Source organism: Gymnoscopelus braueri, assembly GCF_963280865.1.
Source record: "Gymnoscopelus braueri genome assembly, chromosome: 6".
NCBI lineage: Eukaryota > Metazoa > Chordata > Actinopteri > Myctophiformes > Myctophidae > Gymnoscopelus > Gymnoscopelus braueri.
This window is the reverse complement of record NC_137607.1, coordinates 17,468,347-17,540,435: the sequence shown is the minus strand read 5'-3', so window position 1 is coordinate 17,540,435 and position 72,089 is coordinate 17,468,347. Positions and strand designations below refer to the sequence as shown.

Genomic DNA, 72,089 nt, shown 5'->3' with positions numbered 1-72,089 from the left:
TATAACAGAAACAAAGAGACTGGTTAAGTCAATGTGAAAAATAGTGGTGGTGCTGTGTGAGATTAAACATTAATTCTCTCTCAGAGATGTTTTCTCTACTGTCGTAGACTATCATGATGTTAGAGGCAACCAGTGGTGTAAAGTAACTAAGTACATTTACTCAGGTAATGTACTTAAGTACAATTTTGAGGTATTTTTAGTTTAGGCTACTGGATTATTTCAAATTTTCTGTACTTTTACTTCCACTCCACTACAATTATTTGAAACAATTAGTTTCTATTACTTTGTAGATTATGATTATTATTACAAAACATACAGTAACCACTTCAGCCTTATTATACATGTTGGCCGTTTGAAATTAAATTAAACTCACAAAGCATCGCTTGTAGATCTGCTATTTTCAAAAGATATTTATACATTTGAAAACTTGAAAAGGGATATTCTGCATAAAGAGTACTTTTACTTTTGGTACTTTAAGTATATTTTGATGCCAATACTTTTACTTGTAACAGAGTATTTCTATATTGCAGTATTGATACTTTTACTCAAGTAAACAACGTGAGTAGGCCTACATTTTCCACCACTGCTAACAGGCATAAAAGTTTTGATGCGTGAAATACTTGTTGAGAAAAACTGAAAATAAAATGTGTTGAATGCAGCGTTCAAAATATAATGGATAGCTTTCACATTAGCCCTCATCTGAAATCCCTTTTGGCAGCGGTCCCAGAGGTATTCAATCACAATCTGTGATTACGGATGGACATATCCAGAGCAATCTGTCATACTTGGGCATAGCACACCGGGGAGCAATTAACTTTAATCAGGCTTCAACTGGGTCAATAATTCTAGGCACAGTCACACTACTTTCGTTATCCTGACATTAAATATAGACTCAGCTCTCAGCTCGTGTTCTCTACAAATTACCCAGTGTTTGTTATCCAAAACCATCTTCTGAGGTAAATGTCACATGATTCTTCAATTTGTAAATACCTATCTTTGAAATGCTTTGCAGCTGACAGTTTGAGACATACGGTATATTACATCTACTGTGAATGTATTGCTACGCTCTGAACATCCATAGTGCTGACCCTGCTGTGTGACTGTGTGCAGTGGTGGAAGAAGTACTCAGATTTAAGTAAAAGTGGCAATACCACAATATGAAAATACTCTGTTACAAGTAAAAGGCCTGTGTTCAAAATGTTAGTTGAATACAAGTACCAAAGTATTGGCATTACAATGTACTTAAAGTACCAAAAGTAAAAGTACTAACATTTTTGAAAATAGCCTATGTTCAATGTGTAGCATATTTTCAAATAGCCTATGTTATAAAATAGGGCTATAGTGGTTAATGTATGTTTTATAATAAAATGTATATCTGCAAAGTAACTAGTATAAGTTTTCAAATAATTGTAGTGGAGTAGAAGTACAATATTTGCCTCTGAGATGTAGTGGAGTAGAAGTAAAAGTACAGAAAAGTACTGAAAATACTCCAGTAAAGTAAAAATACCTCAAAATTGTACTTAAGTAGGCTACAGTACTTGAGTAAATGTACTTGGTTACTTTACACCACTGTGTGTGTGTGTGTGTGTGTGTGTGTGTGTGTGTGTGTGTGTGTGTGTGTGTGTGTGTGTGTGTGTGTGTGTGTGTGTGTGTGTGTGTGTGTGTGTGTGTGTGTGTGTGTGTGTGTGTGTGTGTGTGTGTGTGTGTGTGTGTGTGTGTGTGCGCGCGCCTGCGTGTGTGTGTGTGTGTGTGTGTGTGTGTGTGTGTGTGTGTGTGTGTGCCTGCGTGTGTGCGTGCGTGCGTGCTGAGGGTTTTACCCCAAGTATGTACAAGTCTTTGTTTTTGTTTGTTCCATTGAGTCTGTTGCATCGAGCATTCATTCAATAAGGGCTTAAAGGGATTTGAGATTAATCTCGTTGCTCTGCTTTTTTTCTTCCTCTCTTCCCGATTTCGATTTCAGAATGGAGACTTGGGAGAAGATCATAAGGAGCTGAAATAACCTCAAAGAAATGCACTTAAGCAATTTGTGGACATATATGCCTTCTATGACCTTACAATGTATTTATTGTTTCCGCCAGGCCAAAAGGCATGGCGAGAGAGTATGTTTTGCATCCTGTCCGTCCGTCCGTCCCTCCGTCCATGTGTGTATGTGTGTGTCATTCTGTCTGTGACCAAATAATCTCCGGCACCGTTGGCTTGATCTTAGCGAAACTGTGCACACACACTCCCTGGATGCCAGAGCAGAACCTCTTCTCCGAATCTTTCACATGGTCCTGTCAAAGCGCCATCAGGAGGCCGAATTTGGCAAAACACATTTCTTAACAGTACTCCTACAGACTTTGTCCAAACATCACGCAAATCGGAACACAGTATCTCTGTAGTCTATGAACCAAACATGTCATCCAGATTTTTCATATTCCATCCTGATTGGCTAAGATTGACATCTAAAGTTTGCAGGAGAGTGGCTTGTTTTGAACAAAATGCCGCAAATCATGAACGCAGCGTCCGATTGCGATTTTCTTTTTGATCCCACAATTTAGTAACCCTTTTTTCACCATGTGCCAATTTTCTAAGTCGCTACACTCCCCCCACCAGCCTAGGGAGCCCAGGGCCGAGCTCATGCCTCCTTCAATGCATGAGAGCCAACTGACCTTCTTGTCACCTGACAGGGGGGAGTTTCCCCGGTAGGACGTAGCGCGTGGAAGGAACACGTTATTCCAACCAGTACCTTTCCCCTCCATCAGGCGCCCCAAGCACTTTTTGTAGTTTGTTTTTAAAGGTAGGGTAAGTGATCTTTTTTGGTCTTATTATCATTTTTTGTTAAAAAGGTTAAAGTACTATATTCTGAAAGTAATCATTGCTATTGTCACAGGGGTCTCTCCAGCTCTTTAGTAAACAGAATATACAGTAGTAGATTTTCAGGTTTTAACCCAATTTCAAATTTAAGCCAATCAGGAGAAAGCACTGAAAATGCATTTTCTGTTTAATAAAGAGCTGGAGAGACATGGGAGACTCCTTTAACTGAACAAACACTCTAGAGCAATGAGTACTATCAGAATATAGAGCTATTTAACACTTACTTTAACCAAAGTAAATCACTTACCCTACCTTTAATTAGTCAGACCCTTCAATTGTTCATCTAAAAGGTGATCACTCCGAATGAGCCCATCTCTCAGCAACACAGTCCTATCAAGGCCTGAACCTAAATGCCTGATTTATATTTGACGCAGTGTAAAATGCACTGAAAATAAGCAGAATGCTGTGACATGTTGGTGAGGTTAGATTGCTTATTTTTGGTGCTGCAACTATAACTCACCCCTAATGGTTTCTCGCACGCCTCTGCTTTTGTGTGGTTCTTCATTCAACATGGTCCCACTGGACCACTTCCTGACAATGTCACCTTGGAAATAAACTTTTAAGGCAAAAAAAAAACATGAATGATTTCAACAAATTACCATCTACTCTAATCCCGCACATTCAGAATAACCTTGCTTAGCTTCAGAAGACCGACTGGGCTTCATTATATAAAAAGGCACATTTTGGAGAGGAGCCAGCAATTTTCCCTATTGAAATAATAAAAAAAAGAACATCTAATAATGAATATTATAAAGTATGGCTTCATTTATACATTTTTTTTACCTCTTAACCCATTAAGACCGGGGACGCATCTGTGTCATTTAACGATTTCTTTGGGCTATTAAAAAATTGCAGATATACAAGCTCATAGCGCGGCACCGAGTGCCGCACTATGAGCTTGTAGATCTAAAATTTTTGAAAAATCTTGAGAATTTGTGCAAATCTTTGAATATATATTTTTCTAAGCGAACATTTATAACTCAAATCTTTGCTTTTGGGGGATTCTACAAATGTCTTCTAAATCCTAACAGTTATTATTTAAAGAAATATGTTGCTATAATCAGTGGTTATCAAATTGTTTCATGCCAAGGACCCCAAAAATTATATGTATTTGGCCGCGGACCCCCTTCTCAAAATATGTTATTCCAGGGACCCCCAGAAGCAAAGATTTGAATAAAAAAAAATTGCGTTAAAAAATATATGTATATTCAAAGATTTGCACAAACTTTCATGATCTTTCAAAAATAGCAGATCTACAAGCTCATAGCGCGGCGCTACTCGGTGCCGCGCTATGAGCTTGTAGATCTGCTATTTTTGAATAGCCCAAAGTATAAAATAACGGTCACACAGCTGCGTTCCCGGTCTCAATGGGTTAATGGCTGAATGTGGAAGTCATGCCCACACAGATATCAAGCAATCAATACCTTATGTGCATGATGCAACGTGAGGTTAACAGCAACAGACTCATCATCCTGAGCTTGCAGACATTATTGCTTTGAAAAGCCATGAGCAATGATGTGTCGCTGCCTTTCTTTCCTCTCAACACTTTCCCTTGATAATGTGTATTTCCTTGGAGGCAACCCTCCATTTTAGAGCAAAATAGCCCCTATATGACATAGTTTGATTTGTCTTGCCATCGCCGATGCCTTAAACCGTGGGAAGACAAATGCTGATACCTGGGTTATCGTGCCTGTTGGTATAAGATTGATAGTTGTCACATGAGTTACATGACATCCTGGCTGCTGTCCTTGTACAAACTAAAGGAGGTGCAATTTGACAAGCTCACAAGGTGAGAAAACTGATGTCCGTATGATTATCGCTGTTGTCGGGCAGGAACCTCATATATCCATAATTATTTCAACCTTTTATGTTTTTTTTTTGTATATTAATTAACCCATTAAGACCTGGAAGGCATCTGGTGTCATTTTCAGATTTCTTTGGCTTTTCCAAAAATAGCAGATCTACAAGCTCATAGCGGGGCCCCCGAGTGCCGCGCTATGAGCTTGTAGATCTGCTAATTTTGGAAAAAGCTTGAAAATGTGTGCAAATCTTTGAATATATGTTTTTAAAGCGAACATTTTGAACTCAAATCTTTGCTTCTTGGGGGTCCCTGGCACAAAATATGGAGATGGTTGTCCGGGGTCAAATACACATCATTTTGGGGGTCCTTGACATGAAAAAGTTTTGGACATGCAAGGTTTCTACCTGACAATAGATGTTTGCGAACGCGGGAGGAGGCGCGGCGAAGCCGCGCCTCCGACCAAGTGGAGCTTACTATGTAACCCTGCTTGGGTTGTGTCTCTGTGTCTCTGTGTCTCCGTGTGCACTGCCTGTGTGCACTGCCTGTGTGCAGCTCCTCTGAGATAAGTAAATGTCCAATTTAGACGTACCATACATCAAATGAAAGGTCTTTGAAAACTGAACACACCTGTCAAGGTTGCGTTTAAGCCCGCCCCTTCCCCCGGAAGCCACGCCCCGGAGAAGGCTCCTAAAAACTCCCCATTGAAACCCCATGTTAAATGAAAAGTGCCCGAATCGCTCCCAAACTTTTTCTACCCCCCCTAAGTGGGGGTCTACGAACAAATACATCGGGCTCGGATTTTGGCTCCGCCCCCCGGAAGTGGGTGAAACAGGCACTTCAAACACTTTGTTGAATTGTTCAAAAACATTCCAAGTTTTTTTTTTGTGAATTTGTATTTTTCTAAGATGCTCCTTTTAACGCAGATTTAAAAAAAAAAATATATATATATATTTATTGGTTACTTTTTTTTAAATATTTTTTTTCATTCTTTTTTTTCTTTTTTTGCGTTCGCTTACCGCGTTTGCGCGTCTTACTTGTAATCCTAAACTACCATAAACAGATGGCTTTGCTGCTCTCTTTATATACCCGCCCCTCTCTCTCTCTCTCGCTCTCTCTCTCTCTCTCTCACACACACACACACACACACACACACACACACACACACACACACACACACACACACACACACACACACACACACACACACACACACACACACACACACACACACACACACACACACACACACGTATAATGTGCTTGATATCAATAACACAGCGCAAATAATAGGGTGTCATAACAGTTTTCTGATAGATTTTGGGCACATAATGTTTTTTTATTAACATTGCTGAAAGATAAAGCTCTCTATACAGCCCATAGTGGCATGATTTTTATTATTTGTTTTGTGTGGATGTGATGTGATGATGATGATAACTCTCTGTTCCTTGCCATAGTTTATATTGTTGCAACAGTATCAGGCAGAAACCTTGTATGTCCAAAACTGGAAAATATATTTTTCTGGAAATGTAAAAAAGAAAGTTCCAATGGATCCAATGTAGTTATTATTTAGTCACAAGCTGTTAATGCTTTTTATTGGTTCAATATTTATGAAACCCACACACGCACTTCATCGCGGTGTTGTTAGCTTGTCAATGGGCTATTGTTGCTAAAAATAGCAGATCTACAAGCTAACAACACATCGTGTTGCAAGGCGAATGTTCCCCCCTAAAATATGAGTTGGGGTTCAAGTGGTGAAGAGTCCGAGGCACTTGACATTACAGGGCCTCAGGCTCGCATCTCAAAGACAGGCTGACGGGGAGGGGGGGCTCTGCCAGGCCATTTGGAGCCATCTGAGACACTGCTGATCCATCAGAAACCTCTCTATCTGGCCATGATGCACTTTAAAAGTCAACTGCTACTGTAGGGTGACTTGGGGAAACTTGAGCTGAAGCCTGAGACCTAACCTGTGTCCATTGCAAGGAAAGGGTCCAGTTTGAAGCATGTCTTGTCGGACTCGGGTAGGTGTGCTGTTCAGAGCAACTCTGTGTGTGTGTGTGTGTGTGTGTGTGTGTGTGTGTGTGTGTGTGTGTGTGTGTGTGTGTGTGTGTGTGTGTGTGTGTGTGTGTGTGTGTGTGTGTGTGTGTGTGTGTGTTCGCGTGCGTGTGTATTTTCCCATTATACCTAGTCTTGGAGGTAACTAACAGTGGTGTTACATCTGATGAATGTCTCAGATCTATTCCTGGCAGATATCAATGACATCACAGTTCTGTCAAACTCATTCACACTGATCAAGGCGCAATTTCAGCACAATCACTAGAAAGGCTTTTATATTCTTTCTTCTTTTTCCCCTCGTTTTTTGACATTTCTGTCAAGATGTACTGACGTGTAATGTAGGTAAAGTGAGCCTCTCTAATAAGCATCTTCTCGGGTACAATCGGTTCAGACCCTCCTTTCCCTGATCTGACAGTCTTGTGCTTCTAATTTCAGTCATGAGAAAATAGCCTTATTATTTCCTGATAAGGGCATATGCCTATTGAGAAATGTGTCACCATTCAGCCACTCGCTGAGCAATCACCCCGTCCATTCAATTTGAATTCAAAATATCACTGGCATAGGGCTCTCCAGGGAGATTGTTACCTCTCTCTCTCTCCAATACACAATACATGCAAGTAAACGTGTGTGTGTGTGTGTGTGTGTGTCACACACACACACACACACACACACACACACACACACACACACACACACACACACACACACACACACACACACACACACAGAGTGTTGTAATACTATACTTGTGAGGACATGAACATTTTAAGACGACGATTTTCTGAATGGCATTTTTCTTTCTCCAAAGCCGAAAAATAGGCGATCTACAAGCTCACAACGCGCCGCGCTGCGACGCGTTGTGAGCTTGTAGATCGCCTATTTTTCGGTGCGCGACACAAGCTCTCGATTAAGCATAAATCAAACGTAACTCCTATCTCTAATCCCTGAACCTAATTGCTACGTCTAAATCCTGAACCTATGACAAAATGACATTTGGTCCTCACACGAATAGTAACACACACACACACACACACACACACACACACACACACACACACACACACACACACACACACACTCACACTCACACTCACACTCACACACACTCACACACACACGTGCCTCATCATTGTCATTCTGGAATCAGACTGGGATGATGGATGGTTGTGCTGTGTATTCTAAGGCCAAATGGGAACAGTGAGTTCTCTCACCCAATTCCTCCATGTTTCCTGCCTTATGCTCACCCAGGTGCTTGACTATGCACGCTGGAGGGGGGCCACGCAAGGACATCACTATAGTATGATGCCATCCACATGAGGTAGTGGGGTATTTGGTTTCTCTCTGAAGGGAAAGGCAATGGGTGGTCGACTCCAATGGGCAGTGGTGGAAAAAATACTGTTTTTTTTTACTTAAGTAAAAGTATCAATACTGCAAGGTACTGTAGAACTACTCTGTTACAAGTAAAAATCGGAGGGAAAAAATGACTTGAGTAAAGGTACTAAAGTATTAGCGTCAAAATGTACTTAAAGTACCAAATGTCGGAAGTATACTCGTTATGCAGAATGTCCCATTTCGCAAGTTTTCAAATGTATAAAAATCATTTGAAAATAGCTGATCTACAAGCTCACAATGTGTCGCATCGCGACGCATTATGAGCTTGTAGATCGGCTATTTTCAAATGGCCGAAATGTATGGCTGAAGTGGTTAATGTATGTTTTGTAATAATAATCAAAATCTACAAAGTAACTAGTAACTAATAAGTACTAAGTTTTCAAATAATTGTTTAATTAACCTGGAGTAGAAGTGAAAGTATTGGAAATACTCAAGTAAAGTACAAATACCTCAACATTTTACTCAAGTACAGTACTTAAGTAAATACTTAGTTATTTTACACCAATGGGTGGGCATCAGACGGACACAAAATACCTCTACACTGTGTTCTGCCCCCCCTGGGAGATAATAATTGCCCCGTGACACAGAAGGTTTGGATGCATTCCTACACGCACCCCCTCCCCGGGTGAACATTCTCTCTGAAAGGTTGAAAAATGAATTGTGCAGAAGCCAAACCCGTAGGAGCCGTTACAGACCAGCTGCACTGTGAAATTGATATTAATTGAAATTGATTATTCAATCTGGAACACACGGGTCATTAATTTCTAATCTCTGCCCTCAATCAATAACGCATCCCTCTCTCCAAAGTAGTGTTTAGAGGTTTTGTCAACTTGTTTATAAATAAAAATGATTACAGTGGTAATATTCTTTAATTAAAGTATGGGCCCCCTGTCTCGTCCTAATTGTGCTGAATTTCCCCGTCACTGGAGAGCAACAATCGTCAATTAAGCTTAAAGAAAACCAACACTATTCAAAATGTTTTGTCACGTTGTACGTTGACATCAAAATAGTTGAGTCTAGTCTATCATTTAATCCATTAAGACCGGGACAGCATCTGTGTCATTTTAAGATTTTTGGCTATTCAAAAAATAGCAGATCTACAAGCTCATAGCGCGGTGCAATGAGCTTGTAGATCTGCTATTTTTGAAAAATCATGAAAATTGTGCAAATATTTGAATTGAATAGTTTTTCAACATTTTTGACTCAAATATTTTGCTTTTGGGGGTCCCTATTACAAAGTATTTTGAGATGGGGGTCGGCGGCTAAATACGTATCATTTTGGGGGTCCTTGACATGAAAAAGTTTGAGAACCACTGATACAGTACGTACGTTTTACCCAAAACTGTTGGAATTTAGAAGACATTTGTATAGAATCCAGAAGCAAAGAATTGGGTTACAAATGTTCGCTTTTAAAAAATATATACTTTCAAAGATTTGCACAAACTTTCAAGATTTTTCAAAAATAGCAGATCTACAAGCTTGTAGATCTGCTATTTTTGAATAGCCAAAGACATCTGAAAATGACACAGATGTGTTCCCGGTCTTCATGGATTAACTAACATGACAAATTCCATCATGTACTGATTCCTTTTGTTCGGCTACCAGAGACAAATTGTTCTCATATATATTGGCCTCCAACTAGTATCAGGATTTTCCATTAGTGTTGTGGATAGGTGGGGAGGACAATGTCCAAGAGATACACGACAACACTTGACACGGCATCCCTCGTCCTCTTTCATCAGTCCAGAATGTTTACTCAAACATAAGTGGGTGTGTTTCTCACCTCCAGCCAATGTACTCTATAATGGAAAATTAGCGCGGGCCTCTCCGACTGCAGCGGTCTGCCACAATACAGTCTGATTAGGAGTTGATTATGTTTGTTGGTTTGACGTTAATTATGCCAGCTGTTTGGGAGACATATTGTTCCTCTGATTGCTGCGGGGATGTCAACATGGAGTGGCAATAGCCAGCATCCTGTGAATATATCAACAACGCTGGCTTAAGTGTGTTTGAGGTCACTACTGGTCACGCCCAACCACTCAAGGCTACTCTTGACGTAATTTAAAGTGTTGTGGTCGCTGACATGGCTAAGGGCTATGTGAATAATTGGTTGCCTGTGTTCATGATTAGTTCTATTCTCTGTGCCTATAATAATTATTCAATCATTTCTGTAAGCACACACACAGACCCGTCTTTCCCAGACCCAAAGAAACAGACGTGTAAGCTCAAGTGACTCTTAGACATTTGATTAGACATAATTTGTACATGTATGTATCTATCTATCTATCTATCTATCTATCTATCTATCTATCTATCTATCTATCTATCTATCTATCTATCTATCTATCTATCTATCTATCTATCTATCTATCTATCTATCTATCTATCTATCTGATTCAACACATTAATTACTGTAAAAATGGTTATCGGCAGTTGAATATAGCTTGTTTTCACCAAAAACGCAATCTGGGAAAAGAAATCTGAGGTAAATGTATCCTCCAATAATTAACCAAAGCTCTGAGGTGGTGAGCCCAAAATCTCTTCTGCCCGGTTCTCCTCAGTGGCTGGAGCAATTGATCTGCATTTGCACACAGACATTGACCATTACCAATGTGCACAGAACAGCGAAGCCCGTTTTTCGCTTTCCCCAAATGTCAGCTGTTTATTAGCGTTTTTGTGTTCACTGGGTTGCCAAATCCAGCGAACACAAATCACAAATCATGTGTGTGAAACAAGCGTGGGTGCTCATATCCCCCCACGGGTATGGTCTAGTTTTTTTTATAAATCTGGTAACATTGCAGCGGACCATTTTTTTTTATAAATGACATCATTTCCGGGTATATTCTTCTCTGGAAGTCAAAGCAGCATTCATAAGTTGGTGAAGAGCGCCCTCTAGCGTAATCACTGAAAACACAAAAAATTTGTTAAGGGTGCATTTTTACACTTTCATCTTACCATCTATTTTATATTGTTATGACAAACCAATGCTGTGTTGAAATGAGTACTGTACTCAACAGCTTTCACGTCTGCCACTGGATCCTGGCTTAATTGTTAATGCTCAGACATTTTAAGTCAACTCAAACAGATTGATTTGCACTAAATGGAGATAAGTAGTGGTAGAGTTGAGTCTTTAATTTAGTCTCAGTCTGAGTGTCAGAAAATCAACAAACAGATTTGTACACAATAAACAAACGCTCAGGTCCTAAATAATACACATGGCAGAGAAATCCACTAGTGCAAATCAATGCACTTTGCATTGTCTTTTCTCAGAAAGCTCAAATCTTAATGTCAGTATGGATGTGCTTTCTTTGTCCTGTGGCACATAGGGGCTTCACTGTGCATGCACAGTGGTGGAAAAAGTACAAAAGTGTTTTACTTAAATACAAGTATCAATGCTGCAATATAGAAATACTCTGTTACAACTAAAAGTCCGGAATTCAAAATCTACTTGAGTAAAAGTACAACATATTGGCATCAAAATGTACTTAAGGTGCTAAAAGTAAAAGTACTCATTGTGCAGAATGTCCCATTTCTTTCAAATGTATAAAAATCTTTTGAAAATAGCAGATCTACAAGGTCACAATGCATCGCATCGCGACGCATTGTAGATCCGCTCTTTTCAAATGGCCCTATTATATAGGGTTGAGGTGGTTAATGCATGTTTGTAATAATAATCAATCTACAAAGTAACTATAGTAACTAGTAATTAAAGTTTTCAAACAAGTGGAGTGGAGTAAAAGTACAATATTTCACTCTGAAATATAGTGGAGTAGAAGTAAAAGTACTGACATTTTCAAATACTCCATTAAAGTAAAAACACCTAAAAATTAAGTGCGGTACTTGAGTAAATGTACTTACTTTCCAACACAGGATAAAAAGGCTTCACTGTCTATAGCAGACAAAACTTTTCCTTCGCAGGAGACCTGGCATGTGGACTGAAAAGTACCAAGAACACGGGGAGCAGGCGAAAGGTACCCCGTCAGCCGCCAATAAATCAATACCCTGCTTTATTACTTCAGAGAACAAAAGGTTCTGCACCGAAATCGATTGTCCTGCTGAGGCCTCTCTGATAGGGAGAGAGAGAGAGAGAGAGAGAGAGAGAGAGAGAGAGAAAAAAAATGATATGCTGGCATTTGGTTCCTATCCGTCCCAAAGACCAAATCAGTATCAATTTATTACCGATGTGATGGTTTCCGCCTGATGTGTTTTGGTGTAAGCACAAATCAATGCTGACTTTATTAGCCGCGCCATGATACATTGTAAAAGAAAAAATGACATTACAGCACAGGGTTGCCAGGTGAATGCCATTCATTATGGATGCTACATCACAGTGGGTGTAGATACTGAAGGGAACTGTTTTATTTTGGATTAGGATTTATTTTATTGCTAGTTGGTAAAACATTTTTTTGATTTATTTGGCTATTCAAAAATAGCAGATATACAAGCTCATAGTGTGGCACCGAGTGTCGCACTATGAGCTTGTAGATCTGCTATTTTTGAAAAATCGTGAACATTTGTGCAAATCTTTCAATATTTTTTTAAGCGAACATTTGTGAAACTCAGATCTTTGCTTCTGGAGGTCCCTGGAACAAAACATTTTTACAAATGCTCGCTTTAAAAAAATATATATATATTCAAAGACTTGCACAAATTTTTCACGATAAAACAATAAATAGCAGATCTACAAGCTCATAGCGTGGCACTTGGTGCCGCGCTATGAGCTTGTATATCTGCTATTTTTGAAATAGCCAAAGAAATCTAATCTAGATACTGAAAAGGAACACGGTTTGCTGTTTTATTTTGGATTAGGATTTGTTTTGTTGCTACTTGGCGCTATTCTGTTTTTAAACTCGGTTTGACAATATAATCATATGCTTGGGTTTTTTTAATCTAAAACATGCTCTTTGGTATATTATGAACATAGTAATGAGCTCAGACAACCAGAAAAACAGCTCTAGTTTCAAAAAAGGCATCACAGGCATCCGATGTCCTTCAGGGTCGGACGAACACTATCGACCTTTTACTGATTACCGAGGATACATCATAGACTTTACTTCTGAGAGGTTCAAATTTCCTTCACAAATCGATGCTTTAATAAGAGGAGGGACTGGGGTTGTTTTTTAATGTCATTTCATCGTGGCATAATATTTGAATATCATTCTAGAACCGCTATTTATTTTCTGTCCTTATTTTTGCTGTTAGATAAAGTAAGCTGCTTGGTGCCCATGGTGGTGCATGATGTCCCATGGAGACGGCAGAGAAAGGTGTCTCGCTAAACGAAACCACACGGTGAACAAAAGCAGCATGTGGTCAGTATATAGGATGAGAGATTATACCCTGTTGACACTGTTTACACTTGCATTATCTAAAAAAGAAGAAAAAAAAGGAAATATCACAAACCCAGAAAAATATAAACTGAAAAGGAAAGTTTTGCAACGCACTAAATGCTGATTATGAGTCGGTGTTGATTTTGTCGACTGTAAAACTATGACGATTTTTTTTCGTCAACTACCTTTTTTCCTTTTCAAAGGCAAGTCGTTTGTTTGATTGCGCTCAGGTGTTGCGCTCTGAAAATAGCACATCTACAAGCTCACGCGTTGTGAGCTTGTAGATCAGCTATTTTCAGCATGCAACCAAGTGTAAAATGAACCATTATACGACGGCATCAAGGCACCGCCAAAATACATTTTAGTCAACTTAATCAACTGTGGATTTAGTCGACTATAATCCTATGATATTTAGTCGACTAAAACTAGACAAAAACTAAAACATTTCAGATGACTAAAATATGACTAAAACTAATTTTATTCAAAAGACTATGACCAAAACAAAATAAAAGAATTCTGTCAAAATCAACACTGTTATGAGCTTGTGTGATGCACATTATATGAGATTATGCCTCACATTTTTAGATCATCATCACTCAAGACTCAAGAGATGAGCAAGAACTCCATGAATTTCATATTTTCCTTGGTGATTAGCTCTCATCTTGTAATTTGTTATTTGCTAACAACGTTGATTGTAAAATCTAATAGTTCATACAAATCCATAATGCATATTAAATGTCTCACAGTTGCACCACGAGTAAAAGCATAGCAAATACGTATGCTCTAGTGTCATTCCTCTCTACTTGATTACAAGTAGAACACTCTTGATTTGACTTGATGAACCCTGCTAGCTCTCAGAGTAAGTGGAACACCAAGCTATTTGCATTGCCTCCCCAGAGACCTCACAAAGGCACTTAACAAAGAAAAAAAGTGAGCGAGAAACGGATAGGATAGAGGAATAATTTGTCCGGGAAAAAAAATCCCTTTCCATACATGGTAGATTACATGCTAGCGGTCATGAATTAAGTCTGTCTGGTTTGCCTGGTGTTTGCCTTCACCGCTCAAAACAAAGAAGATTGTTGTCATAACCTTATTTATTGTCTAATATACACACACTCTTTCCTGGCTTTGCAACAAAACAGAGCTACTTTGAGAGGCAGTGGGCCATTCAGAATTTCAGACACAGCAGAACAATAAACTGTAATAGGACGCAGAAGAATGGCTTTGGACTTAACCCATCGAGACCGGGAACGCATCTGTGTGTCATTTTTAGATTTCTTTAGCTATTCAAAATTAGCAGATCTACAAGCTCATAGCGCGGCACCGAGTGCCGCGCTACGAGCTTGTAGATCTGCTTTTTTTTTTTTTACCATGAAAATGTGTGCAAATCTTTGAATATAAAAATTTCAAAGCGAATTTTTTTAACTCAAATCTTTGCTTCTGGGGGATTCAAAAATCGTAGATCTACAAGCTCATAGCACGGCACTCGAGCCGCGCTATGAGCTTGTATATCTGCTATTTTTGAATAGCCAACGTATAAAATAATGGTTAAAGTGGTTGCACAGATGCGTTCCCGGTCTTAATGGGTTAATGGGATAATTGAATGTGAGACTGTCATTCCAACCTGGTGTGAGTGTTTGTGAGACCAAAGTGGTGGCCATGCTAGACAGGCTACAGAAAACCAGGCCCAATCAGCCACAGTCCACAGAGAGCCATTTTATGCCACAAACATCAATTATAAAAGAATTGCTTTGGGGATCCTACCGGCCATGCTTTTCCAATGCATCACTTATTAGACAATCCTTTGCTGTGACATGTACTCATCAGAGGATTCAGTGCACTGGCACTAGGCAAGGTCATTTATGAACTGTTTGGATTTGTTGCACATTTCTTTTTTTTTACAAATTGCCTCCTCCACAGTTATCAGATTAAGACCGGAAACACATCTGTGTTTTTAGGGGGGTTTTTTTAGGTTTCTTTGGCTATTCAAAAATAGCAGACATACAAGCTCATAGCACGGCACCGAGTGCCGCGCTATGAGCTTGTAGATCTGCTATTTTTGGAAAATCGTGAACATTAATTATTATTATTTTTGTGCAAATCTTTGAATATATATATATATACATTTTTTTTAAGCAGACATTTGAAACTCAAATCCTTGCTTCTGGAGGTCCCTGGAACAACACATTTTACAAATGTTCGCTTTAAAATATATATATTCAAAGACTTGCACAAATTTTCCACGAAAATAAAAATAAATAGCAGATCTACAAGCTCATAGCGCGGCACTCAGTGCCGTGCTATGAGCTTGTATATCTGCTATTTTTGAATAGCCCAAAGAAATCAAAAAAATGTCACAGATGCGTTCCCGGTTTTAATGGGTTAATGTCCATGTCTGCCTGTGTAGAAAGGTAAATGCGTGTTTGTTTGCCTTTTGCACATCTAGGGTGAACGTCTCTATTGAGCGTGACAAACAGATATAGCTACAGTAGCTATAGCTACCCTTTGTGTCTGGAAAAAACGAATCGATCTGTAAACAGATTGCTGATAGTCGATTATGTCCCTCTCTCTACCTTATCAAGGATGATATCACAGCATGCTGTGTCAAATTGTGTCCTTGCGGTGTAATAAGAGTTGGTATCTTTCCCCTTGGATCCGCATCTGGACTTCAGCCTAATTGGAAAAGCATCAGGATCAATAACATATTTCAGGGAAACATGAGATGACCATGGGGACAGTGTATATCAGGGCCAATCTGGTATAGGCTGTCAAACATCATAATCGACAACATCTGCTATCTAACATCATGCTGATTCTACTACAACTAATCTATCGTCCTACCTATTTCATCTTGTACATACAAGTATGTCTATTAAAGGGGAATTGTACCCCAGTTTTCTTACCTTTTCTATGATGTTATGATATCCTAGGATGAGTGTTACAGTAGAAAAATGCCATAAGTCCATCCCCGGTCCGCCACAGCTAAAAACACGTGCCTACGCGCCTTGCGCTAAATCGCAAAAAAAGGCTATTCAAATACGCGATTTAGCGGTTGGATTCCAACTGTAGACCTATATGCATGTCCTTCCCCCTCTCTGCTCTCAGTGTCATGCACAGTACAGTATGTACAGTAGGGCATTCACCAAATAGTCGAATATTCGAATATTCGAATATCAAACCAACTATTCGACTATCAAACCACTATTCGATTATTCTATTAGAAAAAAGAAAAAATATATATTTTTTTTTAGATTTTTTTTTTTAGTGGCTTTTCTACAGCAGACACGCAGCTGTGAACTCTGGTGTGACGTCAACTCGCATTCCTTGAGTCGAGTCATCAATGCCATTACATTTTTTTTTTTTTATAATCAAATCGATTAATCGAATATTCGAATACTTATAGGTCGAATAATTCGAATGCTAAAAATCACTATTCGTGAATGCCCTATTGTACAGTATACTATCTTATGAATTAACTGCCTATAAAAGGACACAATAATTTATCATAATACAAAATAATCTTAACGGTAACGACAAACCAGATAAGATAATCACTTACAGGGAAACATCACTGATTTTCAAACTAAATCACCTTGTGCTGGTGCAAAGAGATCAATGGAATGTACACCCGATAACCTGAAACTCAGCGTTTGCCATCAGCATTTCACAAAGTCAACCTTTTGTGAAGTCAAAATTTCAATACACATAGGGTATTCTTTTTGGCCATTACATTATTGAACTCCTCAGATCTGAACAATGGGATGTACTGTAGGTTGCTATAATCTTTAGTTTCTCTTAAACTAAAGAAGAACAGTTTGACCTTATAAACCAGACAAGAGCTCTAGCTTTCTGTCTTACGAAGACTTATTAGAAAAGAGCTGTAGAACTTTTGGGATTCATGCCGTCAGAGAGGAGTTTTCACAACTATTTCTTGAATTATCCAAGATCATTACCTACAATAAACGTATTTAAAAATCTGCCGTAGGATTCTCCCCTAGTTATTCATTGTAGTGGAAATAAATAAATCAACCATAGAAGGGGAACCAAGAAGGTTGGCGAAAGGGCCTTTCTGTGTGGAGTTTGCATGTTCTCCCCGTGTCCCCTAGGGTAGGTACCCACACAAAAAAACATGCAGTAATCTTGGTCTCTATACTGCCTCCCCCTGGTCAGCCGGGGCGCCTGATGGAGGGGAAAGGAACTGGTTGGAATAACGTGTTCCTTCCACGCGCTCAGTGGCGTGCACAGACATTTTGAGGGGCAGGTGCTCAAGTAGAAAAAAAAGGGCACCTTGCGCGGCGCGCAGAACCGCCAGCTGCCCTAGTAGTGTGAGATTTATAGAAGAAAATTGCAATGCACATTTTGGGGAATTGTTAATATATCAGAAGCTTTTAATCCAGAATTGATCGATGTCACCATAGGCTACATACTGTAAACTAAAAAAAAGGGCACTTCTGGTCAAGAGGGCAAAGGGCAGGTGCTTTAGCACCACCTAGAGTCTATCTGTGCACGTCCCTGCACGCGCTACGTCCTACCGGGGTAGGACGTAGCGTCAGGTGATAAGAAGCGGCCTGCTCACTCTTCATGCATTGAAGGAGCAGTTCGGGGCTCTCCCCAGGCTGGCGGAGGGAGAGTAGCGCCCAGGATTACATGCTTAGGCAATTGGAACTGGGTAAAAAAATGGGTTACAAAATCGTGTGATAAAAATGTAGTAAAAAAAATAAATAGAAAAGAAGGGGAAGAAAAATAAGTACATTTTCATACCACAACAACGTGAAATGCACTGTAGTCAAGCAGTCGAGCGCTGCTCATAGTAAGTACTATGAACAGTGCAGTTTTGATTGACAGTTTACAGCAGGTCAGCACTTCTTTAATCAACGCTCGTGTCTCGCAACACCCTTGCATGTCACGACGGAGGCTATGTGGATTTGTCGGTGGAATAAAAGAGAGCTATTTACAAGCCCATAGTAATGAGTTATGGCTAGCTGCCTCCGAAGAACAGGTTTTTTAGACGCGAGTCTGGTAATTGCACAACGAGCTCAGTGCTCATGTTAAGCATCATAATTACGGGGACCCTACCTGGGGATCTTTTTATTATTTTGCCCCGTTGAGGAATACATGGGGCAGATATAATTATTTTCTGTCACCCGAAATTCCCTTTTTTCTTTGAAAATAGCTACACAACTCCCCAAGTACTGTTGTTTTGGGGGTTAACCCTTTAAGACCGGGAACGCATCTGTGTCATTTTTAGATTTCTTTGGCTACTCAAAAAAAGCAGATATACAAGCTCATAGCGCGGCACCGAGTGCCGCGCTATGAGCTTGCATATCTGCTATTTTTTTAAAAATCGTGAAACATTGTGTGAATATTTAACTCAAATCTTTGCTCCTGGGGGTCCCTGGAACAAAATATTTCGATGGGGGTCCGCGGGAAATATCATTTTGGGTGGTCCTTGACATGAAAAAACTTTGAGAACCACTGATACTATAGGACATTTGTTATTTTATTTTATTTGTTTGGATTTGTTAGGATTTAGAAGACATTTGTAGAATCCCCCAGGAGCAAAGATTTTAGTTACAAATGTTTGCTTTAAAAAGTACATAAAGATTTTCTTTAACGTTTTTTCAAAGAAATTGCTGATCTACAATCTTCTATTTTTTAATAGCCAAATAAATCTAAAAATGACACAGATGCGTTCCCGTTCTTAATGGGTTAAATGAGGCAAAATGCAGTGCTGATACGTTCTCTCCCCACATCCCATCCCCTCTGATAATTAAAACTGATTGATCGTAAACACTGAGGGAACTATAGTCTATGTGCATGAGAAGTCTTAGCAGGAGCCCTTGAAGAAACACTAGTTCTTGCACTTTCAACAGCACCATCATCAAAGTGGCGAAAAGCAATATCTACAACATAACCAGAGGTGATGCGCTTTTATTTCTTTGTTGCTGTTTTATATTGTTGTTCTCACGCAGGTTCTCGTTAGATCTAGACATAAATAGACAGTGCTGTATCCAAGGATCCAACTCACTCTGACATTTGTGCAATATATTATTCAGCCACTCACATTACATCAAACATCTGCTCATCTCTATACTATCCTCCTCGGAATTTAAGCTTTTTTTGACAAGGGCTGGATTTGATGAGGGGGAGCGGCGGACAAATTGAGGTGATGACTGCTGACCTTCTCCCCTTGGACCGCTCTACTGGGCAGCAATGTCACTGAGACAGAGGCATGTTAATAAATCAAAGGTGGCATCCCTACACCTGACATTAAACCATTACGACCGGGAACGCATCGGTGTCATTTCAAGATTTATTTGGCTATTCAAAAATAGCAGATCTACAAGCTCATAGCGCGGCACCGAGTGCCGCGCTATGAGCTTGTTGTATCTGCTATTTTAGAAAATGTTAGAACATTTGTGGAAAAATCTGGGGCGCCCGTTGGCCTAGCGGTCCAGGCGCATACCGCGTTTAAGCTGGTAATCCGACTTGACAGTGTGTCGCGGGTTCGATCCCGACGGCTTATACTGCGTAGCACCCCCCATCTCTCTCCCCATTTCCCTACTTTCCTCTCAAATAAAGGCAGAAAAAATATATTATGTATTATTTTTTAAAGGGAACATTTTTGACTCAAATCTTTGCTTCTGGGGGGGGTCCCGGGAACAAAATATTTTGAGATGGCGGGGGGTCCGTGGCCAAATACATATAATTTTGGGGGGTCCTTGACATGAAAAAGGTTTGAGCACCACTGATATTATAGCAACATACGTTTTTTTCAGAAAACTGTTAGGATTTAAAGGTTTAATGACATTCACTTTTACACCACATTCAAAGTCTTTGTCCTGGTCCTTCAAAAGTGTACAAAAAGTTTTAAGTGAAAATTCCATTCCAGTGATCAATGGCAGGTGTTTTTCTCTCACATTTCTAAAGCCTTTTCAACTGCAATGAAAAAATAAATCTTTGCCTGCGGGTGTCGCTGGTGAGGGATTTTGCCTGTCAATCATCGCCTCTGCTCCGCCCCCCCCAAAGGAAAGGATAGGGGAGGGGAGGGGCGAGGAGGAGAGTGGGCGGGATTATTCGACAGTGACCTCACTGTCGAAGGGCCAAGCTCAGATTACTTTTCAGCCTAATTATTCAGAAAACCCCAGACCACAGAAAATCCACTGAATGTTTTAAGTTCAGTTTTTTGGGGTGTAATTGAGGTCATAAAACCCCAAATAAAACATTGAAAATAAAAAAAGTGAAAATGAATGTCATGATACCTTTAAAATACATTTTGCAGAATCGGAACCTTCAGGTTTAAATGGATTAATAAAGCAGGGCAGAATCTGTGACCTATACTGTCCTGAGTGACAACGCCATTTTAGTCATTTGCCGGAGACTGAAGCCCACTAGTCATTTTAAGATTTCTTTGGCTATTCAAAAATAACAGATATACAAGCTCATAGCGTGGCACCGAGTGCCACGCTATGAGCTTGTAGATCTGCTATTTTTTTTACAAATCGTTGAAACTTTGTGGAAAATCTTTGAATATGTGTATTAAGACGAACATTTTTAACTCTGACCTGTCCTTCTGGGGGGTCCCTGGGACAACATATTTTGAGATGGGGGTCCGCGGCCAAATAGATAATAATCTTGGGTGGTCCTTGACCTGGAAAAGTTTCAGAACCACACATGTAGCGACATACGTTTTTCAGAAAACTGTTAGGATTTAGAAGACATTTGTATAATTCCCAGAAGCAAGGATTTGAGTTACAAATGTTTACATTGAGAAAATATATATATCCAAGTATTTGCACAAATTTTTCGCGATTTTTCAAAAATCTCGGTGTCGAAAAATGACACAGGTCTAATGGGTTAACTATTGTTTAGAATATCTGAACTGTCAATGTGCTAAAAAGCAAACGAGGAATTACTGTAAACCACAAGTGCAGCTTTGTCTTTGGCAGGTATCACGTTTCTGAGAGAGTTGTGGTCTGTCGGTGCATGAAATAAATCCTTTCCGGGCTCAGGATTTCTTACAGGGCTCAGGGGAAGATGGTTACGAGCCATTGCGGTAGAGTGGAGTAATTACAAAAAAACTAAGTACAATATAATTTATTTAATCTAATTAAAGTTCATCATTATGGTATCAGTCTCAAGATCATATTTCGTTTAACCCTGCACTGTACAATCTTCACTGCATACAGTATTTTGCTACATAATACTGTCACATTTCAGTAGTAAGTGTCAAGTAAGTCAATATAAGAAGAAACCCAGTGGTGTAAGTACATTTACTCAAGCACTGTACTTAAGTACACTTTTGAGGATTTGTTTTACTTTACTGGAGTATTTCCCATTTTCAATACTTTTACTTCTACTCCACTACAGCTCGGAGGCAAATATTGTACTTTTACTCCACTACAATTATTTGAAAACTTTAGTTACCAGTTACTTTGCAGATACAAATTATTATATTATAAAACATACATTAACCACTTCAGCCCTATTTTATACATAGGCTATTTGAAAATAGCCGATCTGCAAGCTCACAAGTGTTGTGAGCTTGTAGATCTGCTATTTTCAAACATTTTAGTACTTTTACTTTTGATACTTTTAAGTATATTTTGATGCCAATACTTTTGTACTTGTACTCAATATTTTCAACACAGGCCTTTTACTCGTAACAGAGTAGTTCTACATGGTGGTATTGATACTTTTACTTAAGTAAAAAATGTCAGTACTTGTTCCACCACTGAAGAAAACACAGAAGAGCCCGCCTTTACACAAACAACGAAAACAATTAAATGAATTCCAACATCATGGTCTGTTGTAACATGATATTTTAATAACAATTTATCTACAAAAACTTGACTGACACCACTGTATTCTGGTCTTCATGGAAAGTGCACTGTCACTGAAGCAAAAGAACATATCAAAATTACATACAAACAGACTGCACCATGTTTATCTTAGAACGTCCATTCAACGTGGCCTTGGTATAGTTACAGTATAAATGAGCAGAGGGTCATTTTTCAACAGGATGGTTCATCTTGATGTTGCTTAAATCTGAATTTCTACGGTATTTTTTTTTTATCTTGTTAAACGTGTTCTGGTGTAACAATAGGCTCTCTATGCACAGCAGCCGTATTGGAAAGAAATTGGGCCTCTTCCTTACTTCCTTCACAGGTTTTACCAATGATACTAATGAGGGCTTTCTTCCATTTCATGTATTACAGTCATGCGGTTCTCAAACCTTTTAATTTCAAGGACCCCATAACTCTGAGAGCGTACAAATGGAACCAAACGGACCCTTGCGGGTCCGTTTGGTTACCATTTGTACACTCTCAGAGTTACACACCCCTAAGGGGCCATTTGGACCCCTCAAGGAACCATGAGGGTCCCTGGACCACACTTTGAGACCCACTGGTGTAGCAGAGTGTTTCCAGTGAGCCAAAATGCACAATAATCAGTACCCTGACTCTGACCAGAATGGAACAAGAGCCTTAATTAGTATCATTGATAACACCTGTGAAGGAAGTAAAGAGGAGGCCTTAATTTCTCTCCAAAATGGCTCCTGCGCATAGAGAGCCTATTGTGTTTCTTGTCTTGCTGATCCGACTATTATTCGATGGCACGTACGGCACTTGTACTGTATGTGTTTTATGCCACAGAAACCCCAAACAATCAGATCAGTACATTCTACCAACTGCGCACAAACAACTGCTGGTTCTTTTCCAAAGTAACCAAAACGGTTTGGTGATAAAAGTAATCCATTGGACATCCATTGGGTCATGGCACGACTGTAACCCCCCCCCCCCCCCCTTCTTCCTCCCCGTATCAGAATGGGTATCGGACCCTCATCCATCACCGGGGTCATTGACATCCCAGAACCCCCCCCCCCTCCCCTCCCCTCAAAAGCAGCCGTTAACTGCACAGCTTGGTGGTCTCGTAATCCAGGGAGTTCGGCAGGCGCGAGCTGAAGGCCTGCAAGGAGGCGTGGATGCGGACCACGTCGGAGGCGGTGAGTTTGAGCCGGTGGCGGAGGAGACAGGCGAACAGGTCCAGCCTCTGCTGGCCGGGCGGCGACAGCCGGTTCACCCGGTCGCGGATCTCCAGCAGCTGGAGCATGGCCGTGTCCTGGGAGCCCTGCGTGTACGGGTAGTCCAGCTGCAGGATCAGGTCGCGGATGGCCTCCGGGTCGAAGTGCATGCTGTAGCCGAACACCTGGATGCTGTTGATCTTCATGTAGCCCAGGTTCCGGGCGGGATCCATCATCTCCAGAGGCTCGTAGTAGACGCTGTCGTTGCCCACCGACGACGCCGCCGACGGCGCTCCTCCGCTTGGCACCTTTATCCTACTCCGCAGGTAGATGTGGATGGTCTCGAAGAAGGTCTTCCACGTGTTGCCCAGCGTCAGCGTCCAGTTGTAGCACTCCAGGGGCAGGTCCAGCTTGGTGGCCTGCCAGTCGGGGAAATTGTTCTCGCTGACGGGGATGTACCAGCTCTCCGAGTGGCTGCCTCCGAACGGGTTGATGTAGAGCGTGAGGACGGGCTCCAGGGTGCTGTTCTTGGTGAGGCAGATCTGGAGGGACACGCCCAGCAGCATGTGGACCAGGTTGGACTTGTACTTGTTGCTCTTCAGCGTCAGCAGCATCCTCTTCCGCCACGACGGGTCGAACCAGCTGTTGAGGCGCATGTCGTTGCTGATGAAAATGGCGTGGACCTATAGGAGGACACACGGACATAGGAGGACACACGGACATGTACACGCGTTAAAAAGTATGCCAAAAAATGCATGCACAAAACCAGTGTTGATTTTGTTTTGGCTTAGTCATAGTCTTTTGAATCAAATTCCATTTAGTTTTAGACATATTATAGTCATCTGAAATGTTTTCGTTTTTGTCTGGTTTTAGTCGACTAAATCTACTGTTGATTTAGTCGACTAAAATGTATTGTGGCGGTGCCTTGATGCCGTCGTAATGGCTGATTTTACACTTGGTTGCATGCTGAAAATATTTTCAACACCGAGCGCAACCAAACATAAAATGACTTGTCTTGTTCTACTGGATCTCTCTTCTCCACTTTAGTCCCTCCCTAACATTTTAGTCTAGTTTTTATTTGTTGACGAAATTCTCAATATATTTAGTGTTAGTTTTAAGGTCCTTACACACCGGGGCGAATTCTTCATGCGAATAAATACGTTTTTTTTAAAAACCTTATAAAGTCAATGCAAGCGTCCACATCAGTTTCGCGAAGCGAAAAAGCGTCTTTTAATTATTCGGAACGAGTCCGAATTTTGCGTATATTCGCATATTCGCCGGTGTGTAAGGACCTTAAGTCATCGTAGCTTAGTTTTACTTTAGTTTTCGTCAGTGAAAAAAGGTAGTCAACAAACAGTTTTTAGTTTTAGTCAACAAAATCAACGCTGCACAAAACGTAAACAAACATATTGGGTTATTATGGAAAACCAAGAACTTATGCCTCAGGCCTGTAATACAGCTACTGATATAACTAAATGTGGGAACATTACATTGGGGAGGCTTTAGTTCCTCCAGTGGGCTGGCAGTCTAAGGGTTTTATAGCTCCATGAGCCCTCAGCTCCCATGTGTAAATGAGTGTGTGCCTCTATTCCCCAAGGCTATTGTTGGGGGGGGAAAGATAACTCAGCTCTCACAGGACAGCCTTACATTGTAAAACAAAAGGGCAATAAAACCCACCTCTAGCCTGCGGTCAGCTCTCTGCAGTAGGTAGCGGAGCTCCAGGTCCTGCAGGTCCGTCTCGAAGCCCAGGTAGTTCTCCGTGGAGTCGGCCACCATGGGCCGGCAGGCCCCCTGCGTCAGCGCGAACCCCGGGTTGCAGCCCCCGCAGCGCGTGCGGTTGTCCGGGGCGCAGGCGGCGCAGCGCGGGCCCTCCCCGACGGAGCAGGGCGGCGGCAGCTGACACGGGCTGTGCTCGTACTGGCAGCTGCAGCCGTGGAGCTCCTCGGAGAACGCGCCCCGTTGGTTGTTCTCCGAGCAGTACAGGAGGGACTGGAAGTGGCTCAGCCAGTAGGACTGAGGCCTGAGGGGGAAGAAAGGGGAGAAGAAAGAGACGGGGAGGTCATTAGATTTGGCCATTAACCCATTCAATCCGGGATACGCATCTGTGTCATTTTTCTGATTTCTTTGGCTGTTCAAAAATAGCAGATCTACAAGCTCGTAGATTTTAGTTATTTTCAGAAAGAGAGGAGCTTGTAGATCTGCTATTTTTGAAAAATCATGAAAATGTGTGCAAATCTTTGAATATATATATATATTTTTTAAAGCAAACATTTGTAACTCAAATCTTTGGTTCTGGTGGGATTCTACAAATGTCTTCTAAATCCTAACAGTTTAAAAAAAAAAAACTTATGTTGCTATAATATCAGTGGTTCTCTCTCTTTTTTCATGTCAAGGACCCCCAAAATTATATGTATTTGGCCGCGTACCCCCATCTCAAAATATTTTGTTCCAGGGACCCCCAGAAGCAAAGATTTGTTCGCTTTAAAAAATATATATATATTCAATGATTTGCACAAATTTTCACGATTTTTCAAAAATAGCAGATCTACAAGCTCATAGCGCGGCACTCGTGCCGCGCTATGAGCTTGTATATCTGCTATTTTTGAATAGCCCAATAAATCTTAAAATGACACAGCTGCGTTCCCGCTCTCAATGGATTAAACATGGCACACTGGAGGGTAAACTTCTGGCTATACCATATAGGATGTAGTTTCCACAAATCAAGATGAGGAATGTGCTGTAATAGTGAAGACAGAATGTGTATGAGGGAGAGAGAGAGAGAGAGAGAGAGGGAGGAGAGAACAAGGGAGAGACATAGCCGTATATTAGACAGAGAGAGAGAAACATAGATATAATCTACGATGTCTTTCATCAGGTTGTGACATACAGTACATTGGGAATATGGTTAGTTAAAAAAGTTTGTTGCAGCTGTGCAGGGCTCTTAGAGAGATATGCATAAATCTGTGGGATTGGAGTTTGATTCCAGTATGGAGCGTTTTATTTGCTGTGATCCCTTTGCACTTCTAATGGCTTTACGTTCTGCAGGCAGCTGGCTTCTTTTAACCCATTAAGACCGGGAACGCATCCGCGTGTCATTTTTTGATTTATTTGGGCTATTCAAAAATAGCAGATCTACAAGCTCATAGCACGGCACCGAGTGCCGCGCTATGAGCTTGTAGATCTGCTATTTTTTAAGAAAAAAAATTCGTGAAAATGTGTGCAAATCTTTGAATATATATGTACATTTGTAACTCTTTCCTTCTGGGGGTCCCTGGAACAAAATATTTTCAGATGGGGGTCCGCGGCCAAATACATATAATTTTGGGGGTCCTTGACATGAAAAAGTTTGAAAACCACTGATATACAACATACGTAAAACAATTGTAGAATCTCGAGCAAATATTTTTGTTGTTCTTCACTTTGAAAATATATATATATTCAAAGATTTGCACACGTTTTCACGACTTTTCAAAAATAGCAGATCTACAAGCTCGTAGTGCCGCGCTATGAGCTTGTAGATCTGCGATTTTTGAATAGCCAAATAAATCTTTAAAATGACACACAGCATGCGTTCCCGGTCTTAATGGGTTAAAAGGAATAATGGAAAAAAAACGTTGATGATGGTTTATTGTGTGTTAAAGTTATGCTATATAAGACGATATCTTTTTTATTATGTTTAGGGAATCCTGTCTCTCAATCCTGTTGGCGTGTGTTTAAAGGTTAGAGGAACATGTTAACAAACTGAAGGTTCCCTGATTTTAATATGAAATCCTGCAAAAGCTAAATGTGGGTGAGGGGGATGAAGAAGAAAAGGCCTAAACCTAAACCCTGCTTTAAAAAAGCCTCTAAAGACCAAGCTCTGCCAGTAGGCCGGAGCTATAGCAACCATTACAAATGAAAGGATGTCTGTCATCTTAGCAATCGTGACGTTCTTTTTTGCCAGAAATGACTGCGCTCCATAAAATATTTGTGTCTGCTGAAGCGCCTGCAAGTTTTGCTTGCGCTTTCTCTCTCGCTCTCTCTCTCGCTCTCTCTCTCGCTCTCTCTCTCTAGTACATTTACTCAAGTAATGTACTTAAAAATGTTTACTTTACTGTTGTTTTTCCAGTTTTCAGTACTTTTACTTCTACTCCACAAAAATATTGTACTTTACTTCACTACAATTATTTGAGAACTTTAGTTACTAGTTACTGATTATTACATTATATAAAACATGCATTATTAACCACCTTAGCCCTATTTTATACCTAGGCTATTTGCGAGCTTGTAAATCTGCTATTTTCAAAGATATTAATACTTTAACTTTTGGTACTTTAAGTACATTTTGATACCAATAATTTTGTACTTTTACTCAAGTAAATTTTTAATACCGGACTTTTACTTGTAACAGAGTGCTTCTACACTGCAGTATTGTCTCTCTCTCTCTCTCTCTCTCTCTCTCTCTCTCTCTCTCTCTCTCTCTCTCTCTCTCTCTCTCTCTCTCTCTCTCTCCCCCTGCCTCACTCTATCTTTATCTCTTTCTCTTTGTGCATGCTGTCCAAATAATGTTTCCAGTTGGCACTGGGCAAAATACGAGTACAAAATGCTCCCCCTTCTTAATGAGTCCCAGCACCACCGATTCAACATACTGGCTGATCAGGCCCCACTAAATGCCTGGCTACCACCGATGGTGTGATTCACACTGTGAAACATACCACCGATTTTCAAAGCCTTTTGGTGTGTAACACAACAAGAGGCCTTAACACCCCACTATCGAAACACCTTTGATAAAGATGGACGCCCACGCAAGACATACTGCTTGTACTTGGTAAGATATCGGGTGCGATTGAGCATGTGTGTTGTAGACCACACAGTAAAATCCATGTTGATTTATCTCAGAGTCATGTACATGTGGGTCCATTTGGTTCAATTTATACACTCTCTGATTTAACCCATTAAGAACGGTAACGCATCTGTGTCATTTTTTGATTTATTTGGCTATTCAAAAATAGCAGATATACAGCAGATATACAAGCTCATAGCGCGGCACCGAGTGCTTGTAGATTTTTTTTTTATTGTGGAAAATGTGTGCAAATCTTTGAATATATATATGTTTTTAAAGCGAGCATTTTTACTCAAATCTTTGCTTCTGGGGGGTCCCTGGAACAGAATATTTTGGAATGGGGGTCCGTGGCCAAATACATACTTATAACTTTGGGGGTCCTTGACACGAAAAAGGTTTGAGAACCACTGATATTATAGCAACATAAGTTCTTTCAAAAAACTGTTAGGATTTAGAAGACATTTGTAGAATCCCCAGAAGCAAAGTTTTGAGTTAGAAATGTTCGCTTAAAATATATATTCAAATATTTGCACCAATTACCCACGATTTTCGCCAAAAAAGATATACAAGCTATCTGCATTTTTTTCAATAGCCAAAGAAATCAAAAAATGACACACAGATGCGTTCCCGGTCTGAATGGGTTAAATTAACACTTAGCATTTTACTGAGCGCTAGCTCTTCTGCGCTAGCTCCCTTTAACTACTCCCCCAGGCAATTATAGTAAATAACAATAATGCTCTTACTCATCTCGCGTCAGTTATATGAGCATAATTGCACTGTAACAGCAATGGATTTTCCATTTTAATTAGCAGTTTAATTGTCACGTAATGAGAAGATGTAATGACGGGATGAAACCGCAAACTGTTGTTTGAAGCAGCTCTTTACCAACTATGCAACTATGGAGTTATGTGAGGCGGAGAGGGGAGATGGGTGAAGCAGAATAGTGTGTTGTGCTTCCCAATGACTAGTAGGCCTATACATGACTGCCTGTTTTCACACATGAACCTTGTCATGTTGAAGGAGAGGAGTAAGTAATATTTTTTGGTTAAAACACAATATTTTTTTGTTTAAAGGTGAAATGAAAAATATGTTTTTCACACTTTTAGAGCATATCCGTGGTCATTATATGGGCATACCTAACAATAGATGCCAAAATAATAATAAACAAAAAAAATGTTGTGTATTTTTTATATCAAAAGTCCCTAAAAAGCCAATCTTAATTACTTCCTGTAAACGAAAACGTGCTGCGTGATAACACAACTTTCATGAATATAAATGAATCTTGATTACATGCACCTGTTTGATTCCCATAGCTGCACGTTCTTCAAACACAGCTGATTTTAATTACAGAGCTACTCCGTTTTGAATCTCATTCAAGATGACATCCAGAAAATGTCACTGCACTGCATCCTTAAAAGTTCTATATTCATTGCTAGAGTGTTTGTTCAATAACATGGGTCTCCTTTTTCAGGTGGTTCACCATTGTCAGGTTGGTCACCAATTTGTTCGTCCAATCGGGAGAGAGAACCCATAATCAGCTTCAACGTTCCAAACCCAATGTTGTCTGCTAAAAGTTTATCCTGTGTCCTGTACGAGTTCTCCCTCCTCATTGGATGAATTTGGTGTCGTCCCCACCTGAAAATGTATGTTCTGTTTCTTAAAGAGATCATGGAGACCCCTGTTACTGAACAAACACTCAATACTATAGAGTGCTATAATAGTCTATAGCAGTGGTTTTCAACTTTTTTCATGCCAAGGACCCCTAAATTGATATACATTTGGCCGCGGACCCCCATCGGAAAATGTTTTGTGCCAGGGACCCCCAGAAGCAAAGATTTGAGTTAAAAATGTTTGCTTTAAAAAATATATCTATATTCAAAGATTTGCACACATTTTCAAGATAAAAAAAAAAATAGCAGATCTGCACTCGGTGCCGCGCTATGAGCTTGTATATCTGCTATTTTTGAATAGCCAATGCTAAGTGGTTAAAATGATTGTGATGCTAGGTTAACTAATTTCGCTGGGGACCCCCTGGCGCGTTGTGAGCTTTTAGATCAGCTATTTTCAGAGAAGAGGTTCGGGTTTAGAGGGCAAAAGGGAGTGGGTCAAGTACAGATCCCTGGGGGGACCCAACAAAGTACACAGTACTGACTACTAAGTGGTCAAAGAATGAGTTCCTTAATTTAAACCGTTGTAGTACAACTGTTATTTCTTTCAAAAGCTGATTGAGATTTACATTTTAAGCAAATGTAAGCACCGATGCGACGCTCGTAAGAAAATATTTCGGCTTTAAATAAAAGATATGAAAAACTAAATGGAATAAAATATGTATACTTATGCCTAATGGCAAACATTTCCACACAAAGAGCACCATGCATCCTTATCATTATTCAACTTATAATAGCCAAGTCTGCTGCTCCCAACTGGATTATATTCACTCATAACTGTCATCGCAGAGGAAAAAGTGCCGTAGCCTCAGGGGGCAAAATCAATCACATTTCTCTCATCTGTCTGTAGTGCTATGCACAGGATGTTAAGGGGGGTGGGGGGCTCTTTTAAGAGCGTCCGCATCACTGCCAGGCAAACTGACAAACATTACATTTTCTATCTCTTTCATCCACACTATGGAATATTCTCCAATTCTGCGCCACAATAATAGCACAGATAAACACTGAGTGGTTTGGGGGCAATGACTCTCTGGCTTCCTTTTCCCTGGTGAGTGTTTGTGGGATTATCAGATCCAGGGGCCAGTTATTAGAGCGTAATTTGGCAGTGTTGTAAGAGCGAGAGAGAGAGAGAGAGAGAGACACAGACAGACAGAGAAGGAGATGGAACCTACAGTGGCTGCTGCAGCGTTCACAAATCAAGGCAGTGGTGAGAAAAAGTAGCAAATGTTTTTACTTAAGTAAAAGTACTGCAGTGTAGAAATACTCTGTTGCAAGTAAAAGTAAGGTATGCAAAATTTACTTGAGTAAAAGTACAAAAGTATTGGTATCAAAAGGTACTTAAAGTATACCAAAAGTAAAAGTGCTCATGGTGCAGAATGTCCCGTTTCACAAGTTCAAAGTGTATACAAATCTTTTGAAAATAGCAGATCTACAAGCTCACAATGCGTGGCATCGCGACGCATTGTGAGCCAAAATGTATGTAAGGCTGAAGTGGTTAATGTATGTTTTGTGATAATAATCAAAATCTGCAAAGTAACTAAAGCTGTCAAATAGTTGTAGTGGAGTAAAAGTACAATATTTGCCTCTGAGATGTAGTGGAGTAGAAGTAAAAGTATTGGAAATTGGAAATACTCCAGTAAACTAAAAATTACCTCAAAATTGTACTAAGTACAGTACTTGAGTACATGTACTTAGTTACTTTACACTACTGTGTGTGTGTGTGTGTGTGTGTGTGTGTGTGTGTGTGTGTGTGTGTGTGTGTGTGTGTGTGTGTGTGTGTGTGTGTGTGTGTGTGTGCGTGTGCGCGCGCGCGCGCGCGCGCGTGCGCCTCAAGTAGCCAGACTACTGGTGCTTCTATAAGGATTTTTTTTTCTCTAAGGGGGCGGGATCAAAACAATGGCTCTCGACGCAATTGGTTAGACCTACAACCAACCACCAATTACAGTCTCCCATATTTGAATACTGGGCCCTGATTGGTCACCCCAGACTTCAGGAGCAGGAAATGGATTCACAACGGAGCGGTGCCAGACCCAAATCGCAGAGGGCAATTTTTTTTTTGTTGCACTGGCCGATTCGTCTGGTCCCAGGCTATGTTTGTGCGTGCGTGCATAAGTGCGTGCGGGCGTGCGGGCGTAACATGGACGCCCAGGCTTTACCGTTCTCTCGGCAGGCGAATGTGAGGCTGCCTCTGGCACCTCTTGCTGAGGCTGAAGAGCTTGAAGACGACTCTCTGGGCCCGCCTGAAGAGCACGCGCATGCTGTTCTCCAGCTGCTCGTAGCGCCACTGGAACACACTGTCCAGCGACCACAGATGCTGAAGGGTCGAGACGTTGAGGAACATGTTCTGGGGCAGCCTGGTGAAGAAGTTCTTGAACTCATCTATACAAAAAACAACAACAACGAGTGAATAGTTTTACTACCGCATGGGTTCGCTTAAAAACATGCTGTCAAGATGTTAAATTCTATAGTAGAAATTGCATTTGACGGGATTATATTACAAAAGTACAAACGTTTTAACCCAGACCGGGAACGCATCTTTGTCATTTTTTGATTTGCGCTATAACCATTATTTTATACTTTGGCTATTCAAAAATAGCAGATATTCAAGCTCGTAGCGCGGCACCGAGTGCCGCGCTACGAGCTTGTAAATCAGCTATAAAAAAAAAATCTTGAAAGTTTTTGGAAATCTTTGAATATATATATTTCTAAAGCGAACATTTGTACTGTATCTCAAATCTTTGCTTCTTGGGGGGTCCCTGGAACTAAATATTTTGCAAATGTTCGCTTCAGAAAAAATATATTCAAAGATTTGCACACATTTTCTCGATTCTTCAAAAATAGCGCCATGAGCTTGTATTTTTTTTACTGCCAAAGAAATATAAAAACAACACACATGCGTTCCCGGTCTTAACACATTGATTGCCAAGATCGCATCGATGCGTTCTTTCAAATCCATCGCTTGAATGCCAGCAATTCAAAAGAACGCATTGATGCGTTCTTTTGAATTTTCATTGTTTAATCTGTGATCGCACGGCTCTGTTTATTTCTCATCAGCACTTTCGTTTTCCACTTACGTCACACTCACCCGGAGCCGGATGTGAAAAAAATAAATCATTTCCGGGTCACATTGTTTTTCTCCGGTCATTTTCGGCCAGAATAGGGAAAAACGGACAAACGGACAACGAACGGACAGCTCAACTTCTATTTTCTTTGGTCCGGGTGACTAACAGTCATCGTCGTAGTGTATCACATCGTTTTCAGGCCGATCAGCGGATCAGGGATTGTCGAAAACATAACATCCGGTGAATGACAGGATATGACGTGGGCCTGTTTGGGAGGGGGCGAGCGAGGTGATCAATGTGTGGATTTGCTTAACACCACAATCAGAGAATTTATTTGAATGAAAAAAAAAAAAAACACGCAAATTGCTGGCACAGGAGTGAGTACATTATGAATAAACTCTGGCAGTCAATGTGTTAATGGGTTAAATAGAATTAGCATTTGAGTAGAATACAAATTTAAAAGCATAAGTATGTTTAAGAGAAATAACATAAATACACTGAAAAGCATTTCATTGTACCTTGCACAGTTGTATACAAGCAATTGGAGGGTATTGTGGCATTACCAATTGTGACACAGCTGACCATTACTAGGATGTTGTAGACAGTTGAGGCTAAAACAGATGGTGCTAAGGTGTAGTAAAACAGGTGGTTGCTATAGGGTATGTTAGGCGGTTGCTAGGGCATTGCAGGGGTAAGCAGCATTGCCATTTGAAAGAAGAAGCTACCTGTAAGGGACATTGATTCTGCTTCATACCTCTTTATTGATTCACTAACTAAGTGTGTTGTAAATTGTCGTAATCATCAAAATGAAAACCATTGAAAACGCTGGTGCTTGTTGTAATGTTTTTTCAGATTTTTCAAAGCTCAGGTTACCCAGTGTCTTCTTCCTTGGGTTTTTGCTTCATCGTCGCTACCATCATTCATCATCATTAACTCTTTCAGTGCCAAGAGTATTTTCATAAAGTACTCCCCCAGTGCCAGCAATTTGCGTTTTTTTTTTTTTTTTAATTTTGTAATTTTTCATTCAAATAAATGATCTGATTGGGTTTTTAAACCCATAATACAGTTCTACCAGTAGAGAGCAACAAATCGACACATTGATGACCTCGCTGGCTCACTCACCCCCTCTCAAACAGGCTCACGTCATATCCGGTCATAACCGGATGTTGACATTTTCGACAATCGTTGATTGGGCTAAATTACGATGCGATACACGACTACGATGACTGATCGTCACCCAGACCAAAGAGAGTAGACGTGGACCTCTCCGTTCGCTTTTTATACCGTGTGAAAAACCGTGACTTTCCCTATTCTGGCCGAAAATCACCGGAGAAAAACAACGTGACCCGGAATTTTTTTTTTACATCCGGCTCCGGGTGAGTCTGAAGGAGTCAGGAAGCGAAAGTGATCATGAAAAATAAACAGAATAGCCCGACCACAGTCAAAAGTAAAAACTCGGGATTTCTCGTGCTGGCACTGAGGGTACTCTGGAAAAACTCGGGATATCTCGGGGCGTGGCACTGAGAGAGTTAAGCATTCATACATAAACAATATTATAGCCCCATTTATACTTCCGCTCTTGACTGTACTGTATGTACACTGTACGTTCAAAATGCAAGCGACACGGCAAGTGGCATTGCATTCATTCATAAATGCAAGCAGCAGCTTACAGATGCGTAAGCTTTGAGAGAACGTGCACAAAGACGGACAAACCCCTGTAAAACGGGTAGAAGTATCAGTATGTGTATTTAACAATGAGTATACTGAAAATGGGCCTTATGCGACTAAAGTGGTTTAAACGAACCGAAATTACAATACTTAGAGCCCTAGGCTTTCACTAGGGGGGTGAAAGGTGAAAAAAACAAAACATAAAGAGACAAACAAGTAACAGTATAACATTTTTTTACTTGAAAAGCAAGAAATCAAGTGGACTTTATCCCCCTGGGGCTGGCGTTAGGTTAGAGGAAAGGCCATGGGGTGACCAAAATCAGTATTTTGTATTTTTCATCAATCTACAACAGGCGTAGGCAACCTTGCGGGGCACGGCCGGGTGCTAACATTGGCACAGAGAAGGGTAATCACTGGCACACTGACATAAGTGTGGGAGAGATCATTTTTGATTTAAAATAAAGTAAAAGTCCCCTCACATCTGTATGCAAATTTCATCCTGCACATAATTCTACATTCATTCAAACTCTGAACTCTGACTGTGGAGGGAGTCTGGGAGGTACGTAGGTGGGTTATTGCCCTGAGTCTAATGATTATTACAATGTGCTGATGTGAAAGCAAATATTTCAATTTCGCTGTGGCATGCTGACTATCAAGAAAATAAAAACATACACTCACTTCATGTCAAAAAGGTTGCCGACCCCTGATCTACAATTATATTGTCTTATGTGCAAAAGTTACACTTTGAGGAAAAAGGTCATAAGGCCACTCAAATGGTTAGGGTTCATCCTCCGGGAAGTATAGATGTGTTTGGACAATTTCATGGCAATATGGCCATTAAAGTTTGAGATATAGCTTGTGTGGAACTTCAAAGGCCTTCTTGGGGTCGCCAACATCAATAGAGGACATCCTCGAGGACTCAACAAATTCCATGGCAATCTAACCTCTAGTTTTTGTTTGTTTAATTAGTTTGTTTTTTGGTTGGTTGGTTGGTTGTTTGAGGGGGGGGGGGGGGGGGGGGTAATGGAACCAAACCTTTGGAGAGATGGACCAACTCTCCAACCGACATAGCCATCCTTGGAGCCCTGCTACTAGCGGGTCTAAAAAACGTATTGTAATTTTACCACAATAGTACAATGGTGCAAAAAAAAATCTATTTTCTGTACTGAATTCCAATTTTTTAAATATCTTTATGAGAGGAAGATACATAAAACAGTATAGGTGCGCGTTTGAAAGGAAATTGCAATTGAATACGTATTACGTGCTGTTTGTCATTATGAGGGCTCAGGGGTATACAGGAGAACAATGTATATCGGTTTGAGTCACCATTGTTAATCCATGTCTTCCATGCTCATAGATATAGTGGCTCCTGACATCACATTCTTTCTGCTGATGGGGCAGAGTGCTGAAAGTCATTGATATCCCCACTGGAGGACATTTTTGTGACACCTCTGGAATTATGCATTCTGGGCACGCTCCTGCCCTCTCCCCTCACCCAGCTATTAACCCATTAAGACCGGGAACGCATCTGTGTGTAATTTTTAGATGTCTTTGGGCTATTCAAAAATAGCAGATATACATGAGCTTGTAGATCTGCTATTTTTGAAAAATCGTGAATATTTGTGCAAATCATTGAATATATATATTTTTTAAAGCGAATATTTCTCTTTGCTTCTTGGGGTACCTGGAACAAAATATTTTTAGATGGGGGTCCACCGCCAAAAACATAATATTTTGGGTGATCCTTGACATGAAAAATGTTTGAAAACCACAGCTATTATAGTAATATAAGTTTTTTCCAAAAACTGTTAGGATTTAGAAGACATTTGTAGAATACCCCAGAAGCATTTTCACTTTAGAAATATACCTATATTCAAAGATTTGCACACATTTTTAAAGTTTTTCAAAAAATAGTAGATCTACAGGCTCATAGCGCGGCACTCGGTGCCGCGCTATGAGCTTGTAGATCTGCAATTTTTTTAATAGCCAAAGAAATCAAAAAATGACACAGATTATTTCCCGGTCTTAATGGGTTAAAACATAAACTTTGAAAGTAATTGCATTTAGGGATGTTTCAGCCATATTTGAAGGAGCGGAATAAAGGCACTTTTTTGATTTTACCTGAGTAATAATAGCCAAGGCATGGTGACCGAGCACAGCAATAATAACCAAACATTATGCTAAGTGCTTCCATTCAAACTCTCGTTTCTGCCGTGATGTGAAAAGCTGGACCGGCAATAAATGGGGTTTTTATAGAAGATTAATCTGCTGCAGACATATTGTAAACTACCTGAGCCGAACGCTGTTGATTTTTTTTTAATCCGGTGCCGTCAGAGAGTTTGATTTGCTACATGCAGATACTGTAGTGTGCCAGGATTGTGTCCGGAGATTCACTGCCCGCCATTACAGTTTACAGGCCATTGTCTATAAATCAAAGTCTAGGGGGGGGGGGGGAAGCACACGCTGGGGATCCCTACGGCAGATTTAACCGTCCGGAATATTATAAAACACTTTAATTCCTTCTCACACTTTTTTTTATGAATTATTTATTTTTTTAAATCCTCCTCCGTTTGAGGATATGGTATGAATTGCAATCTCCGGTGACGTTAAGTGGGACTTTAGTCAGGAATCTTTTATAAAAAAAACATCTTAGAAAACCTTTACTTTTTTATTTATTTCCTACTTTTTTTATCCCACGATTTTTGTAACCCATTTTTTTTCACCCATGGCCAATTGCCTAAGCTGTAATCCTGGGCGCTACTCTCCCTCTGCCAGCCTGGGGAGAGCCCCTAACTGAGCTCACGCGTCCTTCAATGCATGAGGAGTGAGTAGGACGTATAGCGTTAAGGAACACGTTATTCCAGCCAGTTCCTTTCCCCTCCATCAGGCGCCCCGGCTGACCAGGGGGAGGCAGTATAGACCAGGATTACTGCATGTTTTTTGAGAGGGTACCTACTCTAGGGCATTGGTTCTCAAAGTGGGGTCCGGGGACCCCCAGGGGTCCTTGAGGGAGTTCCAGGGGGTCCCCAGCTAAATGATTGATAGTTAGGGACCAAGTGGACCCTTATGGGTCTGTAACTCTGAGAGTGTACAAATGGAACCAAATGAACCCTAACGGGTCCATTTGGTTCCATTTGTACACTCTCAGAGTTAAATTAACATTGATTTTACAATATGAATTGGGGTCCCAGAGATAGAAATGCCATTACATGGGGATCCGTAGGCTAATGCATGTCAAACTGGGGGGTCCTTGAAATTACAATGGTTGAGAATCACTGCTAGAGCCGTAAAAAAATCTTCTCTTATAGGGGTCACTGGCATGGGGGGGTCCGTGGGCTAAAAAGGGTCAATTTGGGGGTCCTTGACATGAAAATGTTTGAGAACCACTGACCTAGGGGACACGGGGAGAACATGCAAACTCCACACAGAAAGGCCCTTTTGCCAACCCCATAAAAAAGAAAAGACCTTTTACCTGAGTCCTCAAACTCCTTGTAGAGGACCCCCCAGGTCTCTGTGATCCTCTGGAGGCTCTCCTCCATGACCTGGATGTCCATGTAGGGGCAGTTGCACTCGGGGAACTTGGGGTCACACTTGCACCAGCAGTCGGTGTCTCTGCAGACAAACGCTCCCTCTCCATTGCAGGCGATATAGCTCAGAGCGGCTTGAACGAATCCTTCCTTCAGGTAGTCTGGCAGGATCACCTGCAAGCCTGTAACGTAGAGCAGCAAGATCATAAATACAAACTTACTTAAGTAAAAGTATCAATACTGCAATGTAGAAGCACTCTGTTACAAGTAGAAGTCCCGAATTCAAAATTTACTTTGAGTAAAAGTACAAAAGCATTGGTATCAAAATGTACTTAAAGTAAAAAGGTACTAAAATGTTTGAAAATAGCAGATCTACAAGCTCACAACGCGTCGCGATGTGACGCGTTGTGAGCTTGTAGATCTGCTATTTTCAAATAGCCTCGGTATAAAATAGGGCTAAAGTGGTTAATGTATGTCTTATAATATAATAATTTATATCTGTAAAGTAACTAGTAACTAAAGTTTTCAAATAATTGCAGAGGAGTAAAAGTACAATATTTGCCTCTGAGATGTAGTGGAGTAAAAGTAGAAGTATAAACAATTGGAAATACTCCAGTAAAGTAAAAGTACCTCAAAATTGTACTTAAGTATAGTACTTAAGTAAATGTACTTAGTAACTTTCCACCACTGTGTAGTGTCATTCACTATACTGCTGGGCTTGACGTACTAGACAACTTACTAACATAGTAAATCATATTAAATCTTACATTTAATAAACTCAAAACTTTTATCTAGGCTCTTTCTGACATTTCTGGAGATCAGAAGCACTGCACAGGCAATATTACGTTTTCTTTTCCGAAATACCCACATGTAATACTCAAAGGCAATAAAACAAAAATTGTTAAACATGAGACGAACCTTGTAGCTGAACTTTGTTTTCAGGGCTCTGAACCAGCACAGAACTAACAGAATCGAGGTTGTCATAGTTACTGCATCCAAGAGGACCTGTTCGAGTCTCTGTCACCTGGGCAACAACAAATACAAGATTTCATTTATAAATGCACCACCAAATCTCACCGTATTACCACATAATAAACTGCATATCGTTGCTGTCCGGCAGAAACCAGCAAACTCCATTTTGACGCTTTTTTTCCATAAATCAGGGCCATTGAACACCCTTTACGTCTGTGTGTTGGTAAAAACAATATTGAACCAATGAAAAGCATTAAAAGCGCTTCTAACAAAACCAGCTAACTCAAACTTTATGCTAAACCAGCTTGGAGGTCCATTCAGCTGTTCTTATCAATGATGAACTAAACCTCCTAACTCCACTTTTTGTCATTTCCTGAAAAATTGACATTTTGGAGTTAGCTGGTTTCTGCCGAGAGAGAGAGAGAGAGAGAGAGAGAGAGAGAGAGAGAGAGAGAGAGAGAGAGAGAGAGAGAGAGAGAGAGAGAGAGAGAGAGAGAGAGAGAGAGAGAGAGAGAGAGAGAGAGAGACCCATCAATGAGTCATTTGCATAAAGTGCTGTCTTCTTTAAAGACATTCTGAGAGAGAAAGATGGCTGCTATTTCATCTCCTCTCTGAAGCGGCATGGATCAAAAGCTCATCTCTTTGTTTTCTAGTCACTGACTGAAGACATTTGCATTGACCTTTCCTTTGAGAAGCCGTCTCCAGCAAAGCATCCTTTCTCACTTAACCCATTAAGACCGGGAACACGTCTGTGTCATTTTAAGAATTATTTGGCTATTCAAAAATAGCAGATATACAAGCTCATATATTTAAAAAAAAAGAAGTAGCAGATATGCGAGCACGTGCTTGTAGATCTGCTATTTTTTTGAAAATGTGTGGAAACTTTGTGCAAATCTTTGAATACATAAACGAACATTTTTAACTCCGATCTCCGATTTGAGAAATGTTAGCTTTAAAAAAATACGTATATTCAAAGATTTGCACAAATGTTCACGATTTTTCAAAAATAGCAGATCTACAAGCTCATAGCGCGGCACTCGGTGCCGCGCTATGAGCTTGTATATCTGCTAATTTTTGAATAGCCAAATAAATCTAAAAATGACACAGATTCTCGCCCGATCTACATGGGTTAATTTGCAATAAGAGATCTCATTTCAACACCTGTGCAGGGGCACGGTGCGGCAACTAAACAGTCTCTCTCTGTGTGGGTGTAGGACGGACATATTGTGTCCCGTGATCCGTCCTGATCAGCCTTGTCAGAGGACAGTTGGTGTAAAGTGGCAGATGGATGAGGCGAGACAATGAGGGTCAGTCCATCAGTAACACAATCATAGAGGACTGACGGGTGATTTATAGCTGTGTTGCCAGTGTGTCGCGCAACCTGAAACAGACGATCTACAAGTTCACGATGACTCGCAGACACGACGCGTTGTGAGCTTGTAGATCTGCTATTTTCAGCAGTGGTGGAAAAAGTACTCAGATGTTTTTACCTAAGTAAAAGTATCAATACCGCAATGTAGAAATACTCTGTTACAAGTAAAAGTCCGGAATTAAAAAAATGTAATTGAGTAAAAGGACAAAAGCATTGGTGTCAAAATGTACTTAAAGTACCAAAAGTAAAAGTACTAAAATGTTAGAAAATTGCAGATCTACAAGCTCGCGATGCGATGCATTGTGACGCGTTGTGAGCTTGTAGATCTGTTCAAATAGCCTAGGTATAAAACGGGCTGAAGTGGTTAATGTATGTTTTATAATGTAATAATTTATATCTGCAAAGTAACTAGTAACTAAAGTTTTTAAATAATTGTAGTGGAGTACAAGTACAATATTTGCCTCTGAGATGTAGTGGAGTAGAAGTAAAATTACTGAAAAATGGAAATACTCCAATAAAGTAAAAAAATACCTCAAAATTGTACTTAAGTACAGTACTTGAGTAAATGTGCTTAGTTACTTTCCACCACTGGTTGTATGTTGAAAGCTCTGGATGCAAGTCCTCAATCAAACTCTGAATCCAGAGGGATGGTATTACATTATTGCGAGTCAAAATGAAGGAAAAAGGAAAACAGGGAGGCCCTTATATCTTATCATAAACCTCTTGTTTGTCTGAGGTGGGCATACTGTATATGGCATGATATGAATGTGAGGAAATATATGCCGATATGAGGCATTATTTGATAAACCCTATGATACGCTATATGGGGAAAATACTGACTGACAAGCAGAATATTCAATTTCCGCTTTGTATAGCAGCTGCTATTCATTGAGGATGCATTCTGGTAGATTACAAAATACCTAATGGGACATTATTGGACACCTGTGTGTCGGTACACGGCTATTTGAGGCATACAGTATCGAGGCAGAGGCTGCAAAGGCTCCGTTTTGTTTGTGTGCCAGTTCTTGTTTGTTGACATATTAACACATTAACCGCCAAGGCCGTAGTCCTACGGTCCATTAAATCCAACTGTTAAGCACCGAGACCGTTGCCCTACGGTCCACGGTCTTTTCGCGTTGAAAATTGTCCAGGTGCACTTTCGGATTTTTTTTATCCATTTCCGGTTCCGGTTTGATGACCGGAAACAGAATTATTTGGGATCCGGTTTTGACGATCACGTCCGCTCCCATTCTAAAGCGCACACTGAAACTCAATTCTCTTCCTGTAGTTTTTTCTCCTTGCATATCACTGTTTAACGTAATCCGCTCTAACTACAATCATGGAGATCCGTTTGACATGCGGTTTTCACTGGGAGATACAGTGACATGTCGCGGATGTAAACAGACCGTGTACGGCTCAATCTTAAGGATTTTAACAAGATCTATGGCGACATGAAAAAAACAAAAAAACAACAATAACACGTTGGCACTGGTGAGTACATTATGAGATTAACCTCTGGCGGTCAATGTGTTAATGTAGAAGGAAGCATGAAGATGGTAGAAAAGACTCGTTTCAGGACCAAGATGAGGTTTGAAAGAATGTTAACCCAATAAGACCTGAGGCCGATTCTACAAAACAGTTTTTTGAAAAAAAAGAAAAAATGTATGTTGCAATATCAGTAGTGCTTTTTCATGTCGAGGACCCCAAAAATTATATGTATTTGGCCGCCGACGCCAATCTAAAAAAAAATTGTTCCAGGGACCCCCAGACGCAAAGTTTTAAGTAAAAAATGTATCCTTTAAAAATATATATATTTCAAGATTTGCACAAATTTTCATGATTTTTTCAGAAATAGCAGATCTATAAGCTCGTAGCGCGGCACTCGGTGCCGCGCTACGAGCTTGTATATCTGCTATTTTTGAATAGCCAAAGAAATCCAAAATGACACAACATGTGTTCCCGGCTTTAATGGATTAATGGAAAAGAATGAAGCATTGCATTGGGCTTTTAGTCTTCAGCATTACAACCTGCTGTGGGCACAGATCCTGTAAAAAAAAAAAACTGATGATTTGACCATATTGGACAGAGAGGAGAGGACTGCGGGTTGTCTAGCGAAAGCACATACAGTATGGACATATCCTCCGCTCTTTCCCTGCGATAATAGAGGGAGAGAGGAATCAATCGGGGTCTTGAGGGCGGAAACATAAAAATGCAATAGCCTGAGCCATTATGAGAGCCACAATACAATACTAGGCTCTCCCTGGGTACGAGAATAAAACAAGAAACCCAGAGCGCGGCTCCGATCCCCGCTGTCTCTCCTCATTCAAGTGCGTCCTCCTCCTTCATGTTCCATCATTTTGTGTTCAGACACAAACTGGCAACAATAGAATCAGGTGGGGGGGAAATATCAACATCGATTTAGCCCGGGAAATTGTCAAAATGATAACAGAAGTGATCCCTGCCGCTCTTGAACAGCCATTTGTCATTGTGCAAACAAGTTACGACGGTGCCCTGAACGCTGTGCTCTCCACGAGGCACCGTGACTTCTTTGCGATAGTCCCGATTTCCACAAACGGGCGTATATACTACACCAGTAACAGGTTTTTCATTCTGAAATGAGCTCTTTGATTCTCCCCTCTTACATGGCGGACGGCCACGGGGGCCTTGTCCTTCCTTATTCAGTGGTGGAAGAAGTACTCAGATATTTTACTAAAGTAAAAGTAGCGATACCACAATATAAAAATACTCTGTTACAAGTTAAAAGGCCTGTGTTCAAAATGTTACTTGACTAAAAGTACAAAGGTGTTGGCATCAAAATATACTCAAAGTACCAAAAGTAACAGTACTGAAATGTTTGAAAATAGCAGATCTACAAGCTCACAACGTGTCGCGATGCGACACGTTGTGAGCTTGTAGATCAGCTATTTATAATAGCCTATGTATAAAATAGGGCTAAAGTGGTTAATGTATGTTTTATAATATAATAATTTCTATCTGCAAAGTAACTAGTAACTCTAGTTAAAGTTTTCAAATAATTGTAGTGGAGTAAAAGTACAATATTTGCCTCTGAGATGCAGTGGAGTAGAAGTAAAAGTACAGAAAATCGGAAATACTCCAGTACTACACCATACAGTAACAGGCTTTTCCTTCTGAAATGAGCTCTTGGATTCTCCCCTCTTACATGGGGGGACGGCCACGGGGGCCTTGTCCTTATTTGCCCCGCACTTGCTCCCAAACTTGTCCAATTTCACATTTGCAGAGTATTAGCCGCTCAGCTGTTGTTTTGTTTCTCTGCCTATTTTCGGTAGCGCGACACCGCCACGCCACTAAAGCATAAATCGGGCTTTACTCCTCCGGTGCTGGAGGTGAGCCTCCCACTCGTTGCTGCTCCCCACATGTCAGTCACGCCAGATGACTGCCACTGGAGCATGAAAGCCATCTATCTTTCTCTCTCTCCCTCGTTTTCTCTCGCAGCTACATAAAAACCCCCCCAATTCCCTAGAAACGACAGACAGACAAAGCCTCTCTGCCTCTTTACCTTACCTCAGACGTGCCTCCATAGTCTATATCCAAGCCACTACCCGCTAACTTTGATACTCTGATTCTCAATCTGTTCAAACAGAGAGTTGAATGGCAAGGGGTTCCAGACATTTTCCATGCCAAGGACCCCAAATGGATGTGGATTGCAAAATTGATTTATAAAAAAAATTGTAATAATACAAAAAAGGAAAATAGCCGATCTACAAGCTCACATTGCGTCACTTAGTGACTATAACGACATGCCCACAATAGGGACACCAGGTTGATAGTGGTTAAACTGGCACAATCATCTTTTCCCCCCTTTCATTTCTAATTTAACTCAATATTTGAAAGAATATTAGGTGATTGCTTCCTCGGCATACTGGCACAAGAAACCTGGCGCTGATTGGTCTCTAGACTCTAGCGGATGGTGATATTAGTCCCCAACACACACACACACACACACACACACACACACACACACACACACACACACACACACACACACACACACACACACACACACACACACACACACACACACACACACACACACACACAGACATAATGCCATAATTATTCATCATGATGGACTTGAAGTTATGATCATTATTGTCGTCATCTTCATCATCATCATTGCCTCATTGTTATTGTCATCGCTTATCACCATCATGTTCATCCTCCTCATCGCAATGATGTGTTCTGTTCCAACATTATTGACAGCTCCATTATCATCATCAACAGCAAGCAAAATGCAAACATCTGAAAACACCATGGAGTGGAATAACCTTAATGGCAGTGGAATAACCTTAATGGCAGTAGAGGCGATCTGTTACAAGTAAAAAGTCTGGGATTCTAAATGTACTTGAGTAAAAGTACAAAATTATTGGTATCAAGATGTAATTAAAGTTCCAAACGTAGAAAGTACTCATTATGCAGAATGTCCCGTTTTTCATTTTCAAATGGCCGAAATGTACAGAATATAGGGCTGAAGTGGTTAATGCATGTTTAGTAAAATCTACAAAGTAACTACTGACTAAAGTTTTCAAATAATTGTAGTGGAGTAAAAGTACAATATTTGTCACTGAGATGTAGTGGAGTAGAAGTAAAAGTACTGAAATTTGGAAATACTCCAGTAAAGTAAAACAAAATACCTCAAAATTGTAGTTAAGTACAGTACGTGAGTAAATGTTCTTAGTTACTTTACACCACTGCAAATGCGTTACATTTGTACACTCCAGGAGTTAACAAGACATGACTCAGTCATGTATACCAGCTCGCTTTCTGTTTTCTCTGGTTTCTCTCACAGAATCTGGCAACACTGCTAGTGGCTCCCCATTGGCTTAGACCTGTTGCTTATTTATCTCGCAGAATCTGGCAACACTGCCATAGAGGCGAGAGGCGTGTCTAGTAACCATAGCTTGGGAGGACGAGACCGCCCGTTCAGAGTATGGGAAAGTATCCCCATTGGCTTAAAGGACAGCCAATGATGAAAAAGTGTCGAGAAAGTTGACTAGACTCAGTCTCTTCTTCAGACCAGCGTGCTTTGCAAGCTGGTAAAAAAAAAGCTCCATTGACAGCTCCATTATCATCATCAACAGCAAGCAAAACGCAACATTTGAAAACGCCATGGAGTGGAATTACCTTAATGGCGGTGGAGGCGATCTGGATGTGGTGCAGCTTGCGCAGGGTGCTCTCTCTGTCAATGAAGTAGGAGGCGGCCAGCTGGTGCAGAGCCTCCAGGGTCACGGTGGAGGAGTTACCCGAGTATTCACTCACCTCGGCTTTCTTACTCAGTTTCCTCTTATCCACAAATATCGTTAAGGCCTCTTCTCCTGTGCATGAGGAGAGAACATGTGATAGCATTGAGGTTAACGTTCGTTAGTTACGTTTGAAATAAAGGAATACTTTGATTACTTTGATCGTCGGTTCCTCTTTTTTTTTACGTGCCTCAGAGTGAAATCGCTCTTTTGTAGTTTTAATTGAAATTTGGGAATTAACCCATTAACCCATTTAGACCGGGAAAGCATCTGTGTGTGATTTTTAGATGTCTTTGGCTATTTCAAAAATAGCAGATCTACAAGCTCGTAGCGCGGCACCGAGTGCCGCGCTACGAGCTTGTAGATGTGCTATTTTCGAAACTTCATGAAAATTCTTGGAAATCTTTGAATATAATTTGTTTTAAAATTTTTAACTCAAATCTTTGCTTCTGGGGGATTCTACAAATGTCTTCTAAATCCTAACAGTTTTTTGAAAAAAAAAATGCTGCTATAATATCAGTGGTTCTCAAACTTTTCTCATGTCACGGACACCCAATATAATTATGCATTTGGCCGCGGACCCCCATCTCAAAACATTTTGTTCGCTTTAAAACGATATACATATTCAAAGATTTGCAAAAAAAAATCACGATCATCATCCAAAAATAGCAGATCTACAAGCTCATAGCGTGGCACTCGGTGCCGCGCTATGAGCTTGTAGATCTGCTATTTTTGAATAGCCCCCAAAAAATCTAAAAATGACACACACAGATGCGTTCCCGGTCTTAATGGGTTAAGGCCTGAGGCCGATTCAACAAATGTCTTAATCTAAATCCTAACAGTTTTCTGAAACACTTCAAATCTGGTTCAAATCTAAAATAACAGATGCTTCCCCCGTCTTAATGTGTTAAGGCTACAGTAGGTGGCCCAGTGACTTTGACCAGTTTCCCTTTCAAAACCTTTGCATCATGCATGTCACACAAAGAGAATGCGATGCGTTTTGTTGATATAACACGTTGTTTTTTTCATATAGAGTCCTATCCACAAACCCACCATTTAACTTCCACAATCCACATGATCAAAACCATTGGTGTTTGGTGTGCCGCATTCTGTTTGTGTGACATGCATGATGCATGATGGTTTTGAAAGTGAAACCGATCAAAGTCACTGGCCACCTACTGTACATCTGAAAGCATCTGAAACGATGCGTCAGTACTAACTGTACGGTCAGTACTTTTCATGTCACGTGACCGTTAGTTTTGGACACAGTGGAAATAGGACGACTACAGTATATCCACAGCACATGAATGTATTCTATACATATTTTTCTTTTTGATTTCTAACTGTGTATATGATTTTTTTTGCACAGTATTGTGTATTAAATGTTTCGATGAATTGAATACAGAGGACCCCAATGGAAACAAGCCATAGGCTTTCTCGGGTTTAAAATCCTCTCAGCAGACCTTGTATTGAACTTTCCTGTGCTTTTTTTTGCAAACTGCTAATAAAGTATTCAATGAAGTATTCAATCAATCAATTCATTGTGTTGCTCAAGGACTTGACATGAGGACAGCAATGGAGATAATAGCTGATACACACTATGATACAGCGTGTATCTTAGTGTGTACAAATGTAACCAAATGTAACCAAATGTAACCAAATTCGTTACATTTGTACACTCCCAGAAGTTAAATTCAGTCTAAGGATTTTACTGTGGCTACCAGACACCGTCTATGACCACTGGGGCCACCTGCCACCAAATAATGATAGTAGCCACTGTCTGATAATGCAGTGGTTCTTAAACTTTTTCATATCAAGGACCCCCAAAAGTATATGTATTTGGCCGCGTACCCCCATCTCAACATATTTTGTTCCAGGGACCCCCAGAAGCAAAGATTTGAGTTAAAAATGTTCGCTTTAAAATACATATATACAAAGATTTGCACAAATGTTCAAACATTTTCAAAAATAGCAGATCTACAAGCTCATAGCACGGCACTCGGTGCCGCGCTATGAGCTTGTATATCTGCTATTTTTGAATAGCCAAAGTATAAAAGGTTAAAGTGGTAAAAATGATTGTGATGCTATATTAAGACATTTTGCTGGGTACCCCCTGGAACCCCCCTAAGGACCCCTGGGGGTCCCCGGACCCCACTTTGAGAACCAATGTGATAATGGCAATCAATACTTGTGTATAACCCATTATTTCTTGAGACGCTCGTGCAGCCGCTTCTCTTTTTATCGCCCATAGGTCAGATCTATACTTGACAGTGCTCCACACTGCTGCACAACATTTCATGACAATTCCTTTTACTTTTCTAACTCGGCTGTTGATGGCTGGCCCTTTTTAATATTGCCCTCTGTTTATTCATTTCTCAAAAGTTCATATGTTTCTGAACACATAACAGGGTAGTGATTTATAACCCATAGCATTCACTTCTCTGGCTAAAACCCAGGGTCGGGGCAAAAAGCTCCTCATTCTATTCTCTCCTCTTTCATACCACTGAGATTTGGCTGCGTGCCAGAGGAGTGAGCGTTGCATTGGCTCCGAGAGCTCCATTTGGAGAAAGGGAGGGAGGGGTGAATTATACAGAGCTTGCTCACAAACACGACCTTTCGGGAGCCAAGCCTTGGGTCTAAAGTAATTGACAAGTGTTGCTTTGTAAGAGGAAATCTGCTTTTCCAGACCCCCATATATGGGAGTCTTTCTTATATTATGAAATTAAAAGTTTTTTTGTTGTTGTTTTTTTGCCCTCGGTGCAGGCAGGCACCAATAATGATTATCCATCCACCGTACTACAGAAAACCCAAACTGTGGTGACAACAGGGAGAGAGGCATGTATGTTAGAGCACACACACAGTAAAATACTGAGAGTACAAATAGAACCACATGATCCATATATAGTTCCATTTGTACACTATAGAGTTAAATGAACACCAAGGATATTAAAGTGCACAAGCTTATACCAACAGTATAATCACAATGCATTTTTTGAAGACAATTTCTATGCGGTGAGCCGTTATCCATGATCCCAACAAAGTCTGTGTTATGCGTGATTTGGTTACTAACTGTGACTGAGTTATTGCACCATGTCAAACAGTTTTCAGTGCACCCCCCCCCCCCCCAAAAAAAAAGAAAGAAAGAAAGAAAAAAATAAGAACGTTGTCTGCATTTGACTCAGAGAGAAATAATTCCCCAATATGTCTACAGTGGTGGTGTCTAGAGCAGTGGGTTTCAACCTTTTTCATATCAAGGTCCATTATTTATTTGGCATTTGAGCCACGGACCACCATTTGATGAGATTTAGCCTCTCAGACCCAAGAATTTTGTTGTCGTTGAATAACGGCCACAATTCCATGCTGTGTTGATGTTGGTACCAATAGGAGACACAACAGGCAAATGTTGATCAAAATAACAATTCTTCTCCATTCTCTAATTTTGTAGGCTTCTTGTAAATTTAGTAATGCAGATTTTTAACAATGATTTAACTCTTGAGAGTGTAAAATGAAACCAAAATGGACCCGTAAGGGTCCATTTGGTTTCATTTTACACTCTCAAGAGTTAAAGATCTATAAGGGTCCATCTGGTTACCAACTCTCCATCGTTTAGCTGGGGACCACCTGGAACCCCCTCAAGGACCACTGGTGGTCCCCGGACCACTGGTTGAGAACCACTGAGACTAGAGCACTGATTTTCATTCTTTCACATTTCAAGTACCCCCCGTTTTATATGCATTATAGGCCACGGACCCCAATTTCATATGATTTAAAAACGTTTCACTGTAAAATCCTCAGTGTACAGTGCAAAATATGGAACCAAAACAGTCAGAGTTACAGACAAATGAGGGTGCATTTGGTATCAATCATTTAGCTGTGGACCCTCTGGAACCCCCCCACCCTCTGAGTACCCGGACCCCCCACGTTGAGAAGCACTGATTCTCAACAGGGAGCACCTTAACACATTGACTGCCATTGACTTCCATAAGAAGTCATATGGTGTTTTCAGTAATTACGATAGAGGGCGCTCTTCCGCAACCTGTGACTGATCCTGGGACTCCCGAAGAAGAGTACACCCGGAAATCACGTGATCTAAACAAATTCCAACGTTATCAGATTCATAAAAATACTTTTATCTCTGATTTATTTTCCCAGATTGTGTTTTTGGTGAAAACAAGCCATATTCAACTGCTGATAATTAAAGAACGGAAGGTTGCGGTTACAAATTTTCTTTTCCAGATGATAGAAGAGATCACCCCCCCCCCCCTCCCTAGACATCTGTTGTTTACATCTTCTTTGAAAAAAAAAAAAATATGTGCGTCTCAGGAGATTAGCAAAAACGCTGGCGGTGACGGATGAATTAATGAATTAATTCCTGGCAGTCAATGTGTTAAGGGTGCATGCATGTTGTAGATCCCCCAAAAAATAATATAATCAATCATCACGATTGCTGTGTTTCATTGTTTACCTCCCAGTGTAGCTGACAGCAGGAAGTGCGTTCCATACTTCCTGATCAGATTGTCGGTGATCATCTGGGTCGTGGGCCTGTGACCCAGCAGGCGAATGTTCCGATTGAACTCGGGAGTCAGGGGTAATGGAGACTCCAGGAAATCTCTCCTCTCCACCGCCAGGTTGTTCACTTTCCACCTCCCAAACTCTCTAAAAAGCATCAAATGACAAAACAACAACAACATAAAAATAGGGGGGATGTCAAAAAGCCATTTTGGAAAATAAGGCAGCTATTACCGGCATAGTTCTATTGACATGTGTATAGCAGGGATAAAAGTGTGGCAACACGGGCACAAAACACACTGCAGGGAAGGCAATATCATTGACCTTAAGATTTAACAATGGAATAAGAGGATAAAATGCAGAGAGAGAGACACTCTATAGGAGCACCAAGGCTTCGAATGCTATCAGTGCATTGAATGGGACATTATCACGTTTTATCAGACCATTGAATGGGCGAGTATGCGATATACTGACCTACCCGCGATATATGAGAGAGAGAGAGAGAGAGAGAGAGAGAGAGAGAGAGAGAGAGAGAGAGAGAGAGAGAGAGAGAGAGAATAGTGAAAAGAACTCAGACTCTGTCAGACAGCAGACCAGGTAGCATTTTGTAAGATGAATGCTGTCTGGGAGGCGGGTCGTGCTCATAGAATGCGTCTGACAGATGCTTTGCTTAATAACCCAGTCATGACAGAGATATGCACTGACAGGGGGAGAAAAAAATTGTGCGGGTAATACCCCCATGGTCGACACATCCGGTGTTTTCAATTATGAGAGAGGAAACAAAAGTGCAGGAGGGAAGAATAAATGGAACTTGTGAAAGCGCTCTGAACAAAGGCATCTCATCAGCCCTTTGTTGCCTTATCATGTTCTTCTGTTTTCCAGTGACAAGCGATACTAGCTGACCTCCAGGAGAGCAGCTTTTTTTGTTTATATTAAATCCCTCGTGCTTCAGTGATTATAATATCCGAGCATGTTCATTTTTAATTGCCTCTGGCAGCTTGAAGACGATAATGGTATGAGTCAGGGTTAAGTGTAAACTGCTGGCATAATCTAACTGCAGACAACCATGTTTAACCCTTTAAGACCGGGAACGCGTCATAATATGTCTTTCTTTGGCTATTCAAAAATAGTAGATGAGCTTGTAGATCTGCTATTTTTTGAAAAATAGTGAAAATGTGTGAACAATCTTGGAATAGGCTATATATTTTTTAAAGCGAACATTTTTAACTCTGTTACAACTTCTGGGGGTCCCTGGAACAAAATATTTTGAGATGGGGGTCCACGGCTAGATACATTTTCAAAGGATTAGGATTTAGAAGACATTAAATCCCCCAGAAGCAAAGATTTGAGTTACAAACTAAAAAAAATATATATTCACAGATTTACACACATTTTGACGATTTATTTTAAAAATAGCAGATCTACAAGCTCATAGCACGGCACCGAGCTATGAGCTTGTATATCTGTTATTTTTTAATAGCCCAAAGACATCTTAAAATGACACACAGATGCGTTCCCGCTCCGGTCTAAATGGGTTAAATGGAGGCAGAAATGGAAGTTACTCAAAGGGCTTCGTAAGCTGCAACAGTACATCTCCCTTTTACTGGTTTTCTGGTCAGTCTTTTTTTTATTCTTCCTCAAAGATTAAGGAAATCCAAAATAACAAAAGGAGAATAAGAAAGATACAAATATACGCTATAGCCATTCTCACACAATCTGTTTTCCAATCGATAAATGCACGAGTACATTTGTAGAATTCTTGCCTCGGGCAGTTCTTTGAGAGCTCTTGGAGCTATGACTGCAAGTGGCAGTGTTATGAATCATATCATACATAAATAGTTATAATGGTTATTTTCTGAACGTTTTCATCTCCTTGCAAAGTGTCATTAACAGATCTATTTATATAATTGAACTGGCTCATGAATCTCACGCTTTTCACTGCTTTCCCCTGCATGCAGCTTCTTTAGCAACTGGTGAACAACACAAATTAAATAATATAATACTATAAAATGTAGAAAACACTTATGTCTGTCTGTTTGTCTGTCCTCATCCATTTGTCTCCTCACAGAATCACTTCGGCCACATTTAAGCACTGTATTAGCATATTTCTGAAATCTCAATTAACACTCATTAACACTGCTGTCGGTGGAAAAGGTGGGAGTGACTCAGACAGCTGTGCCAGGCTTAATTGATCCAGGTGTTTCCACTTGTCTAATTGTGCTCCGCTCTTTATAGTAGCACGCTGTATCTGGGCTCAGGGATGTACTGTAGACACACGCAGCACTGGCCGATTAGAGAAAGAGTTAGCTCAATGGTGCAAATATATAAAGGACTTTGATTTAAAGGTTTCATGACATTCAGTTTTACAACACATTAAAAGTCTTTATCATGGTCCTTCAAACGTGTATTAAAATGTTTTAACTGAAAAATCCACTCCAGTGATCCATGGCAGATTTTGTTCTATCTGATTCCTAAAACCTTTTTCAACTGCAATGGAAACAAAATCTTTGCCTGCGGGGGTCGCTGTTGAGGGATTTTGCCTGTCAATCATCGCCTCCGCTCAGGGACAGGGACATAGTTATGTGGCCATTTTGTCATGCATTTCTCTCCAAGTGGGTTGGTACACACAGGCACTGCTGGCCATTGACATATGCAGGAACTGACAGAGCAGATTTTGTATTATTGTGTTACTTAGCATTTACAGATATTGATGAAAGAGCCTGCACCAGATTAATAAAGTGTGATACAATACCTGCACTATGTGTGAGCACGTAAATTGCGTTTATCTCATGCTAGAGGATTTGAGCTACAAATTAGACAACCGTTCTGGATCAACAGCTTATTGATAGTGTTGCAGAAAACTGGAATTCTGAGAAGAAGGTCTACAAAGTTATCCACCTGTTTCCACGGGAATTAACTGGGGCACATCAGGCCCTATGCACAGGCCTGGTGGGGGACATATCCGGCGGAGGCACCGCATATGTATAGCCTACAACCGGAACTGACGCCCACTCTCCTCTGGAAACTTGTGGATATAGGATTTTCAAATATTCTCAGCTCAGAATACATTGATGTTTTGAATTGATATATTTAGTTAATGCTTTACCAAATAAATGATAATAATTTGCTCCATCAACGTTTCGTTTGAATCAAGAAATGAAAAGGCATTTGAAAACACAATATTTCACATGAGCTCTGATTTTAGGGTCAACATTAACCCAGGCTCCCTATTGTGCATCACCTTCAGCGTGCTTCCTATGCACAACTAAGTATTTAGATGTACTTAAAGTGCGTAGCATCATGCTTCACTTCCTGGATGTATTTTTTTCACAGACTCGAAGAAGAAATATGATGCTTTTGTTTTAAAACTTTTTTTTTTTACATGACAAAAAAAGCAAGGGATCCTTTTTTGTAATGGTGCACTACTGTAAATCATTTTAACACATTGACTGCTATTGACGTCCAATAGAAGTCATTTCAAATCCAACGCTTGACTGCCATTGACTTCCGTAGACGTCATGTGGTGTTTTCAGTCATTACGATAGAGGGCGCTCTTTCGCAACCTGTGACTGATGCTGGGACGCCCGAAGAAGAATTACACCCCGGAAATCAAGTGATCTAAAAGGATTCCAGCCCGTCCGGTCTAACCTTATCAGATTTATAAAAAAACATGTATCTCTGATTTATTTTCCCAGATTGCGTTTTTGGTGAAAACACGCAGTGGTGGAAAAAGTAGCCTACTCCAATGTTTTACTTAAGTAAAAGTATCAATTCTGCAATGTAGAAGTACTCTGTTACAAGTAAATATCCGGAATTCAAAATTTACTTGAGTAAAAGTACAAAATTATTCGTATCAAAATGTACTTAAAGTACCAAAAGTAAAAGTACTAAAATGTTTGAAAACAGCAGATCTACAAGCTCACAACGCGTTGCGATGCGACGCGTTGTGAGCTTGTAGATAGGCTATTTTCAAATAGCTTATGTATAAAATAGGGCTGCAGTGGTTAATGTATGTTTTATAATGTAATAATGTATATCTGCAAAGTAACTAGTAACTAAAGTTTTCATATAATTGTAGTGGAGATAAAGTACAATAATTTGCCTCTGAGATGTAGTGGAGTAGAAGTACAAGTATAGACAATTGGAAATACTCCAGTAAAGTAAAAGTACCTCAAAATTGTACTTAAGTACAGTACTTGAGTAAATGTACTTAGTTACTTTACACCAATGAAAACAAGCCATATTCAACTGCCGATTACTAAAGAACGGAAGATCGCCGCGGTTACAATGTTTCTTTTCCAGATGATAGAAGAGACCCTTGTCCCTCCCCCCCCCCCCCCCCCCCCCGCCAGACATCTGTTTTTTAAATCTCATTTGGAAAAATATATTCTGTGGGTCTCGGAGGATTAGTAGAAACGCTGGCGGTGGCATGCAGATGTATGATTTAATTAATTCCTGGCAGTCAATGTGTTAACGATACACATCAGATGGTTTTTATTTAACATTTTAACATTGGTAAGTCTCTCCTGTGAAATTACTTTTCATATTTACAAGCCAAATTCAGTTCTGTACTTTTATGCTAGATAAGCACTTAAATCACCATTTGCATTTAAACCTAAAGGGTACTTCATTGACCAGGGTCCCCATGGGGTACTTGGTCCCCTCCTTTTTTCCCTATACACCAAATCTCGCCTATATTACTTCCCAGAATATGGATGCGAGGGTTCATATGGTTTAGTCACAGTTTATACCAAAATCAGATTATAGACGACGCCTTTGAGCTGTCCTGTAAAGTGGGTGGCCCCACGATGGCACACCCATTGGGTGGGTCACATTAATTTGAAATGATCTGTTTTTGAATAGGTCTCATAAATCTTGAAAACTAAAAAAAAATACATTAAAAAACGAAAGAGTAATTGACTTATTTTCATACAAGAAAGTAACCATTAAAGCAACCAGCAGCCTAATCATTCACTTTTGATGAGAACTGCTGACCCTGTGTATCTTGAAGCCCTTCCATTACGTTAACTTATTCAGTTATGATGGAGAAAGCAGAAATGTAATCTGAAATAAAATATATGGCCTGAAAAGGCCTACCGTATGCTCTACACACACACACACACACACACACACACACACACACGCACACGCACACGCACACGCACACGCACATGCACACGCACACACACACTGGAAAGAGCAGGAACTTTCGTATGACTCCACATGAAAATAGAGGTCAAGCAGACATTTCTTAAAAGAGGTAAACACAACACTATATGAAGGTATGGCCATGCACTCTGCTCCCATGTGCGCCCAGTACGCCTTGTGCATTTGCACTCTGAGCCATTTAGAACGAGACCTCCCCCCCCCTGCAGCACTATAAGTTCAGTGAATGAGCACTGTGTGTGCACCGAGCAGATAAGGCTGCAACTTGTAGCATTTGGCTGTTGACATAGTGAAGGAGAAGAACAAAGTGCTGCAGAGTTATTTCACATGCATAATAAACCAGATTAATGTTCAGCCTAAATGAACAATTACAGTCAGATTGCTCCTCGCACGTCGGTGCCCACTTGTAATTACAAAAGTCTAAGTGAGGGTCAGGGTCTAACTCTTCTTGCCTGCCACTGGTAATAATCTATCATTGTTTCATAAAAGAATGAAAGAAAATACAATTTATTTTAGTAATAAGAAAATGAATCTTAAAGAGCCATTGAATAACTTTGTTCTCATTGAAAAGCTTCCTTGACATTTTAAGGACCCTTTAGAGCCATAAGAATCAACACGGTCTCACTCGTCTACACCTATGGATCAACATAAACAATATTCTATTGTATTTTAACCCATTGAGACCGGGAACGCATCTGTGTCATTTTAAGATTTCTTTGGGCTGCTCAAAAATAGCTAAATAGCGCAGCATCGAGTGCCACGCCGTGAGCTTGTAGATCTGCAATTTGTTTTTTAAATCGTGGAAAATTTGTGCAAATCTTTGAATATATATTTTAAAGCGAACATTTGTAACTCAAATATGTGATTCTACAAATGTTTTCTAAATCCTAACAGTTTTTTGAAAAACCTTATGTTGCTTTAGTGTTCAGTGTTCTCAAACATCAGTGGTTCTCAAACTTTTTCATGTAAAGGACCCCCAAAATGACATATATTTGTCCGCGGACCCCCATCTCTATATATAATATTTTGTTCCAGGGACCCCCAGAGGCAAAGATTTGAGTAAAAAATGTTTGCTTTAAAAATATATCTATTCAAAGATTTGCAAGATTTGCAATAGCAGATCTGCAAGCTCATAGCGTGGCACTCGGTGCCGCACTATGAGCTTGTATATCTGCTATTTTTGAATAGCCAAAGTATAAAATAATGGTTAAAGTGGTTACGCAAGATGCGTTAGCGGTTTTAATGGGTTAATGAAGGTTGTGAAGACAAAACAATGAGTAATTTGTATGGATCGCACATTTACAGGACAATGCATTCTCCAAGGAATGCTACAGCTATAATGTTGCACAGTGATCTTTTTTCACAGTAAAAGCTTTGACTGCTGTAATAATCAGAACAGGTTGAGCAACCTTGGCTGCATGATGATGGATGGAGAGACTATGGCCTTTTGAAAGGGTATATATCATATTAAACCGGGAGTAATGAGGAAAGCCCCCAACACCCAGATGTTTGAATGATACATTCAATGTAAATCCCTCTGACTTCAAGCTATACTTCACACCAAAGGCACTAAATTTGCAGCGGAAAACGTTTCATTCTGTTCCCATACATTGTAACATAGTTACTGTAACATTACATACATAGTAAAAAAAAAAGTAAGAAGTGCTTACTATTGAGTTAACTTCATATCTTCATCGGGGAGAGATAAAATGCCATGTATGCAAAATACATAATTAGTCCCATTTATTTAATCTGTTTAAATGTCCTCCTGTGTGTATTGATCAGCATTCACAGCCTCCCAAATTAACATAAATGTACCTACATTAACATAATCCAAAGCCATATAAGGAAAAGCAGGTCACATTTTGGCATAGTAGGTAAAGTAAACGTGGAGGCATCCTAAGTCTGTAGAGGAGGATACATTGGACATTCCTAAGTATGATGTTTTATGTTAAACTCAAAAAAGTGCTCCTTGGAGCATTGGAGCACAGGTCTCCACCAGGTCAGGTAGGTTAGTGTGGGCCAGCATTGTTGGGAATTCGCCAATCAGGCTGGAGTGTGAAAAATCGGACGGATCCGTCTTGATCACTTGACTAACGAGATAATGTGTACCGATTTGCGTGATATTTGGACAACATTTGTAGGAGTAAAATGGTTGGCGCTATAATAGGGCAATGTTGAAAATGTCATGGAAATTGCATGCTGCGTTCATGATTTGAGGCAATTTGTTCAAAACGGAGCACTCAGGATGGAATATGAAAAATCTGAAAGACCCGTTTCGTTTATTGACTATAGAGATGCTGTGTACCGATTTGCGTGATGTTTGGACAAAATCTGTAAGAGTACTGTCAAAAAAAGTGTTTTACAAAAAGCGGCCTCCTGGTGGCGCTATAACTTTGGGGACAGGAAGTGTGTGTGCACAGTTTCGCTGTGATCAAGCCAACAGTGCCGGACATAAGCTGCTCACAGACGGGCACACACGCACGAACGCACACACGCACGAACGCACGCACGCACGCACGCACGCACGCACGCACGCACGCACGCACGCACGCACGCACGCACGCACGCACGCACGCACGCACGCACGCACGCACGCAGGCAGGCAGGCAGGCAGGCAGGCAGGCAGGCACGCACGCACGCACGCACGCACGCACGCACGGACGGACGGACGGACGGACGGACGGACGGACGGACGGACGGACGGACGGACGGACGGACGGACGGACGGACGGACGGACGGACGGACGGACGGACGGACGGACAGGGTGAAAAACATTGTCTCGGCCATGCCTTTCGGCCTGGCGGAGACAATAAGTTTGATATAGTTAAATCCCCTCTTACTAACAATGTTGCCTACAAATGTACTTTTATCATGTTTCGTAAATGAGACCCACAGAGGGTAGAATGGATGCGCTGACCTTTCTGCTGACACTGTAGTATTTACACAAAGGCCTTGACTAATTTGTTGGTCAGGTATGTCGTCTGGAGTTATTAATCTTGACTTCATTTCATGCCATCCAAATAAATGACCTCTTCAAGTGGGACACTGTGTCTCCTGAGCTCCACTCTGCAATGTGAAATCGCTCGTTCAAAGCCACGGCACGTACGTGTGAGAGAGAGAGAGAGAGAGAGAGAGAGAGAGAGAGAGAGAGAGAGAGAGAGAGAGAGAGAGAGAATTCACACAAATCCCCTCTGTTGTTCATTCCTTCAGTTATCATTGATGGTGATAAGCTAGCACTGTCTTGTCCCAACCTCCTGATAGGCCAGTAGGTTCATGTGTCCTAGAGGGAGATGAGGAAAGGAAATAGGTTTCACTTCAGAGTTTCTTTTATATAACAGGATATATATATTTATTTTATTTTATTTCTTTTTTTGGGGGGCTGAATTCCCCATAAATGTGCTTCTGCTTTACACATAATTTGAAGAAGTTTATCAGTGTGGCTTTAATCATATTAACCCATTCAAACCGGGAACGCATCTGTGTAACCACTTTATCCATATTTTATACTATTATAGTGCCGCGCTACGAGCTTGTAGATCTGCTATTTTTGAAAAATCTTAAACATTTGTGCAAATATTTGAATATATATATATATGGGGAACATTTTTGACTCAAATCTTTGCTTCTTATCTGGAGGTCCCTGGAACAAAATATTTTACAAATGTTCGCATTAGTGAACATATATTTTCAAGGATTTGCACATTTTCAAGATTTTTCAAAAAATAGCAGATCTATAAGCTCTGCCGCGCTACGAGCTTGTATATCTGCTATTTTTGAATACCCAAAGAAATAAAAAAATGACACACTGACGCGTTCCTGGCCTTAATGGATTAAAGTGAGGAATGTTAGACATTTGTAAATTCGTCCACTGAGCAATATTTGTCTAGGCTATGACTAGGTAGAATGCTATATCAGATAATATGGACCGTTTTGTTCAAATGGATGTTGCCATTTATTCATTGGCATTCACTGGTCTCAATGACATGAAATGTCCATAGTAAAATGTTATATTTTTTAAGTTATCTTAATTCTGTAACACAATCACGTGCATTACCTAAATGCAATATGTTCAGAACATAGCCAAATGCATGTCAACACTCTTGCCTGCGCCCCATAGCGAATGTGGCAGCAGTCCCCTGGCAATGTCTTGCTATGGACAGGTGGTTAAAATTGACGGCCAACTTTGTTTTTGCAGTGGAAGCCACGGTGTATACGCTCACCAGAACACTCTAGTGTAAATCCCACCAAAACACGCAAACATTAACACAAAAAAAACATGCCATGTTTCGTTTCCTTCAAAGCGCTCATTAACAACCCTTTCAAATTTGATCAGCAAAGAAGGCAGGGAAATTGAAAGGAGGGACGAGAGAGTACGATTTCATTAGCTCGTTTCATTGCTGTGGTCGATCATGCCACCGTAACTAGCAGCACCACCTCTGGTAATTCATCTTCTCCTGTCGTTGAGCATTTATTAGGATTTAGCAGAAATCCACATTCCACGGGAGGAGAACCGGACTACGGAAATAATATTGTCACTTTCAATCACCTCTGCCCTGTGTGAAATTATACATTTCACTAAGCAATGGATTGGGGGGTGGGGAAAGCAGGAAAATAATAATAATTTGAAAACAAACATGAGAGTGAGCGATCTTGTCGGTCTACACACTATATAGTCACCCTGGTCTCAGCAATGGTCACTGGCACTGAAGTAAGATAGGCAAAGATAATGCCCGTCTACGTTTTGCAGCATTGAAATTGGGACACAATAAAAGACAAAGAAAATGACACTTGAAGAGGGGGCTATTTCATTTGTTACCTTTCCATCACCAGCTTGTTTACCAAAGGGAACAAGTTTGATGTCTTGGAATCTCTAGGGTGGGTTTTAACCCATTAAGACCGGGAACACATCTGTGTAACCACTTAAAGCAATATTTTATATTTTGGCTATTCAAAAATAGCAGATATACAAGCTCATAGCGCGGCACCGAGTGCCGCGCTATGAGCTTGTAGATTTGCTATTTTTGAAAAGATCGTGAAAATGTGTGCAAATCTTTGAATTATATATATTCTTAAAGCGAAATTTTTTAACTCAAATATTTGCTTCTGGGGGGGTCCCTGGAACAACATATTTTGAGATGGGGTTGGCGGCCAAATACATATCGTTTTGGGGGTACTTGATATGAAAAAGTTGTGTTCCAGGGACCCCCTAGAAGCAAATATATGAGTTAATTTTTTTTTTTTAATCTATATGTATTTAAAGATTTGCACAAATGTTCAAGATTTTTCAAAAAATTGCTGATCTACAAGCTCATAGCGCGGCTCTCTGAATAGCCCAAAGTATAAAATAATGGTTATACAGTTGCTAAAAATCTAAAATGACACAGATGTGTTCCCGTATTGAATGGTTTAAGAGAGAACAACAGACAGGGAACATCAGTAACAATGATCCGGTGGGGTGTGTACTGGAGCAGCTCTGGGGGAGTCTACTCCTTACAGCACTCACCTCAACCTTGTTCTCAGCACCTGCACCATTCCCCTGTGGGCTGAGAAAGCTGCTGCTATTCATTGTGCTTTAAGTGGCTCTCATATCAAAGTGTAAGCAGGTTTCTCTGATCAAGTTAAACTCATAGGGTGGGCACACATTCCTGCTTATTGGAGTTTGTGTGACAACCGCGTCGTACATTGTTACGGGACACAAATTCCCTGTAGGCCTACTTAAGCCATTCAATCCGGGAACGCATCTAAAATGTCTTCTAAATCCTCACAGTTTTCTGAAAACCGTATGTTCTTAAACTTTTTCATGTCGAGGACCCCCAACATTATATGTATTTGGTCGCGAACCCCTATCTCAAAATATTTTGTTCCAGGGACCCCCAGAAGCAAAGATTTGAGTTACAAATGTTCGCTTTAAAAAAATGTATATTAAAAGATTTGCAAAAATGTTCATGATTTTTCAAAAATAGCAGATACAAGCTCATAGTGCGGCACTCGGTGCCGCGCTATGAGCTTGTATATCTGCTATTTTTGAATAGCCAAAGTATAAAATAATGGCTATAGCTGAAACCGAAAATGACGCAGATGCGTTCCCGGATTGAATGGGTTAATACGTCAATACGCATATTAAAGGTTTACTGCAGATCATTTCAGAAGTTATAATTCACGGTTCACCCTTTAAAAATTGATTTGCAGCGAACCTGATGCAAGAGAAGTGCGACATAAAAACGTATTGGTGACATCATCCTAAAGACCATGGTGCTATACAGTGTGACTGTTGAAACCATCTGCACCTCGTCTTACTCAGGAGGAGAATGTGGTGCAATGTGTTCAAGTTACAGCCAGCTCTGCTCGGATGCCAGAGATAATGGCCTTTGTGACCAATAATATGGATTTTCTCCTTCAATTCATTTTGGCTATAATAATAACATCCCTTCATATCATTGAAAATGAATGGGATTCAAATTCTAATCCGAATTAATGTCATCTAGTTCTTCTAGTCATTGTGAATGTTCATGTGTTGACTATCACAGTTCAGTGTAAAAAAAACTGTTCAGTGTAAAAAACAACAACAATGCCTTATTGGTGGAGACTGTGGGTGTGGTAATATTTGAAGTTTTGCAATCATACATGAATATTGCTTGTGTATCTGAAACAGTGGGCTGTTAATTGCCTGGCTGTATTCTTTTGAGCAATGCAATTCGTTTTAATTCAATTTAGGAAGATTTAGAGGCTATTTACCTTTTTCGGTTGTTTTTTTCCCCTTAATACCATCACTATTAATCAAGTCCGTACAGTTGTAATCTAGCGGGCTTCAAACACAGCCTTGCGGCTGACAGAAGCCTCTCAAGGGAGTCGGTGATAATGCAGAGTAATAAGTATTAAGAGCTCACTAATCACTTGGCCACACGATAAGACTATTAATCTTGCCACCCATGCACCTCGGCTCCAGCGGGCCAGTGTCTTTGCCAGAGCAGGAAATATTAAAAAGCTCTAACACGGCAGCTGATCACCGAAGCCGTAAAGTATCCCAAGCACCGATCCATAGATGTCAACAACCGTGTCTGTCCATTTCCCGGAGCCTGGACCTTATCACTCTCAGTTACGACGTACGAGATTTATAACGCAAACCACAACTAATTTGACCGCTATGGCTGAAACCTCAGATCGTGTTACTATCAAGACAAATCGTCACTCCTTCCCTGTACCAGTGTTGATTTCGTCGACTAAAACTATGACGAAAAATGCTTGTCGACTACCTTTTTTCACTGACGAAAACGAAATAAAAACTATAAAAAAACTAAGCTATGATGACTAAAACTGAGACTAAATATATTGACAATTTCGTCAAAAAATAAAAACTAGACTAAAATGTTAGTGAGGGACTAGTGGAGAAGAGATCCAGTAGAACTAAGACAAGTTATTTTATGTCGGTTGCGCTTGGATGTTGCGCTCTGAAAATAGCAGATCTACAAGCTCACAATGCATCGCAGCGCGACGCATCGTGAGCTTGTAGATCTGCTATTTTCAGCATGCAACCAAGTGTAAAATCAACCATTATGATGCCATCAAGTCACCGCCCCAATACATTTTAGTCGACTAAATCAACTGTAGATTTAGTCGACAATAATCTTATGATATTTAGTCGACTAAAACTAGACAAAAACTAAAACATTTCAAATGACTACAATTTTACAAAAACTAAATGGAATTTTATTCAAAAGACTACGACTAAAATAAAATAAAAAAATTGCTGTCAAAATCAACACTGCTTCCCTGTACTGATCCAAATATTTCACTTGACCACCTGATCAGGCGACGTAATCCGCATGTTGCCTTATACTGCTGGTGTAGGAAGAGGGCAAAGTGAAATACAATACTGTGGCCCAGTAGCAATACTGCCGTGTCCTAACACGTAAAGACTCGTAAATCAAACCTGTCCAGCCGTGTGTACGAGGTGTCATGTGATTATTGACTCCGAGCACATTTACTGCATGACGGCACAAGCCAAATAACGTGCTCCCCACCGGAAAATCAGAAGCAAGGCTTTTCGCCATTCTAAGACCATTATTGTAAAATTGCCAACAGCTGTGATATGGTGTCATATTACAACTCACCCCCTCACTGAATACCTGTTAACATAATGGTTATACTGTTTATAAAGTAGGTTTATTTCGCAATAGAAATGCCTGTTCATCAGGTAAAAGAAAGGAGTAAAAGAATATTTTTTTGCTACTAACCATTTGCAATTTACAATTACAATTTAGGCACTTAGCATTAGCCAATGCTCTTATCCAGACTTAACAAGTGTGAGATCCAGGATACCACCTGTAAACATCAAATCTAGCACATATCTAAATAATATACTTAGCTAAAACTAAGCTAAAACTAATCTAACCGATTAAGACCTGGAACGCATCTGTGTCACTTTTTTATTTGAGCTAAAGAGCATTATTTGACACTTTGGCTATTCAAAAATAGCAGATATACAAGCTCATAGCGCGGTGCCGCGCTACGAGCTCGTATATCTGCTATTTTTGAAAAATTTTGAAAATGTGTGCAAATCTTTGAATATATATATATTTAAAGCGAACATTTGTAACTCAAATCTTTGCTTCTGGGGGGTCCCTGGAACAAAATATTTTGAGATGGGGGTCCACGGCCAAATACATATACATTTTGGGGTCCTTGACATTAAAAAGTTTGAGAACCACTGACATAGCAACATACGTTTTTTTCAAAATACTGTTAGGATTTAGAAGACATTTTGTAGAATCGGAAACCTCAGGCCTTAATGGGCTAAATAAAACATACTATCAAATGATTGTAATAAAAAGATAAGAACATTACTGATACAGCATCTTGTCCCGTGTGTAATGTCATTTATTCATCGTCTGCTACTCAACTAAATATATTTCAACTAAATGCCAGTTTGCGGGTTAACTCGCTGACAGATGAAAGCAGTTCAACTTCCTTCCTCAGCCATCTCCATTAATGTATCCACCTCACCTGATATGAGTGTGCAGTACAATTTATTCCGTCCAATATAATTTCCACTGGAGCATTTTTAATAGGGGTTAGGCAAGGACTCACCCAAATTCTACTTCAAGTTGTAATCTACGGCTGAGACTCTCATTGGCGCATAAATCATGGATATTGTTATTAATAAAGTACAAACCTCTGACTAAATCAATATGTAGCCCTCGGTGCATTTTTCACACTTCTGACTCTTAACCCATTCAATCCGGGAACGCATCTGTGTGTCATTTTAAGATTTCTTTGGCTATTCAAAAATAGCAGATATACAAGCTCATAGATCGAGCTTGTAGATCTGCTATTTTTGGAAAAATCCTGAAAATGTGTGCAAATCTTTGAATATACGTTTTTTAAAGCGAACATTTTTAACTAAAATCTTTGCTTCTGGGGGATTCTACAAATGTCTTCTAAATCCTAAGTTAAAAAAAAACGTATGTTGCTATAATATCAGTGGTTCTCAAACTTTTTCATGTCAAGGGCCCCCAAAATGACATGTATTTGGCCGCGGACCCCCATATCAAAATATGTTGTTCCAGGGACCCCCAGAAGCAAAGATTTGAGTAAAAAGAATTCGCTTTAAAATACTATATATCCAATTTGTTTTCACGATTTAAAAAAATAATGCAGATCTACAAGCTCATAGTGCGGCACTCGGTGCCGCACTATGAGCTTGTAGATCTGCTATTTTTGAATAGCTCAAAGAAATCTAAAAAGTGACACAGATGCATTCCCAGTCTTAATGGGTTAATAGGTTACCAGTCAGCACATTGACTGTATTTACAAAGACATTATAATGTATAACAGCTCTATTTTCAGATAGCTAAAATGGCTCAAAATCACCAAACTGAATGCACCATGTGTCCTGCATTGTCCCCCCACACTGAATACAAGCTCCGACTGTAGAGAAACCTGAGCCATTCATCTGTATTTATTGAGTTTTGTCACACGACGCGAGGGTCAATTTGTTCCAGCAGAAGACAAATACCTGAACATCCCCTTGTAATAAGAAACACTGATACTGAACTGATCCACTAAACCCATTTTTTTTGTTTGTGTACTAGTTTCCACCAGCTGGAGTCTGATCACCATCCTGCCCCACATTCTTTCTCGCCTTTTCCTCCATAAGAACAGATAGGCCTTTTGAAAGTGACGATGGTACGCTATATATACAGTATATGCACATGCCCATGTGCCCACTTAAGTAAAAGTATCAATACTACAATGTAGAAGTACTCTGTTACAAGTAAAAGTCCGGAATTCAAAATGTACTTGAGTAAAAGTACAAAAGTATTGGTATCAAAATGTACTTAAAGTAGGCCTACCAAAATTAAAAGTACAAAAATGTTTGAAAAAAGCCGATCTACAAGCTCACAACGCGTTGCGATGCGACGTGTTGTGAGCTTGTAGATCAGCTATTTTCAAATAGCCTAGGTATAAAAATAGGGCTAAAGTGGTAAATGTATGTTTTGTAATATCATAATTTATATCTTAAAAGTAACTAAGGTTTTCAAAGAATTGTAGTGGAGTAAAAGTACAATATTTGCCTCTGAGATGTAGTGGAGTAGAAGTAAAAGCATAGACAATTGGAAATACTCCAGTAAAGTAAAAGCACCTCAAAATGGTACTTAAGTGCAGTACTTGAGTAAATGTACTTAGTTACTTTACACCACTGCAGACATGCATAAACAATGCATATCCTATATACTCCAGGCAGGTCTGCATTCTGGGTACTGGGTTGACAGTTCGGGTCCAAACGTGCATGTTAACCCATTAAGACCTGGAACTGTGTCATTTTTAGATTTGAGCTAAAAAGCATTATTTTACACTTTGGGCTATTCAAAAATAGCAGATCTACAAGCTCATAGCGCGGCACCGAGTGCCGCGCTACGAGCTTGTAGATCTGCTATTTTTGAAAATTCGTGAAAATGTGTGCAAATCTTTGAATATATATATTTTTAAAGCAACATTTTAAACTAAAATCTTTGCTTCTGGGGGTCCCTGGAACAACATATTTTGATGGGGGTCCGCCGCCAAATACATTATCATTTTGGGGGTCCTTGACATGAAAAAGATTGAGAACCACTGATATAGAAACATACGTTTTTCAGAAAACTGTTGGGATTTAGGAGACATGTAGAATCGGCTTCAGGTCTCAATGGGTTAATGTTGTTGTGGGCCGAGAGAGGACTCACCTATAAATCTTGTATTATCTGGTGGAGAGGCCGTGCCGGTTCTTCTCCACAAAGTCTATGTACTCCGGGGAGTGGTGGAAGGGCCCTTTGTCGGACAGCAGCCAGTCCAGGGGCCCCCCGGGCTTGTTGTTGTCATCGCCAGGGACGCTGCCGCCGGCCGTGGCGGCGGCCGCTGACCACACGCACACCCAGCAGTGGAAGCTGAGACGGAGGCTGACGACGGCCCATGGAGCCATCAGAGTCAGGAAGGGAAGCTGAAGCAAAAGGGGATGGAGGGTGGGTGGTGGTGGGGGAGGGGGGAGGGGGGAGGGGCGGGGGGGAGGGGTTTAGCAGTCAAAGCCACACGTTGTCAGCTCGTTGCTCCTCCACTGGGACAACCGGGGGACCTGCATACCCTCAATGCCCCCCATGCACCTAAACGAGAGAGAGAGAGAGAGAGAGGGACATGGGTGGGTGGATATCAGTGGTGTAAAGTAACTAAGTATATTTACTCAAGTACTGTACTTAAGTACAATTTTGAGGTACTTTTACTTTACTGGAGTATTTTCAATTGTCTATACTTTTACTTCTACTCCACTACATCTCAGAGGCATTTTTTTTACTTTTACTCCACTACAATTATTTGAAAACTTTAGTTACTAGTTACTTTTCAGATATAAATTATGATATAATGAAACATACATTAACCACTTTAGCCCTATTTTATACCTAGGCTATTTGAAAATAGCCGATCTACAAGCTCACAACGCGTCGCATCGCGACGCGTTGTGAGCTTGTAGATCTGCTATTTTCAAATATTTAGTACTTTTACTTTTGGTACTTTAAGTACATTTTGATGCCAATACTTTTGTACTTTTACTCAAGTAAATTTAGAATTTTGGACTTTTACTTGTAACAGAGTATTTTTATATTGCAGTATTCATACTTTTACTTAAGTAAAGAATGTAAGTACTTTTTCCACCACTGGTGGATATAAAAGATAACGCCGTGGTGTGAGTGTGGGTGGGTGCACGCACGCACGCACGTGCACGCGCACACGTGCATGCAGACACAGTCACGAACACAAACAAACCAAAACAACAAAGGCATAATCCAACCACAAAGGACAGACAAAGAAGCGAAACGAGCATTTTGAATGTTGAAAGTTGTCATTCATTCCTCTTTTAAACCATTAAGACCGGGAACGCATCTGTGTCATTTTAGACTTCTTTGGGCTATAAAAAAAATAGCAGATCTACAAGTTCATAGCGCAGCACCGAGTGCCGCGCTATGAACTATAAAAAAAATAAAAAAAATGTGTGCAAATCTTTAAAGATATACTTTTTAACTGAAATCTTTGCATCTGGGGGGTCCCTGGAACAAAATATTTTCAGATGGCGGTCCGTGGCCAAATACAAAAAGTTTGAGAACCACTGATGTTAAAGCAACATAGTTATTTTTCAAAAAACTGTTATGGTTTAGTCCCCAGAAGAAAATATGTGAGTTAAAAATGTTTGCTTTAAAAAATATATCAATTCAAAGATTTGCTAAAATTTTCACGAATTTTCTAAAGTAGCAGATCGACAAGCTCGTAGCGCGGCACTCGAGCTTGTATATCTGCTATTTTTGAATAGCCAAAGAAATCTAAAAATGACACACAGATGCGTTCCCGGTCTTGATGGGTTAATTACAGAATGATGCCTCCACTGTGCCTCTGTTTTTCAACATTAATATTTATCATACTCTCTAGCACTGGCTTCGCTGTACACCGTCGCTGCAGATTTAACATGCATTTTGTATTCTCACTTCCCAAGCCAGCGATGAGAAAAAATAACCTCTTTTTCTTGCTAAAATCTAAAAAAGTGCTCTGGTATATCAGGCTCTGGTATATCAGGTTCCTGCAGCTGTTCCAGCCCTTGTCCAGAGTTCACATCAGTCTCCATCAATTTCTCAAGGCCTGTCAATCAACTCCCCCGCAGCCATGTGCAACCAGCTGCTTTGCAAGATGTATGACTGTGTGCTCTGTGTGTGTGTGTGTGTGTGTGTGTGTGTGTGTGTGTGTGTGTGTGTGTGTGTGTGTGTGTGTGTGTGTGTGTGTGTGTGTGTGTGTGTGTGTGTGTGTGTGTGTGTGTGTGTGTGTGTGTGTGTGTGTGTGTGTGTGTGTGTGTGTGCGCGTGTGGATGGACACGTACGTGCGTGTGTGAGATGTCTGCGGCGTGGGGGGTTGAGTCTCATTACAGTATTCTGATGACAATCTGTCAAGTGAACTCAGCCATGTGTGTGTGTGTGTGTGTGTGTGCGTGCATACTTGAGTTAAAATACAATGCGTGCGTGCGTGCGTGCGTGCAAAAAATACCCAATGTGTGTGGGTTGGTTTAAAAAACATTTCAGACAACAACCGCAAGACGGCAAAGCAAGTAATACTCTATGCCCAGTAGCTCAAGACATGTGGAAACACAGGGAGAGAGCATGCGCTATTAATGTTAACTACTTTAATACTAATAATCAGCATATACTAACAGTGAAAGGGGGGGAAATACAGAATTAAAGCTGCCGTTGTTTGAGAAACAGACAGAGAGGAAGAGGAGGCAGACAGCTAGAGAGGGAGGAGGGTTAATTACTGAAAGTTAACCAAGCAGGAAGATAGGGAGATGAGATGAGTTGAAATGAGTTGAGATGAGATGGCGTTTGCCTTGAAATTGATTTTAGTCTGGCGTCAGGTTTTACTGGCCCTCACTCATCAGCCTTGCCCTGTGTGTGTGTGTGTGTGTGTGTGTGTGTGTGTGTGTGTGTGTGTGTGTGTGTGTGTGTGTGTGTGTGTGTGTGTGTGTGTGTGTGTGTGTGTGTGTGTGTGTGTGTGTGTGTGTGTGTGTGTGTGTGTGTGTGTGTGTGCGCGCGCATGTGTGTCTTTAAACTGTATATTCATTGTCCACTTATGAGCAGACATGTCCTGCAGATGACCATGATGAACTGGGTGTATTTCAACAGAGTGCATAATGTTATCTTCTGTCTTCTATAATGGATCTAGGCTACTGTATGTCATCTAATTCCATAGTGCAGACATCTATGCATAGCCATGCGTGTGGATTAGAAGAGCCTGTGTTAGAAGGTCGGGTGGGGTTGCTCACAGCAAAATCCTCAGTAACACTGTTAGTTTAATACACTGTTAGTTTTAACCAGTCCAATGTAACCATTCGGACCTGTAAGGGTCCGTTTGGTTACATTTGTTCACTCTCTGAGTTATGCATTCACAATGAATGTAGCAAATGTAGTGCAGTTCAACACAGAGTAGCCCTATGTAGCAGAGGGTATAAAACAGTGGTTCTCCAACCTTTTTCATGCCCAAATTGATATTCATTTGGGCGCGGACCCCCCATCTGAATTGTATTGTGCCAGGGACCCCCAGAAGCAAAGATTTGAGTTCAAATGTTCGCTTAAAAAAATATAGATATTCAAAGATTTGCACAGATTTTCAAGATTTCTCAAAAATAGCAGATCTACAAGCTCATAGCTCAGCACTCGGTGCCGCGCTATGAGCTTGTATATCTGCTATTTTTGAATAGTCAAAGTATAAAATATGGATTAAGTGGTTAAAATTATTGTGACAGTATATTATTAACTCATTTTGCCTGGGGACCCCCTGGTACCCCCTCAAGGACCCTTGGGGGTCCCCGGACCCCACTTTGAGAACCACTGGTATAAAAGATGCATTCTCTGCTCTTCACTTTTAACTTCTGTTGTTGATGTTGTTAAACCCTACATACTTTGTCGACCAGTGTCCCCCAGGGGTATACTAGGACCCCACTCGACCCCCCTCCCCAACACCAAATTTCTCTGCCAAAAATAGCTGATCTACAAGCTCACAACGCGTTGAGTTGCAACGGCTTGTGAGCTTGTGCAGTAGATCAGCAATGTGTTTGCCAGGGACAGCAGAGTAAATGTAATGCAGTTCAACCAAGTGTTTCTCCACACAGCAGAGGGTATACAAAAAAGTAATTCTCCGCTGTTCTCTTTAAACTTTGATGTTGTTGAACTGTAAGAGAAACCTTTGGATTTCTGTTCTCATTCCAACAGTGCTGAGTGGCTAATTTGCGCTGAGACTAATCTCTTTTGTGCTTCCCTGTCATTTTGTCTGTTTAAGTGCTCAAATTTGAATGTGTTCACTGCATTCACTGAGACACGGTGAGGCACATTCACAACAAGGAGGGTGAGGCAACCGATGTTTAAAAAAAGGGAGAAAATACTGTTAAACACATGTAGGCCTACGTGTAGGGTTCCTCCAAAGTTCTCAAATTACTGCTTGTATCATAATAAATGATCCCGTTTTTAATATTGTTGTGCAGTTTTCCTTTGGTGTTTCTAAATTGTAAACCTTGCCTCAGCCACAACGTCTAGAAAATAGGATTGGGGAAGTATTACTTATATTGAATTACATGTTTAAAGGAGTAGTTCACCCAAAAAAAAGTACTTATTTTCTATCAATTACTCTCCCCATGAAGCATTGAAATCATGGAGATTTTTTAGTTTTTGTCGCATTCCTAAGCCAATAATTTGATGACCGGCGGTCTCCCCAGTATAGGAGACTCAAATGAGACTCTTTGAGTCTCCTCCTACCACAAACATTAGCATCTTTCCGTCGGTCATCAAATTATTGGCTCAGGAATGCGACAAAAACAAAATAAATCTCCACAAATTCTATGCTTCATATAGGGTGTGTAATTGATAGAAAATAAGAAATGTTTTGGGTGGACTACACCTTTAAAGTGCCCTTCAGATGGGGACTATGTGGTATATGTTAATATCTGAACAGAGCACAGGGGTCACATCTAAACAATGTTTAATCCTGTCATCCAACAGGCAGCAGTCCAAAAAGTTGATGCAGGGAAGAAGGGTTGTAAGAGCACAAACAAGGAGAGTGTGTTTTCTCTCCGTTCCCTGTTGCTCTCTTGTTCTCTATGCCTCTGTTGCTTTTTCTCCCCCCTCCTTTTCAGTCTCCTTTCCTTTTCACTTCTCACATCTTTACTCCCTCCCTCCTCGAGAACCTCCACAATCCACTTCCATTCACTTTCACCCCACTGTTTTTAACACGCTCGGTGCAACAGTTTATGCCTGTACAACGTTCATTGTTTTCGCGATCCGACGCAGGGGTTGTAATCACATTATCAGTCACACAGAACCTTTCCGCTAAGCCTTTGTTATCGGCCGCCTGGCTGGTATCAGATACACGCCACTCTCTCACTTCTTCACAAGGGTATTATTACGTCACGTTTGTAACCGTATGCAAATGCCTGCTTTTCATCAAACAGCGTTAAAACGCTCTTCCCTGAGGCAAGAGCTCTCTTCACATAATCTTAACCCATTCGGACCGGGAACGCATCTGTGTGTCATTTT

General features: G+C 40.5%; 1 protein-coding gene across 1 annotated transcript; it reads right to left on the bottom strand.

Moving 5' to 3' along the window:
* Window positions 1-23,334: 23,334 nt before the first annotated feature.
* On the bottom strand, window positions 23,335-66,955 carry brinp3a.2 (bone morphogenetic protein/retinoic acid inducible neural-specific 3a, tandem duplicate 2; the record flags this gene model as incomplete). The annotated part of the gene is given in 9 exon segments (XM_080429809.1): window positions 23,335-24,132; window positions 25,127-25,469; window positions 32,095-32,317; window positions 38,141-38,377; window positions 39,114-39,219; window positions 45,703-45,893; window positions 50,284-50,474; window positions 66,720-66,733; window positions 66,737-66,955. Coding segments are annotated over 9 exon segments (2,322 nt in total).
* Between the last annotated feature and the right edge of the window lie 5,134 nt (window positions 66,956-72,089).